Source organism: Lissotriton vulgaris, chromosome 10 (assembly GCF_964263255.1).
Source record: "Lissotriton vulgaris chromosome 10, aLisVul1.2, whole genome shotgun sequence".
Classification (NCBI taxonomy): Eukaryota; Metazoa; Chordata; class Amphibia; order Caudata; family Salamandridae; genus Lissotriton; species Lissotriton vulgaris.
The window spans coordinates 800719558-800791646 of NC_141698.1; positions in this window are offsets into that span (position 1 = coordinate 800719558).

Genomic DNA, 72089 nt, shown 5'->3' on the forward strand with positions numbered 1-72089 from the left:
AATCAGCCGCGGCCAGGAGTGGGAGTACCTGCCGGGTGGTGACGTGGGGAGGGGGAGGGTGAGGGTGGGGGGTAGTAATGTATGGATTACGGACCTTAACATGTAAGTAAACATATAAATAAATAAAACAAATTTCGGTGCGAGCACTGCATCACCAAATGCAATGCAGTGCGCGCTCCGAAATTCGTTTTATTTATTTATATGGTTACTTACCTGTTAAGGTCCGTAATCCATACATTACTACCCTCCACCTGCCCCTCCCCCTTCCCACATCACCACCCGGCAGGTACTCCCACTACCGGCCGCGGCTGACCATAATTGCGGTCCCAAAGCACCAGTATATTCCTCTCTGAATCACAAATAGGAGGGTATGCCTCTTTCATGTCCACTCCTATTTTCAGCTTGGACCGTGTAGCAAAAGCTCTTTTACGAGTCAGAAAAACCTTTACAACTCATAAAGGGTCTTTTGTAAATAGTAGAAAGGTATTTTGCTGTCTTAAAACTTGTGATTTTTCAAATTGCAGGCTATGTGACCACAAAATACCTTTGTATATCAATCCCATAGTTGTAATATTAAAGAAGATAAAAAGAGGCCATGAGACAAAGAAAGAGGCAAGAACAAGTTTAAAATCAAGAATGAAGAAATGCAACGGACCACCACAAACATTAAGAATAAAGCAGAAGCATGTCAGAGGGAAAATAAATAAGCTATTTTTAAAATGCAAAAGTAAGGTTGCAAGCTTTGGTACTAATCTTATGCTTCTTTTAAAAATGTTCCAGGATGTCTGTACCTGTGGTATAAGGACCAGCTGGGCCTGTTTACAAGAACACAGAGTTGGAGAGCCATAGGCGCTCAGGGAAGTGATGGGAAGGCATAATTAAGTGAGCACTTAATATTCAGCACATTTAGAAAATAATTGCTGTTCCAACAGTGTAATTCTGTAAATAAAAGTTTTTCAAATCAGTAATGCACAAAATTAAATGAGAACCCTGACCAATATTGCCTCATTGAATAAAAGACATGCATTCCATTCTAAATAGGAAAGCTAGATTTTGGAAATTAGGTTACTGGTTGAGGAGGCAGGCAAATACAATCTCTGGCTGGCTGAAACACAAGCAAAAGCCCCAATTTAACCTGTGCTTAACCCCTGGTAGCTTGGCGCAAAATAAGTCAGGCATAACTTAGACGAAATGTATAAAATATATATGCAGCACTTCAAACATTAATAAAGAAAAACACAACATAAGAAAAATCACACTCCAATTTTAAAAAATAGAATAAAATTAATTAAATAATTTGAGATCAAAATCACAATGTGTAAAGGACAGAACACAAGCAATTTAGCACTGGTTAGCAGTGGTAAAGTGCATACAGTTCTACCAGCTAACAAAAACGGGTCAAGAAAATAGGAGGGTGAAGGCAAATAGTTTGAGGATAACCCTTCAGGAAGTACCAAATTTACTGGGCTAGAAGGTGGTGCTCTGTGGTATGATATGCTTCAATTAATAGAACATTTCTAAAAAATGTTTAAATTGATGTAGACTGGACACATCAGCAATTGGTTCTAACTACATAGGCCAGTGTGGCTTGTTATCCCCTTAAGTGGCAAGTGAAAATGCTTTTCTCTGTGAAGAATTCTACACTCCCGTTTGGATTCCACAGATCTGCATCTGGAATAGCTACTGGTTGCACAAGCTGACATTCCGTGCCTGCACGGGGCAAGGGGCATGCCATTATGGTAAAAAATACATCTAATCAGAGGCCACCCTTAAAAACGTGGCACCACAAAACAGACAAGTACTTGATCAGCAACTTCACTTGAAGCTTTCAGAGCTAGACATCTTTTGCCCTCACACCACATCTTACGGTAGTAATCAAAAGGGAGGGGGGCAGAAACCTGTCCACACTGCTCTGGTCAGATCTGAGGGAAGTCAGCCTAACAAGGACCTAAGCATTATGTACCTCAACACACGATCTGTTGTTAAGCATCAATTGGAACCTTTTGATCTCTTGACCACTGACTCACCTGATATGCTGTTTCTGGTTAAAACATGGCTAACAGAGGAGTCCTTCCCTGAGACTCTAGCAGCCCTCCCTGAAAACCATTTTTTATTGCAAACTAATAGGTCCTCAGGAAAAAGAGGGGGTGGGGTGGCCGTTGCTATTAAGAAAGAATGACCTTTTATTGCTATCTCACATATTAAAATCACCTCAGTCGACACTCTTGTAATTAAATTAGATTCTCCTAACAAAACATTGCTTTGCGTACTTCTGTATAGACCGTCCACAGCGAAGCCAGATTTCCCTAAAATCTTAGCCAATATCATTGCATCTCCAACCGCTGATTATGACAAAGTTCTTTTCCTAGGCAATCTGAATTATTGGGCCAATGAGGCGGAAGGGGGCAAGTTGTCTTGGGAGTTAACGGAGTCCCTAACCAGTTTAAGTCTGATCCAGCATATCCATTCCCCCACGCACATCAAAGGCCATACACTTGATCAAGTGTGGTCCATCAATCTTATACTCCAGAATCTGACCATCCACCCTTGTGTATGGTCAGACCATTATATAATCAGTTTTAATGTGAGGGATAAGTCGTTGCATAAGCCATCACCTCCACAAAAACGCACCTTTAGAAACTGGAGTCGGATTGACATGGTATCCTTGTTGGAAACTTTAACTCATGAGCAGCCCAATCCTCAGGAACATCTGGACTGTTTAGAGAGGGAGATTACAAACTGGCACACTCATGCTATAGATATTCATGTCCCCTTACAGTTCAAAACCTTCCGCCTAAGGCGACATGAAGCATCCAAATGGTTTACTGCTGATTTAAAAAATGACAAACTCAAAGTGCACCAAGCTGCAAGGAACTGGCGTAAAACTTACCTAGCACAGGATAAAGCACACTATATTGCAAGCCTTACTATCTACAAAAACGCAATTCTAGAGGCTAAGAGAGTTTTCTTCACTAATAAGGTTCTGAATTCTGACAATAGGTCAAGGGAAATTTTTAAGATTGTAAAGGAGCTATCTACTCCTGAACGAATGACCTTGCCTATCACAGCAGCACAGGAACTTTGCAATGATATGAACTCCTTTTTCATGGAATAATGTTCTAGAAATCCAGGACTCAATTGGCCCTAGTCTTAGTAGCCTTACTGACCTTCCTGCCCCTCCTAACTCTTCCTTTTTGACAGCCTTTCCTGGCCTAAATAAGAAACTCCTTATTGATCTAGTAAATTAGGTAAAATCAGGATCCTCTAAAGAGGTATGTCCTCTTCATATATTAAAAGCCATTTATTTGGTGCAACGTGACACTGTCCTTCAGCTTTTTAATCTTTCTCTCATCCAAGGTATAGGGCCCTCAGTCTTTGAAGAAGCATTGGTTGTCCCATTGCAAAAAAACAAGGCCTGGACCCTCATAAGCTGGAGAATTACAGGCCAATATCTCTTCTCCCTTTTCTTTCTAAGCTATTGGAGACTTGTGTAGCCAGATGTCTTAGCTCACCCTAGAGGCCTCAAACGTTTTGGACACGCATCAGACAAGTTTCCATCCATCACACTCCACGGAATCAGTTATACTCTTGGTAATAGGTGACCTTAAAGTCCAGGCAGATGTGGACTGTTCTTAGGCCCTTATACTCCTGGACCTGTCCGCGGCATTTGATACAGTCTACCACGATATACTGTTAGATCGTTTATCCGCAGCTGGTCTAGGGGGCTTAGCCCTGGATTGGTTTCAATCCTTTCTTGAAGGCCGCAGTGTGGCTCTCACCTTTTAAATCCAATACTGTAGATATGAGTTGTGGAGTCCCGCAGGGCTCCTCTTTCTCTCCGATTCTTTTTAATGTGTACATACGTCCACTTATCTCCAGTCTCCGGCAGAGAGGGATTAAGATCTTTAATTATGCTGATGACATGCAGCTAATTTTTTGTATTGATGAGTCACCTGAATCAGAGGAATTTGTTAGGAATGCTATGATGTTCATCAAAAACTGGATGAACGATAATCAGTTAAAACTGAATTCTGAAAAAATTGAAATAATTGTAATGATAATAATAATATGGACCCTTTTAAAGCACAACAGTTACCTCAAACAGAGGTGTCCCAGCGCTGAAGTGGACAGTGGTGCAGCAGAGGACAGTCAAATACCAAGTCTCCAGACCCTAATTTGCTCCAAAGAGCCAGGTTTTAACCATTTTCCAGAAAAGGGTCTCAGTTTCTATGGTGCGGAAGTTACTGGGATGAGAATTCCACAATTGTGCTGCACCAAGCATAAAAGATCTGCCCCCCCCCCATACACAACTTCTTGAAATGGGGAATGCACAGTAAAAATTGTGAATTGGACCTCAAGGATCTTGACTTATTATATCCACGTAATCTGTGGTTTAGATTGTTGGACTTTGGCCTTTTTGGCAGGTTCACCCTTAAACGTTTTGCCTTTAGCCTCTGGCATGTGGTAGTGCTATTAGGCCTCTGCACACTTTAGCATTGTGGCCCAGTGTAAAGTGCATACGCACTCTGAGTGCATGTGGTGAGATGGCCTGACCTCCAATAGGAATGCATGGGGGATATGTGTGTCCATGGTAGATCCTGATATGCGAGGAGTGCAGGGGCGAGTTTAGTATGAGCGAACTTGTGAGAATAAATGCTGTGCAATGGTGTGCACAGATTTGTTGTGGTTAGTTTAGAAATGCCACTTTTAGAAGTTGGCATTTCTGTGTCTGTGATATGTGAATTGCCTGTCTGGCTTGTGAGTGACAGGGGCTGGCTGGTGTGGTTGGCTCTAGGAGCCAAGATTAGTCTGCCCGGTGGTAATAAGGCGATCTGCATGTAGATGGGAGGGAGGAGTTGCACCTGGGACCTGAATAGGGCTGTGCCTTCCCTCCACAATGCTGGCTCCACCTCCTGTGGTGCCTCTGATGTCCCTAATCTGTCTTGTGAAAGGGAGAGAGGAGCTGGGCAAAACAAAGTGCTCCTGCACCCGTTGTATCTGGTTCTCCCCTTGCCTGCACCTTTGATACAAAGGATTTGGTGGTATAAATTTAGGGGTTGTGACCCCATGTAAAATGTTCTTGTTCTTAGACTTAAAACTACCTGGGGCGTGCTGCTGCTGGGGCTCAGGGAAAGGCTTGCCTCCCTGGGCTCTGCCCTGCCCATGGATGCCTGGAGGACTTTCCTTTGCAAGGAGCTGACTGCTCCATTCCCTTGCCCTAGAACCTTGGACTTCTTAGCCCTGGGAGGGCTTGCTTTGCTTTAAATGCACCTGGCTCTTTTTGCACATGAGGAGCTCGCTGCCTGAATTCCCCTGCGAACACTGTGCTTATTTTCTTTGTTGGCCCCTTTAAGAGGGAATCCCCAGAGTAGGGATTCCCCCGTTGTACCAACCTAGTGGGTGCCCACCCCGCTTATTTAATTATTTCCATTGCGGGAGCTCTCCCTGCATGGCTGCCGTGATTGTCCGTATTTAAATAGTGCGGGTGCCCAACCCGCCACTTTGTCCGCATTTTAAATGCGCAGGTGCCTACCCCGCTTATTTAATCATTTCTATGCGTGGGTGCCCACCCCGCTTTTATGTATTTAATTACGAGGGAGCCCACCCCTCTAACTGCTGAAGAGAGATCACCGCCGGCCCGGGAACCTCGGGAACCCCCGCGACGTCACAGGCAGTGCTGTGCTGGGATTGGAGCTAGTGCAGGATGTTGCCTAGCAACAGGAGGGCTCGCGGCCGGAACTGATGAAGAGTCCGGGTCCCAGGAGGGGGCCCGGGGGAAAGCGGGGCTGCTCTGGGCAGCCAAGCACAGACGGAGAGAGTCCCCGAGAAGAGGTGGAGACTCACCTGCTGATCCCGCTGTGTCCACCACACTCGAGAGGAAACCGAGCAGAGTGCCATGCGGAGTCCCAGTGAGTGCAGCTCCATGTTGTTTGGTGCCCTTCGAGGTACATTGCCAGTGTTATATTTCGAGTAGCCCCGTCTTGCAGCGGGCAGCTCCAATCAATCAATCAATCAATCAATCAATCAGAGTACTTGTAAAGCGTGCTACTTACCCGTGAGGGTCCCAAGACGCTGAGGGGAGGGGGGTGCTGCTACTGCTCGAAGAGTCAGGTCTGGAGGAGTCTTCTGAAGGCGAGTAGGTCTTGGGTCTGCCATATGTGGGTAGGGCGGGTGTTCCAGGTCTTGGTGACGAGGTAGAAGGATCTGGCGCCGGAGGTCGTTCGTTGGATGCGGGGGACAGCGGCGAGGGCGAGGCTGGCGGAGCGGAGCTGGCGGGTGGGGGTGTGGAAGCTGAGTCTGCTGTTCAGGTAGGCTGGTCTGGCATTGTAGAGGGCTTTGTGTGAGTAGGTGAGGAGCTTGAAGGTGCTCCTCTTGTCGACAGGGAGCCATTGTAGGTCTCTCAGGTGGGGGGTAATGTGGCTGCGGCGGGGGACGTTGACGATCAGTCGGGCGGAGGCGTTTTGGATGCATTGTAGTCGTCGTAGGTGTTTGGCTGGGATCCTGCATAGAGTGCGTTGCCGTAGTCCAGTCTGCTGCTGACGAGGGCCTGTGTCACCGTTCTTCTTGTTTCGGTCGGGATCCACTTGTAGATCCTGCGGAGCATGCGAAGGGTGTTGTAGCAGGAGGAGGAGACGAGTTGACCTGCTTAGACATGGAGAGGGAGGAGTCGAGGATGAATCCTAGATTGCGTGCATGTTCGGTGGGTGTTGGTGCTGTTCCCAGAGTGGCCGGCCACCAGGAGTTGTGCCAGGCTGAGAGGGTGGGTCTGAGGATGAGGACCTACGTCTTGTCCGAGTTCATCTTCAGACGGCTGCTCCTCATCCAATCGGCGACGGCCTTCATTCCCTCATGGAGGTTGGCTTTGGCGGTGTGTGGGTCCTTGGTGAAGGAGAGGATGAGCTGGGTGTCGTCCGTGTAGGAGATGATGTTGAGGTCATGATTGCGGGCCACTTGTGCAAGGGGGGCCATGTAGACATTGAACAGTGTTGGGCTGAGGAATGAGCCCTGGGGGACGCCGCAGATGATGTTGGTGGCTTCGGATCGGACGGGTGGGAGGCCGACACTCTGGGTTCTGCTGGAGAGGAAGGAGGTGGTCCAGTCAAGAGCCTTCTCTTGGATTCCGTCTTCTAAGAGGCATGTCTTTAGAGTGCGACAGTGGGCATGCTTTGTTTCTGAGCGCCAGTCCGCTCCAACGATTGGCCCCAGTGTTCTAGCGCATACGTGGCTCCAACGGGGGCATATTTATTTCCAGGGCCTCCGTGGCTCCAACATTTGCATATTTGGTTTCAGAGTCTAGAGGGCTCCAACGTGCGCCATATTTTTTCCTAGAGCCAGATGGCTCCTTTTGGTACATTTATTTCAAGGGACATTGAGAGCCCAAGCCATATTTGAAAGTTTTCCAGCTGCCCAGCAACTAGTGGGCAGCTGCACCGTTTAGGTCTTGTTTTCGTTTAGGGGACATGGTTAAGCCAGGAGTGAGATGCACTCTTTCGCCCCATCTTTGCCTGCACAGCTGCGCAGCACTTAGTGCCAGCTGCTACTTTTAGGCCCCGCTTTTAAGATGCACAGCTGCCCAGCAAGTAGTGGGCAGTTGTAACATTTAGGTTGGCGCCAAGTGCGAACTCTTGACTGTCGCTGCATTGGCAGCGCGCCCTGACTTTGGACAGAGGGCATTTGAGCCCCTTAGAGATGGCCAGTTAGCCAAGGGGACTGTTAGTTTATGAGGCGCCAGGCCCTAGTGTGATTTTTATAGGTGCTAGGAAATGTAATGTTTATAGTATGTTTTATGCTGGAAACACCCATTACAACGCAACTTTTACAACGCACTACCATTACATCGCAACTTTTACAACGCAGGATCCATTACAATGCATGCCTTTACAAAGCATGTCATTACATAGCAGATGCTATTACAACGCATGCCATTACAACGTAAGTATAGGTAAGTATATTATTTTATTTTATATTTTATTTTTCATTATTTAATTCATTTAATTAATATTAAAAATAAATAAATATAATAATTTATGTATTTTTATATAATAAATTAAATATATTAATTTAAGTAATTTTAAAAAAATAAGTATGAGTATAGGAGTATATGTTTTGGGGTACTGAGGTATATGTTTTGGGGTGTTTGGGTATTTTTAGTGTTTTAGGGCTGGGTTTGGTTTTTGGGGTACAGGGTTATTTTTAGGGTTCAGGGCTAGGTTTGGGTTATGGGGTACAGGGGTATTTTTAGGTTTTAGGGCTGGGTTTGGTTTTTGGGGTACATGGGTATTTTTAGGTTTTAGGGCTGGGTTTGGTTTTTGGGGTACAGGGGTATTTTTAGGTTTTAGGGCTGAGTTTGGTTTTTGGGGTACAGGGGTATTTTTAGGTTTTAGGGCTGGGTTTGGTTTTTGGGGTACAGGGGTATTTTTAGGGTTCAGGGCTAGGTTTTGGTTTTTGGGGTACAGGGGTAATTTTAGGTTTTAGGGCTGGGTTTGGTTTTTGGGTACAGGGGTATTTTTAGGTTTTAGGGCTGGGTTTGGTTTTTGGGGTACAGGGGTATTTTTAGGTTTTAGGGCTGGGTTTGGTTTTTGGGGTACAGGGGTATTTTTAGGTTTTAGGGCTGGGTTTGGTTTTTGGGGTACAGGGGTATTTTCAGGTTTTAGGGCTGGGTTTGGTTTTTGGGGTACAGGGGTATTTTTAGGGTTCAGGGCTAGGTTTTGGTTTTTGGGGTACAGGGGTATTTTTAGGTTTTAGGGCTGGGTTTGGTTTTTGGGGTACAGGGGTATTTTTAGGTTTTAGGGCTGGGTTTGGTTTTTGGGGTACAGGGGTATTTTTAGGTTTTAGGGCTGGGTTTGGTTTTTGGGGTACAGGGGTATTTTTAGGTTTTAGGGCTGGGTTTTGGTTTTTGGGGTACAGGGGTATTTTTAATGTTCACTTTTTTTAAAAACACGACTTTAAATAAATTAAATTAATTAAATTAATTTAATTAAATTAAATTATATTAATTATATTATTTACAATTAATAAAATTAATTAAATTACATTACTTAAATTAAATTAAATTAATTACATCTTTTAAATTAATTTAATTAATAAAATTAAAATATATTATTTTCAATTTATAAATTAATTAAATTACATTAATTATATTGAATTAAATTATATTAATTATTATTTTAAAATTATTTAAATTACATTTATTATAATACATTAAATTATATTATTTACAATTTATAAATTAATTAAATTACATTAGTTAGTTTAAATTAAATAAATTAAATTAATTACAATTTTAATATTAATTAAATTACAATAATTAAATTAAATTAAATTAATTCTTTTTTAAAAATTATTAAAATTAAATTAATTAAATTAAATTAATTAAATTAACTAAATTACATTATTTAAAAAAAGATATACTTACCTATACTTACGTTGTAATGGCATGCGTTGTAATAGTATCTGCTATGTAATGACATGCGTTGTAAAGGCATGCATTGTAATGGATCCTGCGTTGTAAAAATTGCGATGTAACGGTCTGCGTTGTAAAATAACGCGTTGTAACATCATATATCCGATTTATGCACCTTGATTTATGCTTATAGATGTGCTTTTATGCGTATCAGGTTTTACCTACTATCTTAGGTTTATTTGATTCTCTACGGTGGTCTAGGCTTGATTTATTCCCTACTGCAGGTTATGTTATTAAGTTTATTTCCTAATGCTAGTTATGTTTAGGAGATTATGGTCTACTATAGTTAGGTTTATGAGGTTGGCGCAGAATAGAGTTCTCGCCCTATTTGATACTGTGCATGATATGATTTATGTTTCAGGTTGACGCTGAGTATAGTGTCTGCCAGTGATTACTGGCTGTGTTCTAAGATCCTGATATATTCTTACTTTTACTATTCTTTACCAAGTGATGATTCTGACAGTGGTCCACGTGGCCCTGTCATGTGTAAATAATACCCTGTAAATATTGCCCTTGCCAGTTGGCACAGTGTATATTGTGTGATTACCATCTAATGTGTTTTATGATAATACAAAGACTATTATTATATATAACCTTGTGTGAAGTTCCTTTTGTGGTGGGCCTAGTATGTTGTTACTGTGTGTGTTGTGCAAATGCTTTACAAATCGACTCCTGGATAAGCCTAACTGCTCGTGCCAAGCTACCAAGGGGGTGAGCATGGGTTATCTTTGAGGTGTAACTCCCTTTCCCTGACTAGAGTGGTGGTCTCTGCCTGGCTTTGGCGCAAGCCTTAGCCAACCAGAGATTCCCATTTCTAACATAGATAGTTAGGGTATTTCCATGCATGGCTCGGAATGCCAGAGTCAAGGCCTTAAATTCAATTCTTTTGGCCACAGGAAGCCAATGAAGCGCTTTTAGATGCAGAGAGACATGTTCACGAAAAGGTACTTGCCTGATCAGCCTTGCAGCCGCATTTTACACCATCTGCAGGCGCTAAATCAAGTACTTTGGTTAGCCTAGATAAAGGCTGTTTGCATAGTCCAGCCTAGATGTCACTGGAAGCAGATGCAGAAATTTCTTCAAATTCCTCAGTTTACAAAAGCAGATAGCTGTCACCTGACGTATCTGTGCCGAGAATGAAAGGTCAGCCTCCCACTTCACGCCCAGGTTTTTTATACAGTCTGCAGGGGAGGGCCAATTTCTGTAGGCCACCAGAGGTCCGAAGCAGAGGGCAGCTCTTTCACGAAAAACAGCACCTCTGTCTTTCCGGCGTTGACCTTAAGCTTATTGCTGTTCATCTACAGCGCAAAATCTCTTAAGCATCCCTTGAAGCTCTCAAAGGCGGCCGTGGTCTGTTCTTTAAATGTGAAGACCCACTGGGTGTCATCCGCATAGGAGATCACTTTTATCACCCAGTTGGCTATCAGGGAGAAAAAAGGGGCCAGGTACAGATTAAACAAAAGGGGGCTCAATGTTGATCCCTGGGGGACTCCGCACCAAAGCTGTTCTGGTTTGGACAGAAATGGTTGAAGTGCAACCTTCTGTGTTTGATTATCCAAATAGGATTTCAGCCAGGCCAGAACTGTGCCACCAATGCCCATTTCCTGCAGTCTCTTGGACAACAGGGTGTGGTCGACAGTGTCAAATGCCGCCGACAGATCCAGGAGCACCAGATTTGTGGATGCCCCTGAATCAGTTGCCTGTCTAGCCATCTCAGCCACCTCCAAGAGGACTGTCTCTGTACTGAAACCCGCTCTAAAACCCAATTGGGTGTCATGTAGGGGGTAATCCCTCTCAATAACACTGGCCAGCTGCCTCTGCACCAGTTTTTTCAGCATCTTTGCCAGAGCCGGCAGCAAAGACATGGGCCTATAATTGGTCAAATCCCCTGGATCCCCACTCGTTTTATTCTCAGCGGGAGGAGAGTGGCATGTTTCCAGATATCTTGGAAGGTGCCGGACATCAGGGAGGCATTCCAGATGCACATCAGAGTATGCAATAGGGAATGAGCCATCACCTTCCATAGTTTAGGGGGTCAGGGATCCTCAGGTGCCCCCGATTTAAATCTAAAAATTTCAGCCAAGGCATCTTGTTGAGAGATAGTGGTGAACTTCGTATGAGACGGCTCGGTATCTCGTACTTCCCTATTGTCACATTTCTCCATCTCCGACGAAACCGAGAATGATTTATAAACTTCCCAAATGTTATTGTCAAAGAAGGTGGAGATATTTTCGCAGAGAGCAAGTGAAGGTTCCATCGTGGTCTTTTTGGATCTGGGTTTAAGGAAGGAGTTGACCACTTTGAACACCTCCTTAGAAGCATTGTTGTCTGCCTTGTAGATGCAGTCTGTCAGGTACTCCCTCCTAGCTACCCTTATCAAGCTGTGGAATTCTTTCAGAGCTGTTCTATAGGTGACCTTGGCCGTCTCACGGTAGCCTGACCTCCACTGTCGGTCCAGTCTTTTGCAATTGCTCCTAGCGGACCTAAGTGCCTCCGTAAAATACGGGGCAGAGGGTGAGAGCCTTGCTGATCTGGCAGACCTGGCTGGAGCCGCACAATTGACAGCTGTCGAGATCCACTGATTTAAAACCAAGCATCTTTGTTAGGGTCGGCTGAAAGTGAGGGTTGTCTGGCCTGTAAGATGGAGTCCAACACCACCTTTGTCAGATTTTTCCAGCTACGTTTAATATAAGTTTGGTTACCCCTTTTCTGACCACGTCTATCCACCCTAAAACAGAATGGAATCTAACAGTGGCCGACCAAATCAGCTTGATAGGGGTCGCTGTGCTCAGAGAAGCCAGTTGGAGAATATGAGGTCCAAGGTATGGCCAGCCTTATGTGTTGCGGTTTATAACATGTTGTGCAAGATTAACCCCCCCAGGGTACCAAGAAATAAACTCATGCACTGGACTCCTACACATTGGCCCAGGGAGCTCCCAAGCCGGTGATTAAGAGTCTGGGGATACATATTGACTTGGATCTCACAATGAACTAACATATTGGATTGGTAACCTCAGCTTGTTTTGTTCAGCTTCGTAAGCTGCGCAAGATAAGAAGATTCTTCAGCAGAGAGGCTAAGCATCCAAATCATTATTGCCCTGGTTTTTTCCAAAATTGATTATGGAAATGCATTGTATCTTGGCCTTCCGCAACACCAGAAGCATCGTCTTCAGATGATTCAGAACCAAGCAGCTAGAATTATCTATCAAAAGTATAGACAATGCCACATTAGCCCACTGCAGAAAGAACTCCACTGGCTTCCGGTGGAGCAACACACTACATTTAAAACTGGGTGTATCCTTTTCAGAGCCATCCAGGGTACTGGTCCTAGTTATATTTCATCTAGAATCAGCAAGTATAGCCCCCAGCGCACGCTAAGATCTATGTCTCTGAACAAACTGGTTGTACCGAGATTCAGACGTAAACGCACTGGAGGGTCGGGGTTCTCTATGCTGGGCCCAAAACTGTGGAACTCAGTGCCAATTGCTCTGAGACTTGAAGAAAATTATGTACAGTTTAGAAAATTGCTCAAACCCAGGCTCTTTACCTTAGCTTATAACTAGATTGCTCCGGCTTCGAGCCCTCTCTGCTCAACTTATAGCACCAAGAGACCGTTGGTGAATGTGCACTCCAGAAATATCTATATAACATAACATAACATAACAATTTGCCATTTCTGTTCTGATATCTAGAAATATATTTAAATATATTGTTTTTCGGGGTAGATCACCACGTTTTTCAATAAATGTATTTCTTTTCTTTTTTATTTGGGGGAAACCAGCCCAACGTCACTTTATTATCTACCTTTACCACCCTATGCCCCTACCCACCCATAAAACCTAAAAATATATTTATCACCCAATACCTTTACTCATCACTAAACTCTAAAAATACCCTTACCCTGTGTCCTTATCCACCCCAAAACCATAAAAATAACCTTATTACCATTTGCCTTTTTAACGACCTCTAAACCCTAAAAACATCTTAACAACACAATACGCTTACCCCCCTAAATCCTAAAAATATCTTACCACCCTATATTCCATACCCAACCCAAACTCTAAAACACCCTTACCACACCTTCCTCCTACACATCCCTAAACCCTAAAAATACCCAACAACCCCTATCCATTCCTAAATCTAAAAAAAACCTTCTCATCCTACCTTCTGAGTAGTGGATGTAGGTAAATATCATTTACCGATTCTAAAATACCGAATTTTACCGATTCGGTATTTTAGAGTCGGTAAATGGTATATAGCTAATGATTTGGTAAATTTGACTGAATCGGTAAAATTCGGTAAATATCGATTCGGTATTCCCCATTCATTCCTATGGGCCTGGAGGCCCATAGGAATGAATGAGAATTACTGATTCGGTAAATACCGAATCGGTAATAGGGGGTAGACTTACAAGGGTGGCAGGGTGTCACATTGACACCCTGTTGCACCCCTGAATAGTGCATGGGTGCACATGTGGCACAGATACATGCCCTAGAGGCATGTATGTCTGCCACATGGCACTGTTAAAAAAGCACAACATTGTTTTTTTAAAGGTTTTCGTTATTTACCACCAACTTGTAGCTGGTGGTAAATAACGAATCCTTAAATGGGAAAAGCTCTCACTTATGTGGAGAAGTGTGGCTCACTGGTTAGAGGAGGCATACCCTGAAGCAGAGGTCAGACCCGGGACCAGGGTTCAATTCCCGACGTGGCAGGGTCTTGAGCCCAATTGTCCACGGACTCGATAATTCTCGCTTCGGTGCCCACTCTAATCAGGGGTTCACACTATGCAACTCTGGGCATTAAGCTTGCTTAATCTCCACAACGGCCCCCCTGAGGCGGGATGCCTGGCTTTCACCTTGGGGAAGCCCAGTACGGGTTATCTCACAGGGAAAAGCCAGGACGGGTTCCCAATGCTAGTGCCGAGATGCCCCAGGGTAAGTCGAGCGCTTACCCTGGGGCAATCAAAGAAATCAAAGAAACTCGAACGCTCCCTCGAGAAGGCCTGGAAAAAAGACCCAAACACCAGCACCAGAGACGCCTTCAAAAACGCCACCCGCATACACCACCAACTTATCCGATCTACCAAGAAAGCCGCATTCAAAGACCGGCTAGACAACAATGCCCACAACAGCAAGGAATTATTCAACATCGTCAAAGAATTTACCAACCCCTCAGCCAACTCCAACGACATCACCCCCTCTCAAGCCCTCTGGTACTCCCTAGCTTCGTTCTTCCACAACAAAATCGCAGACATCCACAACAGCTTCGACAACCGACCCGGAGACCAACCCACCCAACCTTCTGCAGGATCTTCACCCCCCTTGAACTTCCTTAATGACTGGAACCCAATCTCCACTGTGGACACCATTCATTCATCAACTGCTCCCTCAAATCCGGCACCTTCCCAGAAAGCTGGAAACACGCCGAACTCAGCGCCCTTGTGAAAAAACCCACAGCTGACCCCACCGAACTCAAAAACTACCGCCCCATCTCGCTCCTCCCATTCCCGGCCAAAGTCATCGAGAAAGCTGTCAACAACCAGCTCGCCGCCTTCCTCGAAACCAACAAATCCCTCGACTCCTCACAGTCCGGCTTCCGAGCCAAACACAGCACTGAGACTGCACTCATCGCAGCAACAGACGACATTCGAACTCTACTGGACAATGGAGACACAGTCGCCCTCATCCTCCTCGACCTCTCCGCAGCCTTCGACACAGTCTGCCATAGCACCCTTCTACAGCGCCTCAGAAACATCGGAATCCAAGGAATAGCACTGGAATGGATCACCTCGTTCCTCACCGGAAGAACCCAGAGAGTCCGCCTCCCACCATTCCACTTAGAGGCCACTGAAGTCATCTGCGGCGTACCACAAGGGTCCTCACTCAGTCCCACCCTCTTCAACGTATACATGAGCCCCCTCGCGGCCATCGCACGCCAACACAACCTCAACATCATCTCCTACGCTGATGACACTCAACCGATCCTATCACTCACCAAAGACCCTAACACCGCCAAAACCAACCTTCATGAAGGAATGAAAGATGTAGCCGAGTGGATGAAGCACAGCCGTCTGAAACTTAACTCAGACAAAACAGAAGTCCTTATCTTAGGTACCTCCCCCTCCGCCTGGGATGACTCTTGGTGGCCAGAGGCCCTTGGAAAAGCACCCATCCCGACGGACCACGCACGGAACCTGGGCGTCATCCTGGACTCCTCACTCTCTATGAACAGACAAGTCAACGCCGTTTCATCATCTTGCTTCAACATTCTTCGCATGCTCAAAAAAACATTTCGCTGGATCCCCACTGAAACTAGAAAAACTGTCACCCATGCACTGGTCACCAGCCGCCTGGACTACGGAAACACCCTATACGCAGGTATCACTGCAAAACTCCAGAAAAAACTCCAACGCATCCAGAACGCATCAGCCAGACTCATACTAGACATCCCACGTAAAGACCACATCTCTGATCACCTGAAAAACCTCCACTGGCTCCCCGTCAATAAGAGGATTACTTTCCGCCTCCTAACCCACGCACACAAAGCACTTTACGAACTTGGACCCGAATGCCTCAACACACGACTTTCCTTCTACACCCCCTCTCGCCAACTACGTTCCTCCAACCAAGCGCTTGCTACCGTACCTCGCATCAATAAAACCACCATGGGAGGTAGATCCTTCTCCTACCTCGCAGCTAAAACCTGGAACTCACTCCCCACTCACCTTCGTCTCACTCAGAACCACCTAGCATTCAGAAAGCAACTTAAAACTTGGATATTCGACAAGTAATTCCCCACCCTTCTTCAAGGGCCTTGAGGCCCTCCGGGTATGTAGCGCGCTATATAAATCTCTGACTTGACTTGACTTGACTTGAACATACATACATGTGCTTCCTACATTGAGGAGTCGGTAATTTACCAAATCAGTATGTTAAGATTTCGGTAATTTACTGATTCCTTAAGTTACCGATTCGGTAAAAAACCGAATCCTACAATCATGCCACCTACATTTCAAATACCAAATACCGGTCGGTCGAAATTCGGTAATTTCGACCGTTACCGATCGGTATTGGGTGACCTCCATCTGGCCCATAGTCACATACTACAAATGATAAATTAGTAAACTGCGTACTACTAATGAGTGGTACTTTTCGTAACACATATTACATGAGTAGCTGTGTGACTGTATGTATCCATGTGTGAATAGGTGTCTGAGTGGCTCAATGGGTGAGTGAGTGGCTGTATTTATATGTGAGTGGGTGCATAATTGGCTGTATAGATGAGTTCGTGGCTGTGTGGTTGTGTGGGTGAGTGAGTGTGTGTGTCAGTGGTGGATGGGTGAGTTAGTGGGTATGTGACAGGCTGTATTGGTGTGTGATGGGATGTGTGAGTGGCTCTATGGATTAGTGAGTGGGTACATATATGTTGTACGGGTGAGTGGGTGTGTGAGTGACTGTCAGGTTGGGTGAGTAAATATGAGAATGGTTGTATGGGTGAGTGTGTGCTTGTATTAGTGATTGTATAGGGGAGTGAGTTAACTTAATTTGTTACTATATGTATGAGTAAGTGAGTGGGTATTATAGTAACTGTAGGGGTGAGTAAGTGGCTGTGTGAGTGATTGTATGGTTGAGTGAGCAGGTGCGTGAGTATCTATATGGTTGACTGACTCAGTGTGTGAGTGGCTGAATGGGTAAATGAGTGGGTGAATGAGTGGCTGTTGGGTGAGTAAGTGGTTTTGTGAGTGGCTGTATGAGTGAATAGCTGTGTGGGTCTGTTAATGGGTGTTTGAGTGCCTATGTGGGTCTGTGAGTGGGTGTGTGAGTACCTGTGTGGGTCTGTTACTGGGTCTGTGAGTGGCACAATGGGTCTGTAAGTGGGTGAATGAGTGGTTGGATGGGTCTGTGAGTGGGTGTACGAGTGTCTGTGTGTGCCTGTGTGTGTCTGCGAGTGGGTGTGTGAGTGGGGCTATGGGTCTGTTAGTAGGTGCATGAGTACCTGTGTAGTTCTGTGAGTGGGTGTGTAAGTGCCTGTGTGGGTCTGTGAGTGGTTGTGTGAGTGGCTCTATGGATCTGTGAGTGGGTGTGTGAGTGCCTGTGTGTCTGTGAGTGGGTCTATGGTCTGTTAGCGGGTGCATGAATGCCTGTGTAGGTCTGTGAGTGGTTGTGTGAGTAGCACTATGGATTTTGGGCATTTGCATACTTGGTGTATTTAAAAGTGAGAATCATGGACTCTGCTCTCAACAAGAGACTACAAGAAATAAACCACTCATCACAGTCACTACAGCTCAGATTGCACTCCATTAGATCAATGATGAGTTCACCTCCATTAAAGATTTCAAATTGTCTTTCAGGTTCACCGTGGAATATGATAAGATTAACATTTGATTTACCTTCGTCAAGTCCAAGTTATGAACATGTGTGCTTTGCTGACGTGGAGCTTCAACTGGGGCACATGCTATGTTTATATTTAAATGTGCTTTCCCTTGAGGTTTAATTTCTGTGATATATGCACCTGGCCAGACAGGGAACCTCATTTTTTCTCAGAAGAGTCCCCAGTTTTGCCTAAAACATCTACCCAACTGGAGTACTTTCTTCTAGTCAATTAGTAAGTGCTACCTCATTAGGTATATGTTGTGTGCAAATTCTGCTCTACAGCAGTGTAAAGGACAAATGGTAATGTCTCCAGTGACCTTGTGTGTATGTAATTTTGATAATGTTTTTGTTCCTCAAGTGCCTTTATTCATAAATCTATGATAACCTGAATCCTCATCAAGTGAAGATGACAAGAGTACAAAGACGTGAATCTCCACCAAACCGGGGTACTTCCTCTTGACAAAATAAATTAAGTGCCTCTTTATTTGGTGTCCTCGTATTCCTCTTCATCTATAACGTATCACCAAAATTGGCTGGAAATGTGCTCGGGTATTTTGTTGAGCTGTCCATCAATGTGGGAAAAGGCGGGAAGTCCTTTGCATTATACTAAGTAAACTGGGGAGAGTGGGCCATGTGGCGCCCACCCCAGGCCATTTTTGATCCAGAAACTCCATCTCCCAGGGCATGGCCATGTCTCCCCATGGGTCCCTGGTCCCACCCAAGACATCCAGTGTGTATGTTGGGGACCACAGGGAAACCTCAAGGTCCGTGGGATCCCAGCCGGCTCCCCGCCTCCTGTGTGAGCCAGCATTGCACTTGCAGACAGGGAACTGCTGGAAATGCAGCTCCCTGTCTGCAAGAGCAATACTTTCATTTCTTTCCCTGCCCACATGTCTGCGGGCAGGAAAAGAGATGAAAAATACGCTTCCAGCAAGTGGGAGCACTTTGACAGCTCCAGCTTGCTGGGAGCAGAGTGTTTGCTATTGTTTGGTGGGAGCTCTCACAGCTCTAGCCAAGCAAGAAGCAAACAGCTAGCTCCCAAGGGTGGGCACCTAGGGAGAAAGCAGGAGCTGGCCCTGGTGGGAGGTGGTGGTTCCTGGGGCTACATATGGCCTGGAAGAGGGCTGCATGGCCTCCCTCCCTCTTTTAAGGAAAGGACATGGCCCAAGGGAGGCAGTGGTCCCCATGTCAGGGGTCCTCCCCATGTCTGAAGGTCCACGCGGACCCCCTATTTAATGTTTATGTTAGCCTCAGGGAGGTAGTGGCACCCAGAAGCAGGGGGTCCACGTGGCCCCTGCTTAATATTGACCTTAGCCCCAGGGAGGTGGTGGTCCCAGGACATAAATAAGTCCTTGAAGGGCGACCCAGTGCACCCCCTCCATTTTATTTATTAAACTCTGCATGTCCCTGGGACCTGACCCACCCGGGGGCTACATTAAAAACAAGTGCTTTTTTTTTAGTTTACAGCAATATTCACGAATATTTGAGAATAACAATGTGAATTTTTAGGAAAATGCTATTTTGCCCTCTTGGGGTCTGGATCCCAGGAAAAAGGCTAGGGTGTCAGGTTATTTGTACCCTGCCCTTTTCTCTTTTGTTTGCATTTTTTTGGGACCCGGCGGAAGCGGAGTCCCAAGATGGCTGCCTAAAATTTCCTGGTTTAAGTGCTGACAGACAATGAAAGCTCTGCAGATTTCTGTGTGAGCTTGTCATAATTCGCTAAATATCCACGCCTCTAGATATCCAAGTTTGCTTTTCTGTTATTAACTCTAAAACTACTGAGCAGATTTACAACCAAATAACAAAAAGTGTACTTTCTGGACCAAATGCTACCTTTCTGCCAAATTTGGTGTTATTACGTCTAGCATTTCGGGCTGTAGTCGTGTTCAAAATCCCTACAAGGTTTAACATGGAAAATGTACTTTTTTTAACCCCTCTTTTTCTCAAACCCTGCTTTACAGATCACCCCGAAACTTTCCATGCACAAGTAGAATTACTGGAGCACTTTTTATAAAAAAAATTGCGAAGATTTATCAAATGACACCAAATGCGTGCTGAATATTTTTTATTTCTTTTTCTTGCCCAGCACCGCCGCCATGACGCGTTTCGGTCCCCCTCGGAACTTGATCACATGACATGTTACATGGGACAGGCCATACATTTAAAGTGACAGTGCATCTAATTGTGAGTAAACATGGACAAAATACTTTCAACCTGCCATGTGCCAAAGTAACTGTAAAATACATTTTCTTATTGTGCAAAATAATGCCTTTCCTCTGTGCAAATCATCAATACATATTTAAATAATTAAGTATTTAAAATATCCATGATAAAAGCAATGTGATCATTTTAGCCAACAGAAATCATTTTCATCAAACATGATTAATTAAAATCTATGTAAAATTTCATTCAACAGGCAATATTCCGATCACGTCTCAAAGTAATAGCATTTAAGGAAAGCTGTATTAGGTAAGGTGGATGATGGCCGCTTCAATAATGCTCATGTCAAAATGCCTAGTTATAAAGTTATATATATATATATATATATATATATATATATATATATATATATATATATATATATATATATATATATATATATATATATGTATATATATATATATATATAAATATATATATATATAATGAAGGTTGCACAATGGAGAAGTCACACACGAAGGGGTAACAGCACAAGGCCCCTGGCAGTCGCACCGCAGCATTCCCTGGTCACCTCACTGCAGTCTTTCAAACGCGTTTCGAGCCCCAATAGCTCTAGATCAATGGCCTGTATGACAACACACGAAGACAGCACTGTTTCTGCTCAGTAGCCATTTTGTTTTATTACAGCATAAGTCCAGCCCAACAGGGTGTAACCCTATGGTATGCTGGTAGTGGTAGTCCGCATGATAACAGTCCTGAATACCAACCCTTGTGTGGGTGGTCCTGTCATCGATACAAGTTTCAACCAAGTGGGATAATGTTAAAAATTGCTGGGTGGCGGAAGTGACAGGTGAAAGCGTTGTTCTGCCACCAATAACAATCCAGGGGTCAGGCCCCCTCCACTCCAATATGTGCCCACGATTGCGAGCACTGGATCCGCACTTCATGCGGCGCGACTACTCCGCGGCCGGACGAGCCGCTAAATACAAAAAATGAAGGTTGCCCAATGGAGAAGTCGCACGCAGAGTGAAAACAGCACAAGGCCCCTGGCAGTCGCACCCCAGCGTTCCCTGGTCACCTCACTGCAGTTGGCCAAATGCGTTTCAGGCCCCAATAGCTCTTGATCACTGGCTTGCATGAAAACACACGAAGACAGCACTGTTTCTGCTCAGTAGCTATTTTGTTTTATTACAGCATAAGTCCCGCCAAGCAGGGCGTGACCCTTTGGCATGCTGGTAGCGGTCGTCCGCATGATAGCGGTCCTGAATACCAACCCTGGTGTGGGTGGTGCTGTCCTCAATACAAGTTTCAGCCAAGTGGGATGATGTTCAAAATTGCTAGTATTGGGAAGTGACAGGTGAAAGCGCTGTTCTGCCACCAATAACAATCCAGGGGTCAGGCCCCCTCCACTCCAATATGTGCCCACAATTGCGAGCATTGGATCCACACGTCATGCGGCGGGACTGCTCCGTGGCTGGATGAGCCGCTAAATGCAAAAAACGAAGATTGCCCAATGGAGAAGTCACATGTGGAGGGGAAACAGCACACTGCCCCTTTCAGTCACACAGCAGTGTTCCCTGGTCACCTCACTGCAGTCTGCCAAACGCCTTTTGAGCCCCAATAGCTCTTGATCACTGGCCAGCATGAAAACACACAAAGACAGCACTGTTTCTGCTCAGTAGCAATTTTGTTTTATTACAGCATAAGTCCCGCCCAACAGGGCGTAACCCTATGGCATGCTGCTAGTGGTAGCCTGCGTGATAACGGTCCTGAATACCAACCCTTGTGTGGGTGGTGCTGTCCTCAATACAAGTTTCAATCAAGTGGGATAATGTTCACAATTGCTAGTAGTCGGAAGTGACAGGTGAAAGCACTGTTCTGCCACCAATAACAATCCAAGGGTCAGGCCCGCTCCACTCCAAAATGTGCCAACGATTGCGAGCACTGGATCTGCACTTCATGCGGTGGGACTGCTTCGCGGCCAGACGAGCCGCTAAATACAAAAAACGAAGGTTGCGATGCAGGGTATGCTACGAAATTTGTTTCATATATTAAATTGTTTACTTACCTTCAATTATCCTTACTCCAGTTTTTAGCAACCCCCCAACCCTACCCCTCCCCCACCCGCCTCTCCGCCCCACCGAAACTCCTTCCATGGGCCATGGCTATGGAAAGTGAAACAGAAGAAAAGAAAAATTGGTGATATAGGCCAATAATCCAGTGGTCCTTGTATTAACGTCTAGCATGTGAGAGTGACGACAATATGGTATTGCTTAATGATATGAATTTGGCCAATACACGGCATGATAACTGAAATGTTTCCTAGTAAGAGAATAGAAGTAAAAGCCGATACACGACACAATAGGAATAAAATATGGCAATCGGGGTGCGTAAACAGACCCTGATAACACACTAGAAAGCAAATATATTGCTTTATAAATTAATTAATTGTTAACAATACGGATACATAAATTTATTGTAAGAAGTTGGGTGTATATACATTTTACTTCTCCCATGGAATGTAACCATTGCAATATGGCGGCTCGCATTGAAATGGCGAAGTCCACTTTTGGTGTTGTTGCTCACATGACCGGAAATGCTATGACGAAAGAAGGGTATTGTAAATAAAAATGCCGGTTTTTAAAGCGTGTATGTAAAAACATTTGATAAAGGCAGTAGCCGAAACGTGTACTGTTTTGCTGAAGATAACAATAAAAACAGATGATAATGAGCCCCGCGAGTGCCTATCTCTTTAAGAAGGACTGAGAGCGAGCGGAATAAGTGACGCGGCAGCACCGACACGGGAACGGCACCCGCTTGGGAGTGCACCTTCTCGGTGCAAAGGAGAAGAATATATATAAATTTAAATGAGACTACACCATCCAGAAGGCTGTGTGCTCGGCCACGCCCATTAGGGTGGGTGGTTTAAATTGAACTGACTTTCAGCATCAGCGCTTTTCATTTGGATAAACCAACATGGCGCTGAGGAAGGGATTTGTTATTTCCGAAACGCGTTTGGCATTCTTTATCTTTTGAAGTGTTATCCTGTACCAGTTGGTTGTCAGCATGCCGCCAATTAAAGCAAGTAAAGTACTGTCTTCCAGTGGCCTTCTTTAAATGGGAATCCCCTAAATGTGTTGATATATATATATATATATATATATATATATATATATATATATATATATATATATATATATATATATATATATATATATATATATATATATACACACATAGATAGATATATATGTACTGACGAAATTCTCAGAGTCAATAGAATGACTGAGATGCTCCTGGATGTTCGCTTTGTAATTTTAATGAATGGTAAAGCCTCGCCAACGCAATTCAGCTGCAGCCTTGGTCACGGTTAGAGAGTGAAGCTGACATCACACCCACTGGAGGGAAAAACAATTAAAAGAACAGGATTGCCGGTTAGCTGCTGCGAGACAGGGTTGCGAACATCGAACCACAAGTCCCGGCATGCCTGCAGGCTGAACACGCGAGTCAGTCCACCTGGGGGCAGGTAGTGCAGTGAAGAGCGGAACTTGTATCGAAGCAGTTGCCCTAATCAGTTCGGTCCGTGATCAAGAGGCAGGAGCCTCGAAACGCGTAGGACCCATCGTTTGTAATCAGGAAAGCATGCCGGTTTCTCATGAATTAAAAGGACCTCTTAATAACAGAAGAAGAGATTCCCACTTGTGTTTTTGTGTGCGCCCCAAAGCTGATGGTAACTTTTTGTGGATATATATATATATAGAATGTTATAAAGGTAAGAGAAAGATTAGAAATAGGGGTTAGAAATATCCTAAATGTACCATTAAGAGCAGAAATTAGGTTATCATGTGACTTAAATATCTTTGTAATGACGAAGGAGCAAAAACACTAATGAAGGGGACATATTAGTTAAGCCAACCCCCAAACGTACACCATACTTAACCCCTTAAGCGCTGCCGTCGGCCGACGGCAGAGCTACTTGCCCCCCCCACCCCCCCCCCCCCGCCGGATCACCAGTGCATCCGGATCCCGTGTGGGCCGAGAAGGTTGCAAGGCAGAGGGGAGAAGGGTGCAAGGCAGAGAGGAGAAGGGTGCAAGGTAGAAAGGAGAAGGGTGCAAGGCAGAGAGGAGAAGGGTGCATGGCAGAGGGGAGAAGGGTGCAAGGCAGAGGGGAGAAGGGTGCAAGGCAGAGGGGAGAAGGGTGCAAGGTAGAGGTGGAGAAGGGTACATGGTGGAGGGGGAGAAGGGTCTAAGGGGGAGGGGAAGAAGGGTGCTAGGCAGAGGGGAGAAGGGTTCAAGGCAGAGCGGAGAAGGGTGTGAGGTAGAGAAGGGTGCAAAGCAAAGGGGGAAAATGGTGCAAGGCAGAAGGGAGAAGGGTGCAAGGCAGAGGGGAGAAGGGTGCAAGTTAGAGAAGGGTGCAAGGCGGTGGGGGAGAAGGGTGCAAGGCAGAAGGAAAAAGGGTGCAAGGTGGAGGGGGAGAAGTGTGCAAGGCAGTGGGCGAGAAGGGTGCAAGGCAGAGGGGAGAAGGGTGCAAGGTAGAGAAGGGTGCAAGTCGAAGGGGGAGAAGGGTGCAACAGGGAGGGGGAGAAGGGTGCAAGGCAGAGAGGAGAAGGGTGCAAGGCAGAGGGGAGAAGGGTGCAAGGCAGAGAGGTGATGGATGCAAGGCGGAGGGGGAGAAGGGTTCAAGGCGGAGGGGGAGAAGAGTGCAATGCGGAGGGAGAGAAGGGTGAAAGGCAGAGGGGGAGAAGGGTGCAAGGCGGAGAAGGGTGCAAGGTAGAAGGAGAGAAGGGTGCAAGGTGGAGGGGAGAAGGGTGCAAGGCAGAGGGGAGAAGGGTTCAAGGCAGAGGGGAGAAGGGTGCAAGGCACAGGGGAGAAGGGTGCAAAACGGAGGGGAGAAGGGTGCTAGGCAAAGGGGGAGAAGGGTGCAAGGTGGAGAAGTGTGCGAGGTAGAAGGGGAGAAGGGGAGAAGGGTGCAAGGTGGAGGGGGAGAAGGATGCAAGGCGGAGAGGAGAAGGGTGCAAGGCGGAGGGGGAGAAGGGTGCAAGGCAAAGAGGAGAAAGGTGCAAGGCAGAGAGGAGAAGGGTGCAAAGCAGAGGGGAGAAGGGTGAAAGGCAGAGGGGAGAAGGGTGCAAGGCAGAGGGGAGAAGGGTGCAAGGCAGAGGGGAGAATGGTGCAAGGCAGAGGGGAGAATGGTGCAAGGTAAAAAAGGGTGCAAGGCAGAGGTGGAGTAGGGTAGGGTACAAGGCAGAGGAGAGAAGGGTGCAAGGTAGAGGGGAGAAGGGTGCAAGGCAGAGGTGGAGAAGGGTACAAGGTGGAGGGGTAGAAGGGTCTAAGGGGGAGGATAAGAAGGGTGCTAGGCAGAGGGCAGAAGGGTGCAAGGCAGAGCGAAGAAGGGTGCAAGGTAGAGAAGGGTGCAAAGCAGAGGGGGAGAATTGTGCAAGGCAGAAGGGTATAAGGCAGAGGGGAGAAGGGTGCAAGGTAGAGAAGGGTGCAAGGCGGAGGGGGAGAATGGTGCAAGGCAGAAGGAAAAAGGGTGCAAGGGGGAGGGGGAGAAGTGTGCAAGGCAGAGGGGAGAAGGGTGCAAGTTAGAGAAGGGTGCAAGTCGGAGGGGGAGAAGGATGCAACGGGGAGGGGGAGAAGGGTGCAAGGCAGAGAGGAGAAGGGTGCAAGGCAGAGGGGAGAAGGGTGCAAGGTAGAGAGGTGAAGGGTGCAAGGTGGAGGGGGAGAAGGGTGCAAGGCGGTGGGGGAGAAGAGTGCAAGGCAGAGGGAGAGAAGGGTGCAAGGCAGAGGGGGAGAAGGGTGCAAGGCGGAGAAGGGTGCAAGGTAGAAGGAGAGAAGGGTGCAAGGTGGAGGGGAGAGCGGTGCAAGGCGGAGGGGAGAAGGGTTCAAGGCAGAGGGGAGAAGGGTGCAAGGCACAGGGGAGAAGGGTGCAAAGCAGAGGGGAGAAGGGTGCAAGGCAAAGGGGGAGAAGGTTGTGAGGTAGAAGGGGAGAAGGGTGCATTGCGAAGGGGGAGAAGGATGCAAGGCGGAGGGGAGAAGGGTGCAAGGCGGAGGGGGAGAAGGGTGCAATGAAGAGAGGAGAAAAGTGCAAGGCAGAGAGGAGAAGGGTGCAAAGCAGAGGGGAGAAGGGTGAAAGGCAGAGGGGAGAAGGGTGCAAGGCAGAGGGGAGAATGGTGCAAGGCAGAGGGGAGAATGGTGCAAGGTAGAAAAGGGTGCAAGACAGAGGTGGAGTAGGGTAGGGTACAAGGGGAGGGGAGAAGGGTGCAAGGGGGAGGGCGTGAAGGGTGCAAGGCAGAGGGGGAGAAGGGTTCAAGGCGGAGGGGGAGAAGATTGCAAGGCAGAGGGAGAGAAGGGTGCAAGGCAGAGGGGGAGAAGGGTGCAAGGCGGAGAAGGGTGCAAGGTAGAAGGAGAGAAGGGTGCAAGGTGGATGGGAGAAGGGTGCAAGGCAGAGGGGAGAAGGGTTCAAGGCAGAGGGGAGAAGGGTGCAAGGCACAGGGGAGAAGGGTGCAAAGCAGAGGGGAGAAGGGTGCAAGGCAAAGGGGGAGAAGGGTGCGAGGTAGAAGGGGAGAAGGGTGCATGGTAAAGGGGGAGAAGGATGCAAGGCGGAGGGGAGAAGGGTGCAAGGCGGAGGGGGAGAAGGGTGCAATGCAGAGAGGAGAAAAGTGCAAGGCAGAGAGGAGAAGGATGCAAAACAGAGGGGAGAAGGGTGAAAGGCAGAGGGGAGAAGGGTGCAAGGCAGAGGGGAGAAGGGTGCAAGGCAGAGGGGAGAATGGTGCAAGGCACAGGGGAGAATGGTGCAAGGTAGAAAAGGGTGCAAGGCAGAGGTGGAGTAGGGTAGGCTACAAGGGGGAGGGGAGAAGGGTGCAAGGGGGAGGGCGTGAAGGGTGCAAGGCAGAGGGGGAGAAGGGTTCAAGGCGGAGGGGGAGAAGGGTGCAAGGCGGAGAAGGGTGCAAGGTAGAAGGAGAGAAGGGTGCAAGGTGGAGGGGAGAAGGGTGCAAGGCGGAGGGGTGAAGCGTTCAAGGCAGAGGAGGAGAAAGGTGCAAGGCAGAGAGGAGAAGGGTGCAAAGCAGAGGGGAGAAGGGTGCAAGGCAGAGGGGGAGAAGGGTGCAAGGCGGAGAAGGGTGCAAGGTAGAAGGAGAGAAGGGTGCAAGGTGGAGGGGAGAAGGGTGCAAGGCGGAGGGGAGAAGGGTTCAAGGCAGAGGGGAGAAGGGTGCAAGGCACAGGGGAGAAGGGTGCAAAGCAGAGGGGAGAAGGGTGCAAGGCAAAGGGGGAGAAGGGTGCGAGGTAGAAGGGGAGAAGGGTGCAAGGTGAAGGGGGAGAAGGATGCAAGGCGGAGGGGAGAAGGGTGCAAGGCGGAGGGGGAGAAGGGTGCAATGCAGAGAGGAGAAAAGTGCAAGGCAGAGAGGAGAAGGGTGCAAAGCAGAGGGGAGAAGGGTGAAAGGCAGAGGGGAGAAGGGTGCAAGGCAGAGGGGAGAAGGGTGCAAGGCAGAGGGGAGAATGGTGCAAGGCAGATGGGAGAATGGTGCAAGGTAGAAAAGGGTGCAAGGCAGAGGTGGAGTAGGGTAGGGTACAAGGGGGAGGGGAGAAGGGTGCAAGGGGGAGGGCGAGAAGGGTGCAAGGCAGAGGGGACAAGGGTGCAAGGGGGATGGTGATGAAGTTAAAAATGTGCCCCGCCCCTGGAAAAATTTCTGAGGACGCCCATGGGCAGAAAGATACTTTGCCGTGTATCTTTAAAGGCGGGCTCTCCTCCAATTGGTCCTAGAGTTTGAAGCCTCCAAGGGGACTGCCGTTCAGCTCTTTCTACCCGAATTTGAAGATTTTCGACACTGGCCCAGTCATTCATCTATTGTAAAAAAGTTTCCAGATCGTTCAGGAGCACAGCAGCTTTATCAGCAATTATTGGCCTCACTCGGTTATCAACCATATGCTATGAATCTAGCGCACTAATTATGAATGACCCGGAAGGGATAAGATAGTTTTGAACACAAATCCAGTAACTCATTGTTTGAAATTTCTTCAATAGAAATGGGGAACTGCAGGGTGATTTTGGTATCAAAACACTCATGTCCCAGGTTTTAATAAGCTTTTCCACGATTATATTTTGGCATCCTTCAACCGCCAAAATATATCTAAATATGCCTTGAAAAAGGAAGTCTGAAGAGTCTATGAACTTAGCACAACTTTTAATTACGACCCCTGCACAAACAAAGCTTTGCACAGATGGCAGATTTATCCACCCCACTTGAAACCAGGGCCTTAATGTTCAATAAATGAGACCATAATGTATCTCACATTTTTCCTAGGTGCTTTTTTCCAAAATGCATCTTGTCCCTTTTTGGTTTTCTGCACAATAAGAAAATGAAAATATGCTCTCTTTGTTTAGTTCTAGTGCAAGGTGCAATGGCTGCTGCATGTCAGTAGTATGCGCAAAGGGGGTTATTTATGAGAGCCTTGCGTCACTTTTGCACCACGTATGCAGGGCTCTGGATCAGATTTATCAATCCATGCAAAGCCACTCTGCATGGCTTTGAGTGGCCTCATAAATCTTGGGTATGGTAATATAGTGCAAATCGGTGCATCGCCTTACTCTGCGCTCAAAAGCATTCCCATGGCATTGTGGAGGATGTTTCCATGCAACACCCATGGATTTTGACGCTGTCTCAGATTTAGAAAGTCATGTAAACCTGACCTTGGTCACCCATTTACGGGATTTTAGCCTTAGGCAATGCACCATATTTATGCAATACAGTGAATTCCTTCCCTTTCTCTCTGCACTGCTGCTGTTTTAGCAGTCGAGCAGCAATGTAGGCACTCTTGTACGATGGTGCAAGGGTGCCTCTGTTGCATGCAAGATTGTTTCTGTGCAGAAAAGGGCACCTTTCTGCACAGAAAAAAAATCCTAAGAGGCGATTTTCTCTTTCTATGTGTGCTGCAGAATGAGGAAATGCCAAAGAAAAATAAATAGATTTCTCTTCTTTACGCCTCACCTTAGAAGGCGTAAGAATTTGGTGCTTCACAGGTTTTCATGATTTTGTAAATCTGGGGCGGCATCAAAATCCAAGGGTGTTGCATGGAAACACTCGCTGCAACGCCCATGGAACACCTCCCAAGTGCAGAATAAGGCAAAACATTGATTTCTGCTGCATAGCTTTACTCAAGATTTATGAGGCCACTCAAAGCCATGCAGGGTGGCTTTGTGTGGCTTCATACAGCTGATTCAGAGCCATGCGTCAAGCATGTACCACTTTACGTGGTGCAAAAGTGACACAAGGCTCTCATAAATAACCCCCCAAATTCCTACTTTCCTCTCATTTATAGGCATGTTACTGAAAATTTCACAGGAAAATCACTTGGATAGAAAAGTACCTTGGATAGAAAGGGCCCTATAGATCCCTGCTGAGGAAATAGTAAATGCAAAATAAGACAAGTTAACAGAGTTTGCACTGTGGCGGCTGATATAAAAACATATTGTAAACAGAGGCTGTCCAGCTGTCAAATTGGTTTCTATGAAGAACTATGACGTGTGTCACATTTCAAATGGGTATTTAAAATGTGCCCAGGGAACTACATATATGTAAATTAATGCTCGTAGTCCTCACTAAAAGCTATTTTCACTTCAAAACGTTTGCAACTTTATTTACTCCTCATTTTTACTTTTTTTTATTGTTTCTGGTAATATAGTTTCCATCTTTCCTGTGTGCTTTCACAAATTTTACTGCTTCCTTCTCAAAGGCAAGTGCACCTCCCAAAAACATCTCATTTACCTTTAGCATTATAAAGGTTTAAAATGTCTGAATGGCATTATCCGAAATTTGCCATTTTTTAGTCAAGATCTGTAAATTAATGAGACGAGGACCAGTGATGAGCAAACCACCTGTGCTAAAGATAAAAAAACGTATGTCAGCAGAGAAGAATAATGATTCACAGGCCTTTTTAGACACAGTTTACAATAATCAAGATTGATGTGGCTCTTTTCAATTCAAAACATTGCTCTTAATTAATAATATTAGTTGATGCTCGTTTCTTAAATTAGATAAGTGACATCACATTTGTCCACCAATTTTTATTTTGATACTACTGAAACATCCGATTGGAAAGCTACTGACTGTGGTGGTTGTTTGCGTTTAAAAAGGACACACTGAATTAGTAAGAGGAAATCATGACACCAATATCTCATTTAGGATGTAAGCTAATTATCTGTAAGAAAGATGTTCTCTCTGGATTTAACAGCAAGCCCAACGAATTTCACACCTACATAACTGCAAAAAATGGATCTTGGTGTAATACATTTTTTTAGGCCGGGAGCGTATCAAATAGTTTGTAGTTTCCCGCACATAGTAGACGGAATAATTATAACATGGCGACTTTGAAGTGCAATCTACCAGAACTGGGGACGCAATTATGTATTTAAATAATGTTTCAAAACGTGGGATATCACACATTACAATTAAATTACACTGAGAGCGGCGAGAGTTTCGAAAGCCTGCCTGTTGAGCAACTTCTAATTTAAATTAATCTTTCTGAAAGCACAGGTTCATTGAAGATGTGGAAGGATACTTTAAAAACACGGGTGCGAAAGACAAACTATGAAAGGAAATGTATCCCTGAACTGCCATTTCAATGGTATGTGCCAACATCACCGTAAAATGGCACTGTACTGGTTTTTTCACTAATGTGGTGCTGTGGGCTCCAGGCAAGATAGACAAGTATTTGCAAGGGGGGTTTGGGAGGCAGCCGAGCCGCGAGGTCTGCCCCCCTGGCAGATTTGATAGGGGGAAGGGGGAAAAGGGAAGAGCGGCCATTTTGCCGTGTTAGACTGCCTGGAGATAGCCCAAAGGCAGCCCAAATATGAGGTCAGCAGCCCAAAGTTTAAATAAGGTGCCCGCCTTATCCCAGCCACCATTTAGGTACTGAGACCTGGTGGCTGGGAGCGTGTAAGTCTAGGTGCTTTTTTTGTCTAGTTTTGGCTCGTTTTAGGCTTTCTGTGGCAGCTTTGTGTCGCTTGAGCAGTGGTTGCAGCGTTACCTGTGGTGATTGCAGAGCATAGCGATGTGCGAGTCCTGGAGGCCATCCGCCTACTGAGCGAGGCGGGGCGGATGGACCTCCTGCTTCAAAATGGCTGCGGGGAGGGTGGGGGCGGGCGGGAGGCGGCCACGGGCGGAGAGCGCTCCGGAGGGAGCGTCACGGCTGCGCAAGGAGGTGTGCGGCCGCCATGACTCGACGAAGGAGGTCGCTGAGGCCCTGCCAGTGAGCAGGGCCTCTCGGGCTGTGTTGCAACGGGTGGGGAAGGGGGCGGGAGGGCAGGGGAGGGGAGGGGCGGGGAAGAAGGCTTCGGGGGTGGGACGGGGGAGGGGGCAAGAGAGAGAGCACAGGGTTAATGGTGTGGGGAGGGGGAGAGGGGGCCAAGTCTATGCCAAGAGGGGAGGCGGCCCGCCCATGAATGGGAGACAGGAGAGCCCTTCACCTGCCAGGCAGGGCGCAGTGGGCGAAGCAGAGAGGGGCAGGAAGGCTGTCAAGAACGGGGCACAGGGGGGGCGCAAGGTGGAACGGGGCATGGTGGCCGGGGAGGGGGGGAAGAGGAGTTGGTCCTAGGAGGGCAGGTGGGGGGACGGGGAACCGGGGGGCGGAGATGGGGCAGGCTGGGGTGTTTTCCCCATTATTGATAGAATCAGAGGACAGTGAGAGGGAGTAGGAGGGGTTAGATGTGTTCTAGTCAGGGGAGGAGGGGTTGCAGGATGCACGGAACGTGGGCGGGGGCAGGGTGGGATGGCGGGAGAAGGAGGCGAGTCCATCGGGACAGGGAGGGGAGATGGAGCTTGCAGGTCAGGGCGGGGTGTCGGGGGGAAGGGTTGGGAGGTGGGGGGAGCTCTCCGGAGGATGGGGGAGCAGGTGTAGGGGGGTTAATATGGAGTGAGGATGAGGAGGTCAGGGTGTGGGGGGCAGTTGGGGGGAGGAGGGCCGGGGCGGAGGGGGCGTGCAGTTTCAGGGCCCCAGCACACCAGCGGTACCTTTTCTTTTGCAGGGGGACGGCCGGCGCGGGGCTGCAGACTTGGTATGGCTGGGGGCGGCGCAGCGACACCAAGGAGAAGGGAAGGCGGAACCCCCTGCGGCAAGCCCGGAGTTAACGAGGGATCACAGCGCGACTGGCTCACGAAGGCCCCAGGCGGGCTCGCCGGCCCTTCCACCCACAGGGCCCCAGCAGCTTGGGGATCAGCGGCGGACATGGAGCACCGGCACGGAGGACTGTTATGTTTTAAGCGGGGGGAGAGAAGGAATGTGGGCCTCCGGCAGGGTGCAGTCCGCGCCACCTCGTCGGCGTTATATGTGGGGCGGAGTGGAATTGGTTGAAGGGGATGAGGACAGTTTGGAGGAAGGGGAAGTACGGGATGGCGAGGGTGGCCGGGGGTCCAGTAATGGTGTTTGTAATTTCTTGCAGGTGTCTCGGGGCCTGGGTGCTGCAGCGACCTGGACAGAGTCGGGGGACAGGTTGGCATTGGATCGGAGAGGCGACGAGCGGAGAGGGGATGCTTTGGTGCCTGGTAAAAGCAAGGGTGTGTGGCGCATGATATCGATGGGAGTGGGGGTGAGGGGGAGGTGGGGGGTTATCAGCTGTGCAAAGGGAAGTATGTGATGGATCGGATGAGGCCGCGCTGGCCCCCGGGGCGGTGGAATTAGAGGGGGACCAACAAGCAGGAAAAGGGGGAATGGTGATCCTGAAGCAGCAGGGCGCTGGTGGCGCGGGTTCCCAAGGCGTTTAGGCAGGCAGCGGGGCAAAGCCGGAGGGCAAGGACGTTGGGGGTGGTGCGGCCACGGAGGGTTCGCAGGAGGCGGCGGGCAGCACGGCCTAGCCAGAGAGCAAGGAGCTGAAGATTAAGCTGCTCCCATATATGGGGGTCACAAAGCCGCTGGGGGCGCACTTACTGGCGTTGACTAAGGAGAAGATATGGAAGGGGGAATATGTGGAGTTGTTGAAGTTGTTGCACCGTGAGGTCCGGTCAAAGGAGGATTCGAAGGAGGAAAAGTATGAGCTGCAAAAGAGGTTGAGGGTGCCGTTGACAATCGAAAATTGGACGGCAGCTTTTCTGATATTCGCGAGCATTTATTGTGAAAAGTTCCCAGAGCGGTCGGTGTCCTTGTTTAAATACATGGACATCATATGGAAGGCACAGATCACTGGGGGTGGCTATGCGTGGGCGCAGTACTATGAGGAGTTCCTGATGCGGATGGCGTGGGACCCGGAGGCAAAGTTGGGTGAGTTGGATTGCGATCTCTGGCAGCATACAATGGGGCTGGCAGGGTCAGGCAAGACCATTTTTACTGCCAGTTGCCTCCCGATTATATATCAGCCCTTTCAGGGCCGCCCCACCCGAGGGGGAGTTGGGGGCCGGTTCAAGAGCCAGTCCGGAGCAGTGGGCGCATGCTGGGGCTTCAATAAAGGGGCCTGTGCCAGAGAGCATTGCCGTTTTCGACATGAGTGTTCCGGTTTCAGGAAATACGAACACTCAGTGGTCCGTTGTTGGGGCCCCCCAGGGCAGCAGCCCCGGGGCCCGCAGGCGCCGGCCGGGAGTGTGCGCTCCGGAGCTGCTCAACCGTCGGGCAACGTCAGAGGTGGTAAGGGGTCTGGGCCCAAGGGCTTGTACTCCGGTTAGTTTGGAACGTTTGACAGCGGCCCTGCGTACTTACCCGGACAAAGGGGTCGCGGATCAGTTGCAGACCGGGCTTCAGGAAGGGATTTGGTTGGGCCACGCGGGGCCTCGGCGGCGTTATTGGGCAGAGAATTTGTGGTCGGCTCGGGAACACCCTGAGGTGGTACAGGGCAAGCTGGACAAGGAGGTCAGTGAGTGCCGCATGGCGGGCCGCTTGTAGATTGGCTGTTGGAAGAATTGATGGTGTCCCCCATTGGGGTTGTGCCCAAGAAAGAGGTGGGACAGTTCCGCCTGATACAGCATTTGTCATGGCCGGAGGGCGGGTCGGTTAACGACTATATTGATGAAGAGGAGGCTGTGGTGTCTTACTCCTCGGTGGAGGCGGCCATGGCATTAGTGGTCGCTGCGGGACCTGGTGCGCAGATGGCAAAATGAGACATCAAGTCGGCTTTCCGGCTGCTTCCGGTTCACCCATCCAGTTTAAGGGCCGCTGTTATGTGGACAAGGCACTGCCGATGGGCTGCTCGATGTCCTGTGCGCTTTTTGAATGTTTTAGTATGTTCCTGCAATGGTTTTTTACGGAACGAACGGGTCACCAAGGAGTTACTCCCTACCTGGATGACTTTTTCTTGGTCGGGGCCCCAGACTCCACGGACTGCCAGGTGGTGCTGAACAGGTTTCAGGAGATCATAGAGGATCTTGGGGTGCCATTGGCGCCGGAGAAGACATTGGGAGTCAGGCACGGCGCTGTCATTTTTGGGTATTGAGCTGGACTCGGAATGGATGGAGGCACGGTTGCCGGCAGACAAGCAACGGCAGAAGTTCGGGTTGCTGGAGGTGATGGTGGCAAAGCATAAAGTGACAGTTTTGGAAATTCAGGTGCTCTTGGGACACCTCAACTTTGCGTGCAGAGTGGTACGGGTTGGGCGGACGTTTTGTAGGAAGTTGGGACGGGCCCTGGTGGGGCAGAGGCCGCCGCACCACCACGTGCGTTTGTCGGCGGGCGCTAGGGAGGATTTGCGGATGTGGTGGTTTTTCCTGACAAAGTTCAACGGGGTGCCCATGCGGAGGGACGAGGACAAGGTGTGGGACGTGCACATTTTCTCAGACGTGGCGGGCAGCGACAGGTTCGTGCTCTACTGGAACGGGAAATGGTGTGAGGAGCGGTGGCCCCCCGAGTGGCTGGGGGGTGGGAGGAGCATTGCTTTCCTGGAGCTTTTTCCCTTGGTGGTGGCAATAGGGTTGTGGGGTGAAGCGCTGGCTCACCGAAGAATGACCTTCAACGTGGACAACATGGCAGTGGTCCAAGTGGTAAATCGCCAGTCTGCCAGGGATGAGCAGGTGTTGAAGCTGCTGCGGGTGTTTGTGTTGGGCTGCTTGCGCCATGACATTTCTTTTCGCGCAATGCATGTCCCAGGGATTGACAATGACATTGTGGATGCTTTGTATCGTTCGCAGTGGGGGAGATTCCATGGGTTAGCCGAGGACGCAGAGCAGGACCAGACGCCGATGCCGCGGCAGATGTGGGACATAGGCAACACCGAATGTTGCAACTGGTACTAGGATCCTTGGCGGAGTTGACCAGGACAATGTATGTGGCTGCATGGGGGGAGTTTGTGGCGTCTGGGGCGCAGTGGAGGCCTCCGGGGATGGAGAGACAGGAGGACGTGGTGTAGTTTCTGCTGTCCATGATTGGAAAAGGTTTATCGAGGGTGACAATAGCAGGCAAGCTGGCGGGGATTGCTTTCATGGGAAAGCTATTCTGGGGATACGCCCCATCCGCGGGGGAGCTCAGGGCTCGGATGTTGGAGAGTTGGGCCCAGGAATGCGGGCGGGTAGGGGCGGTACGGCGGCCTAAGTCGGAGGAGTAGGTGGGGAGAGTTGTGGGGGTTTTGCCGTTAGTCTGCAGGGATGGCCGGGAAGCTTGCCTGTTTGCAACGTTGATGGTGTGGATGTTTGCGGGGGCTTTCAGGGTGTCTGAGCTGTTGGGTCCGAAATCAGGTCCAGGGCTGGGGTGGTTGACAGACGTGCAGTTCGGGCAGCAGGAGGTGCGCCTTTGGTTGCGTAAGTCAAAGACTGATCAGCGGTATGTCGGGCGTGGGTGGTCTTGCGGAAGGCGGGGGAGGGGGCTGTGTGTCCGGTGCGATGGGGTTGGAAATGGGAGGGGAAAAGGCTGGCGGACGGCTTGGTGTTTCAACATGCGAATGGGAGAGGGGCGACGGGGTCACAGTTGTTGGGGATGTTGCGGAAGGCTTTGGCTAAGGTGGGGGTCGATGGCAGTCGGTTTGGCATGCACTCATTCCGGATTGGGGCGGAGACGGAAGCACATAGACAGGGGTGTGAGCAGGGGGACATTATGCTCCTTGGGAGGTGGTCCTCAAATTGTTATCAGCGTTATATGCGCAGCGAGGAGTGGTTGTGTCTGCGCGATGGGATTATTGGGGGGACGTATTTACTGACATTTGCTTCTCATTTCGGGTTCGGTGGCTGGTCCCATGCTCCGGGACATGTTGATTTGGATTGTGGGCCATTCTTTTGTGAAGAGGGCAAAGTGGCAAGCGTAGGATAGGTATTTTGATGATAACCTGGGTTTTAATCCTGTAATGTTTCAGGTGGTTTGGTCAGGGAGGGGAGGCATGAGACGGAAAGAATTGATCCCTACTCTGAACGGTTTGGTGCGGAGGGGCGGTGTCCGGACGTTTTGGTTCTCCACCTGGGGGAGATGATATGGTGCCGGAGACAGGTTTGATGTTGATGCGGGCGAAGAGGAGGGACTTGGCGGAGCTGCAGAGGAGTTGGTCAGGGTGTATGGTTGTGTGGACTGAGCTAATACCGCGCAGGGTGTGGTGAGGTGCAGTGAAGCCGCAGGCGGTGGACAAGGCGCGCCGGAAGCTTAATCTGGAGATGGTGTGTTTTTGTCGGCATTTGGGTTTCTCGCATATTTGGCATAAAGACATAAAGTACGACGCGCCCGAATTGGTCAGGGGGGATGGGGTTCACCTTTCCCGGATGGGGATGGATTTGTAATTGTTGGAGCTCTGCAAAGTTTTGGCACGTTTATTGGGGTGCTCCGTGAGTAGGGGCCTGCGTGGGTGTTTTCCTTTCTGCATTCTAAAAGGGAGGGCGGGGCAGGGAAAAGGGGAGGTGGTGTAATCACCTAACCACCACCTTCCCCTGGGTGGCGGAGTTGTTTTTGATGTTGGCCAAGTTTGGCTGGAGTTCTGTACTTTATCGTTAAGTTTGGGGAGTTGGGGAACGGGAGCGGGGAAAGGGTAACCAGTTTGGGAGTTACATTAGAGGGTACTTAGTTAGAGTTGCAAGAAGGCAATTAGGACTGTAGATCTTGGGAGGTTTTGGAGTTAGGATGTAGCGGATAAAATTGGATATTATTAGAATGTAATTGAGTTATATATTTGTATATTGCAGGGTGGGGGATTTTATCATGTGGGGATCGTAGGGGTGGGGGGAGGAAAACACAAAGGGGTCAGGTAACTCGATGATTAGAGAGGTTTTAGTTTTGTAAGGCGGTTTGCCAGTTTTTAATAAATGTGATGTGCACCTGTTTCTATAAAGCGGCCTTTTACACACACAAAATGGTAGTCGGTCGTGCTTGCCCCCCTTCTTCCCTCCCAATGCAATAGGTATTGCATTTATGCCCATGCCGTGCTTTAACTTTGATGTGGGCTGGGCCCCTTTCCTTCGACTCGGCTCATTTAAGGGAAGGGACACAGCCACCAATAAATAGTACAACAAACAAATATATATAATATTGTGCTGCCCCCAGAAGGAGAGAGCTACCGACTCAGGATCTGGGGACCAGTGTTGGAGGCTCAACATCAAATCACTCAATCTATCTATGTATTTTTTTTTTTAACAGCGTGGTCAAGTTGGGATGGGGGAAGAAAAACTAAACGAAAAAATAAACAGACTTCAGAAAGGTGGTTGGGGCAGTGAGGGGTGGATGGAGCTGTAATCAAGGAGGGAGAGAGCAGCTGTTGTTGCAGGAAAGCATGTGGTGCCTGCAAGTGGTGCCTGTAGTAGGAGAAACTAAATAATGAAAATAGTGCTTACAGACTAAATAAGACATACAGTGTAACAACAGAAGTAAAAGGGCCAGTTTTCATGGGAGGTTACAAATGATGACAAGGCGGTACTAAGGAGGGACTAACAAGCCTATGAATGAATCAGAAGCCAGCATTTACAAAGGACAATGACAAAAGCCACTGAAAAATATGGGCAGAAAGTGGGTGGGGCTTCAAGTCCATACTCGAACACAGCATGCCTCGCAGAGCAGCGTATGCGCTGCCAAGGCACTGCCCAGGCTCAACCTAAAAACATGTTTTTGGTGCCTAATTTCATGTCTCTGACACATATACAGATCTGGTATTCCCACGCTGCAGTGTTGGTGTGAAACTATGATGTAAATGTTCAGTAATACACCCACACCAATCGCCATACGTTGCTAGGTAAAGAAAAGTAAAAACACCCAAGAATACCTATACAAATAGCGGGATTGAATCCTTCTGTTCTGGTATGTAATTATAATTTAAATATTTAGCAATATAAGCATGCTGACCTCCATAAGGTGCTAGAAGAAACTATATGTGTTTGGAGATGTTGTAAAATTAAGGGTTAGACGTAAGCACAGGGCTGGGGTCCAACGCACTGGTCTGTTATGAAATGACACTTCAAATATTCAATAATTAAAGCACACCAACCTCCTGAAGGCGCTATTACCCACACCAGTCTCCTTAAGACACTAGGTAAAAAAAAGAAAAAAGTAAACACACCCAAAAATTCATACACAAAGGACTGTTCTGGTATGTAAATATAATTTACATATCCAGTAATATAAGCACACAAACAGCAATACGACGCTATTAAAACATGTTTTCTGGGCTCTTGTGTACACAACTCTCAGACGTACACACCGGCTCAGGGATCCAGCGAGCCATTCTCCTGTGACAATATAATGTAAATATTCAGAAATATAAGCATTCCGATCTCGTTAAAGTGCTATAGCACCATGTTTTTTGGGATCTTGGAGTCACAAGTATGAAATGGATACACACGGGCTCAGAGGTCCAACGCTCCGTTTCTGTGGTGAAATTATATTTTAAATATTCAGTAATATAGGCACCCAGATCCCATAAAGCGCTGTAAAATCATGTTTTCTGGGCTCTTCTAAATGCAAGGATCAGACGGATACACGGGCCTAGAAGTCCAACACCCTGGTTCTAGTATGAAATTATAATTTAAATATTTCGTAATATAAGCACACCGATCTTCGTAAAGCGCCCATTTTCTGGGCGCTTGTAAACACAAGCATTGCACATATAGACAGGCCCAGAGGTCTAAGTCTGCAGTTCTGAGATGAAATTATAATGTACATATTGAGTAATATAAGCACACGGATCTCGGTAAAGAACTATAAAACCACATTTTCTAGACCCTTGTAAACGCAAGCATTAAACAGAAAAATGTGCCCAGAGTGCCCACTTTGTGTTTCTATTATGAATTTATAATGTACATATTGAGTAATATATGCACACCGATCTCTGTAAAACACTAAGCCGGTGGTCACAACTTCACATGAGAGACCCTCCTGCAGTAAGAAAAACGTATTAAAGAAAATAGTGCTGACAGGCTAAAGAACACATACTGTGTTACAAGTAAGAGGGCCAGTCCTCAATACAATTGAAGACAAGGCGGTACTAAGGAGGGACTCACACGCCGATTACCGAATCTGAAGGGAGCATTTACGAACGCCAATGACACAAGCCAATAACAAATATGGGCGGAGAGTGAGCGTGGCTTTGAGTACATACTCCAATACAGCATGGCTCGCTGAGCAGCGCATGCGCTGCCGAGGCTCGGCCTAAAAAATTTAGATCCAGCACTAGGTTTGGTAGTAAAAGAGAGCATTAATTGGAGTTCTATCATACCCATGGACACTGAAGCCGTTGTTCTTGCTGCACTACTGTTAAATATCCCCCATTAGCAAACAATAAATAGGCTAGAAATGGAGTAGGCAAATAACAATGTCTATAGGCGGTTCAAGAGTAGTTGAATGGAGCTTTGATTTGAACCTTATTACACCTTATTTAGACAGCATGGATTTACAGTGACAATTGTGCTCAAAAGTTGAGGGCTGCCATTTACATCTTCAGGGGTGGTACCACTTGCTGATGGCTTGAAATAAAGACATTACCATGGCTATGCTACTGAGGTCAGCTGTGCTGCCACTCCTGTATGCAGTGTTATGATACTCTTACTGATGGTGGAGGCTGACGGTGAGAAACAGTCCAAGACGGGAGCTGAGGAGCCAAACAGAGGATGAGTATGTAGCCTGTTGACAATGGATGCAAAGTACATGAATATGTGTTGGACGCATGTGCCACAAGGTGGTCTATTTCTATATGGAGGCAGGGCACTGATGCCCTTTGATGGATTGTTGAATCTGAGATATACTGAGTGAGTGGGCACAGGGAGATTAGGCTGAAGTAGTGTGGGTTATGGCAAAAGACCAAAACATCAGGATCACTCTACCAGAGAAGTCAGCCTTATGTCCAGCCCTGTTTGCAGTGTCATGATTATTGGTGTGCCTGTGAAGGTGCTATTGGTACCAATAGGCTATCAAGATAGATAATTGAAGCGTTTCACTAAATTTTGATGAAAAGATACTTAAATAGAGGGTTCAGGGACATTGCTACTGTCAATGGTGTTAGGTGTACATAAAAAAACACAAGGAAATGGATGGAGGGTCCCAGGGAATATTTAGTGACCACTCAGTTACAACCCCCTACTCAAATCAGTAAATGCAACACAAAATAACTGTGGGTCGAAAGATGTGTCAAAAAATGAGATGTGTCTAAATGAGTCAGTGTTTGCTGAAAGTTGTTAGAAAAGCACACAACCAGACATCGCACGGTGTGGGAAAGAAATCCATCAGTTACTCGTCCTTTGCCGCCCTTTCATCCTTTGAACCACTTCCCATAGTGGAGAGTCCAAGTTGTTGCCACCTTGTCAGGGAAAGGCTAGTGTTGTACAATAAGGTGCAAAAGGAAGTGCTGTATAGTAACTGAGGAGCAGTGCAAAAGAAAGTTGTGAAAACCAAAAGAGGAAAGGATGTGCTCTAAGATAAAATTGAATAATGAACGCAAAAAGACTTTATTCTGGTGCCGTTCATTTCCAAAACTAAAAACCAATTCAGTGCAAAATAGTCAGTGATTAACCCTAATAGTCACTGACCCAAAGTGTTGGTCGACATGTTTCTGCGGTAGTTTAAAGATCACTAAGTATCTCCCGCTTCTTCAGGACCTATAACATTTGCTACTGCTCAAAAGTGCGATATAAAAAGGATTTCTGATACAGATATCACCTGCTCAAACCTGGTGGTCCTCTATAGGGTAAGAGGAACGTGCCACTCCTCGCCTGGCCACAGCTCAGGAAGACAGTGCACCGCTTTGCCCATCGGTACACTCAGCAGCCGTCCTCCCCAGACAGCCCAGACGTCTGCTGAGTGATGGCCCTCATGTATATGTATATATATATATATATATATATATATATATATATATATATATATATATATATATATATTACCTACTGGCGGTCGCCAGTAGGTATATATATTTAGGATTTTTTTCCTATGGGACTTTTGAAAATTCTATGTCTAATAACTTTGGCGTTTGTGGACGGAATCGGCTGAAATATTCAGGAAAATGTCACATTTTGTTTCTGAGCAGCCCTTGACAATTTGGGGGGGTTTCGTCAAGGGGGGGGCCGAGAAAAAAGGGGGGTCCCAAAACGCGTTTTTCCCATGTTAATTTCCATAGGGCGTTTGGCCTCACTTTTAGCTCGAACGGCTGAATGGATTTGCACGAAACTTGGCAAAATTGTAGGGACTGTTAGCCTGATGTGCCTTTGCTGGGTCTCAATATATGTGCTCCAGTGGATTTTGAGAAATTAACGTTTTAAAAAATTTATATATCTGTGACAGCGTCCTGGATAGCGCACCAGTTCGCGTACTTTTCGCGTAACGGAGCTTTGCGAAGCGAAGCTGATTGGCTCTCCGGTGTCTGTCAACATTCTAAACAGTCCGTAGCGGCCGCCATTTTGTCTCTCGGTAGGATCGAGAGACAAGAGGAGGCCAAAACGAAGGGGGAAATAAAGGAAAGGGGGCAAGGTAGACCCCTTCTGACCGCCTAGGATTGATGAGGGGGATATTGAAGTGCCCCGCGGGGCAAAAAAAAAAAAAATTTGATTTTTTGCCGTAGAGGCGCGTCCCGGTACGCGAACCAGGCAGCTAACTGGGCAGCTAACCGGCAGCGTAACGGGAGTCTGAGGAGAAGCTGATTGGCTGTCAACATTGTAAACAGTCCGGAGCGGCCGCCATCTTGTCTCTCGGTAGGATCGAGAGACAAGAGGAGGCCAAAACGAAGGGGGAAATGAAGGAAAGGGGGCAAGGTAGACCCCTTCTGACCCCCTAGGATTGATGAGGGGGATATTAAAGTGCCCCGCGGGGCAAAAAAAAAAAAATTGCGATTTTTCGCCGTAGAGGCGCGTCCCGGTACGCGAACCGGGCAGCTAACTGGGCAGCTAACCGGCAGCGTAACGGGAGTCTGAGGAGAAGCTGATAGGCTGTCAACATTGTAAACAGTCCGGAGCGGCTGCCATCTTGTCTCTCGGTAGGATCGAGAGACAAGAGGTGGTGAAAAACGAAGGGGGAAATGAAGGAAAGGGGGCAAGGTAGACCCCTCCTGACCCCCTAGGATTGATGAGGGGGATATTAAAGTGCCCCGCGGGGCAAAAGAAAAAAAAAATTGCAATTTTTTGCGGTAGAGGCACTTCCCGGTACGCCAACCGGGCAGCTAACCGGCAGCGTAACGGGAGTCCGACATCTTGTGTTTTTGGAGCGTCCGGTTTGCGTACCGAGTAGCGTTCCGGTAAGCGTAACAAGGGGAAAATCAAGAGGAACAGTAAAATAAAATTTAAAGGAATAGATTTCCACCAAACTTGGCAAAATTGTAGGGACTGTTTGTTTGATGTGCCTTTGCAAGACCTCAAGATATGTGCACGTGTGGATTTTGTCTAATTAAGGTTAAAAAAAAAAATATATCTGTAAGCGTGCTCTGGCGCGCTTATGTTACGGGTTTTGTTTGCGCTGCAGAGACGATACGTCATGTTTATGCGACGTGTCATGAGGCGTCTCGCGTGGCTACGTGATATGTCACGTAATAAAGAATATATTTTACAGTGAATTTTCAAGGTTTTGTAAATGCAAATTCCTAACTATATATGGTCTATAACCTATGGTTTTTTTCTGTGAATATATATATATATATATATATATATATATATATATATATATATATTCAATGAAAAAACCATAGGTTTTAGCCCATATATTGTTAGGGATTAGCATTTACAAAACCTTATTTTACTCGCATAAAACCATTGAAATTCGCATATATAGTTAGTTGCGCTAACTATATATCGCGCACCCGCAATCCACTGCTGATGATGTCACATATTACATCATTCATGACATGGTCAGTGACATCACTGATGACATCACTGATGACATCTCAAATGACATCACTGATGACATCACTGATGACAACATCCAGTGACTGTATGTTTCTGTAAAGTTAAAATATGTCTTACATATTGAAGAATGAGTGGATGTATAAGTGTCTGGATGAAGGATTTAGTAGGTGCATTACTGACTGTATGAGAGAGTGATTAGATGTGTCTCACTGAGTGCATGGGTTAGTGACTAAACTGTCTTAATTTGTGCATCATTATGTCTGTTGTTCTGTAAACTGCTGCATGTGTTGATCAGTAGCTATATGAGTAACTATATGGGTTATTGATTGGTTGCCCAAGTATTTGTATGGGAGACTGAGTGTGTGTGTGGGTGGCTGGGAGGTGTATGACTTTGTGCATAGATGTGTGAGCAGTTGATTCACTAGATGTATGGGTTCAAAAGTGCATGTGGAAACAGCTGTATGGGCGGTTAACTGTGTGCATGAGTGTATTGGTGAGTGAATGGATATCTCAGTGCTACCATGTCAAAGTAAGTACATATGTAAAACACAGTACATGTGAGAGTTGACATATATAAATAACTGTGCATAAGAGCCAGTGAATGTGTGAGTGGCTGTGTGGATCATTGTGAACTTGTATCAGGGATTGTATAAGAGAGTAAATATGTGTTAGTATATGTTTGAATAAGTAAGGTGTGTATAACTGTATAGTTGAGGAAATGGAGGTGTGATTGATTCTTTGCATGACTGACTAGGTGTGTGAGTAACTCCATGGATGAGTGACAGTCTGTGAGTGTCTGTTTACACTGATTGTATCTAAGGTTATATCAGAGTCTGAAGAGGTTCATCGTATAATCACATGAATGATGTCATCAGTGATGTGATCAGTAATGTCAAATGAGATGTCATCAGTGATGTCATCAGTGATGTCATTTAAAATGTCATCATTGATGTCATCAGTGATGTCATTTGAGATGTCATCTGTGATGTCATCAGTGATGTCATTTGAGATGTCATCAGTGATGTCATCAGTGATGTCACTGACCATGTCATGAATGATGTAATATGTGACATCATCAGCAGTGGATTGCGGGTGCGCGATATATAGTTAGCGCAGCGAACTATATATGCGAATTTCAATGGTTTTATGCGAGTAAAATAAGGTTTTGTAAATGCTAATCCCTAACTATATATGGTTTTTAACCTATGGTTTTTTCAGTGAATATATATATATATATATATATATATACATATATATATATATAGTGTAATGTTAAACATTATATAAGGCACTAAATAATTATTATATCAGTAATACTTAATATACGTTTAAAATATATTATATAAAAATCCACTTTTACTTTTTCCCATAAAATTAAAAACAATTTAAATGATTCTACACATAGCATTTAGTACATTTTAATACATATTAACTAAAAAATACTGTAGGTGGGTTTTTGTATTTTTCAAAGATAGGAAAAGGCCTTTTTATGTGCGAAGTCTCTGCCATGAGTGTTCAAAGTTAATACTCATAAAATTTGTTTGTGAATATATATATATATATATGACGCTTCGCTGCCCCTTCAAACATCAAGGAGCAGCACTTGTGTTGGCTTTCAATCCAGGTACGGATTTATTCATGCACAGAAAATAAACAACAAACACATTTCAACTTCAGCCTTCGTCAGTGTTGATGGGAGCCAAAGAAACGGACATACATATAGGTTTAAATTAAGAAAACTAACGAAGGAAATTTAATTCACAAATGGTTACCGCCATATTGGAATTTGCAAAGTGGTATAAACTCAGTTCATTATTAACCATGTCATCGATTGAGTTTCTTAAAGCCAATTACAATTCCCATTCATTGTAATGAACAAGAATAAATCAATTGGGTTATTCTGCAATATTTGAAGGGGACAATTCTGTCAAATCTCAACTTCACCCCACTTCCATTTTGATCTAGTGGCTAATCGGTTCTACCACTTTTAGCACACAGCATGTCTCATGTCATAAAAACATTTCAGTTTAAGTTATTATATATATTATGAATAAATGTATACCTCAAATTAATTGTATTTAGTTTATATTATTTCCTATGGGGTGTTAATTCCAGTTCTTGCCTTCAATATTGTCAATGGTAGTTTGTTGCAGTGCTTGTGAGTGGCCATGTGTGGTGCTGGACATACTCCACTGCTGAGACTGAGAATATTTACAACTATTGGGGACCTTTTTCACTTTAGTAACTTTAGAACTGTAGTTTGTGAATAAGATTGGGCCTGCTCATTTGCGCGTGGATGTTGTATTTATATGTGCCTCCCCAAACTCCTCCTGTGCCGTCCCCAAACAACTCCCATTAAGGTGTAGCCATTCTCTGGCTCTTCCACTCTGTCCTCACATTTACTACAAAAGGTAGACTTATATGCTCAGAAACCATTTTACACAAAAGACAGGAGTGGCAGAGGTAGAGGTCGCTGCAAGACCGTTATGGAATGACATTTTGTACCAATTCATACACTACGAAATGGAAATTGTGAATAGTCCTGTTAGTATTTTCTGTGTGCATTTTAGATCCATGTTATACCATCTATCAAACTATAACTGCCAACTGACCTCTTTAAGGAACACATTTTTTATTCAAGTCTAGTGCACACGTTTCTGCGAACCTTTGTAGCTGGGGCACACAATTCAAGTATTTTAATATTTTGTTCAATTTATAATGAGAGAATCAAACTTTTCACTGTGTCTCTTCAGTCACAAACTACACAGATCCTTTAGATTTTAATTTGTTCCTGGCATTATTAAGTGAAAATAATGTGTATTGTAGTACGACCAGGCAAGTTTCCAGAATACCACGTTAATCTAACTCATGTTTATTGCAAGAATTAAAATTAGTCGTCTTTATTTAGTTTAAGAAGCTTTATTGAAATAATTACAACAAGAAGGTATATCCTAACAGTGTATGTCTAATATCTGAAAACAAATATAATTAAACATAATAATGCAAGGAGATACAAAACACTAAAGAGTATTAAAAAAGGACATAATGCATTTACAAATTACATACCTATGAAAAACAATTAACCTAAAAGTACCATATTATGTGCAGCATTTTGTAATTTTTTTATGGAGAGGCAGAAAATCATCTTTAATCCAAGTTAAGAGACCCATGACTATAGAGGCAAATGATCATTTCAATTCCACCAGTGCTCTGCCAGTTATAGAATACAGAGCCCTATGCAATACAACATTCTAAGACTAATGCTTGATCAAGACAGCGGAGGCTGTCGATACGCATTGGTTTCTTTTCCTTTGCTTTGACACCCCATGGATAAAGAAATAAAGAAATAAGAACTTCACTTGGTGTGGATTAACGGCTTTGATTGTGCGACTCCATGTTTCCTCGAAGTGAGGAATCGTTGTTGTGATATCTATATATATATATATATATATATATATATATATATATATATATGTATTACCTACTGGCGGTCGCCAGTAGGTATATATAGTTAGGATTTTTTCTCTATGGGACTTTTGAAAATTCTATGTCTAATAACTTTGGCGTTTGTGGACAGAATCGGCTGAAATTTTCAGGAAAATGGCACATTTTGTTTCTGAGCAGCCCCTGAAAATGTGGGGGGGGTCGTCAAGGGGGGGCCGAGAAAAAAGGGGGGTCCCAAAACGCGTTTTTCCCATGTTAATTTCCATAGGGCGTTTGGCCTCACTTTTAGCTCGAACGGCTGAATGGATTTGTACGAAACTTGGCAAAATTGTAGGGACTGTTAGCCCGATGTGCCTTTGCTGGGTCTCAATATATGTGCTCCAGTGGATTTTGAGAAATTAACGTTTAAAAAAATTTATATATCTGTGACAGCGTCCCAGATAGCGCTCCAGATCGCGTACTTTTTGCGTCACGGAGCTTTGCGAAGCGATGCTGATTGGCTCTCCTGTGTCTGTCAACATTCTAAACAGTCCGGAGCAGCCGCCATCTTGTCTCTCGGTAGGATCGAGAGACAAGAAGAGGTGAAAAACGAAGGGGGAATTTAATGAAAGGGGGCAAGGTAGACCCCTCTTGACCCCCTAGGAATGATGTTGGGGTTATTAAAGGGTCCCGTGGGGAAAATTAAATAAATTTGATTTTTCACGGGAGAAGCGCTTCTCGGTTCGCAAATTAACGGCTGAATGGATTTGCACGAAACTTGGCAAAATTATAGGGACTGTTAGCCCGATGTGCCTTTGCTGGGTCTCAATATATGTGCTCCAGTGGATTTTGAGAAATTAACGTTTAAAAAACAGGTATATCTGTGACAGCGTCCCAGATAGCGCTCCAGATCGCGTAATTTTCGCGTAACGGAGCTTTGCGTAGCGAAGCTGATTGGCTCTCCGGTGTCTGTCAACATTCTAAACAGTCCGGTGCGGCCGCCATCTTGTCTCTCGGTAGGATCGAGAGACAAGATGAGGTGAAAAACGAAGGGGGAATTTAATGAAAGGGGGCTAGGTAGACCCCTCTTGATCCCCTAGGAATGATGTTGGGGTTATTAAAGGGTCCCGTGGGGCAAATAATAAAAAATTGATTTTTCGCGGTAGAAGCGCTTCTCGGCTCGCGAACCGGGTCGCAAACTGGTAGCGAAACGTGAATTCGCCATTTTGTGTTTCGATTTCATTAAATTACTAGGTATAAGGGGGTACGGGAGACGTATCCTGACCCCTTTTGTTTTCTGAGGGTGGCTGAGGAGGCACATATATGTTGATACATGTCTTCCAGCTGCTGTGCGTGAGCGTTTTTTTTTTGCTGCGTGACGTCTGTTAACGTTCGATTCGATGGAAATCAGGAACTGTTGACCGCCATTTTGTCACTGTGAGTAAATATTTTGTTTTAAATAATTGTTATAAATTAATCCTTATTGATAAACATTGTCTGCGCCATCTTGTCTTTTTTGCAATGCCACACTTTTGTTGAGCACGGCAGCCATTTTAGATGCCTTGACCAGACCCACTCTCTGCATGCAGCCGATCCTCAGCATGGCTCCTCACCCTCGCAAGCATCTCCCCCACGCACTGGTCACCCCCGCTCCCTCTCTCATGCATGGGCCAGAAACCTCCTCCCATGTGCGCTGCTCTTCCCTGAGAATCACACCCTGTGCCCGCCCGACACCACTCTTTCACCCTATTCACTACCGCACCCTCTGACACTCCTCTTCCTCTGTGTCCGATTGTTCAGGCCGGTCCCAGGCTATCACCTAGCCCTGCAGATGTAGTTTATGGCCCCAGCTGTAGAGAATCACCCCTCTTCAAAGGAGTTACAGTAGATCAAGGCCCCCACCCGATGAGGTCCGTCACACCACACGCGTTCCTACTATCTGATAACCATCCTGTATTGTGCTTGGGGAGGGGATTCTCACTGTGAGTGTGTGTGGGACCGAGCCTGAAGCGGAAGATTCCAGGGATGCCTCTTTGTACATCAAAGTTTTTACAATTATGTGTCACATTATAAATATATAGCACTCCAACAAAGTAGGATTATAACACTTTAATAACTTTTAAATATATAGAACGCAACAAAAACAGTAAATACATTTAAACATTTTTTTGAAAAAAGAAGCAACAATGGTCAGTAGCTGTGTTTTGTGCGAATAGTCCCAAGGCAGCACAACGTGCTGAGTTCTGGACGGCACCCAGGTGATGTTACCTGGGTGCCGCACTGGTTTTTGGTATCCTACAATGCAGCTCCGAAAAACGGCGTGGGGCGTCCCGAGGGGTGCGCGGGGAGGCCTCGTCAGTAGCGCTCTGTTGTGCGAATAGTCCCAAGGCAGCAGAACGCGCTGAGATGTGGATGGCACCCAGGTGATGTCCAGTAAGTTGTCACACTGGTTTTGGCATCCTACAATGCTGCTCCGAAAAACGGCGTGGGGCGCCCCGGAGGGGGGGGGGGGGGCGGCGTGAACGGGCCTCCCCAGGTGGAGGCTCGTCGGCTGTACTGGGGCGCCCCTTTACCGTTTCAGTTGCCATTCCGCCCGCTTTTGCTACACTGTGCCTCTTCCGCCATTCAGCTGTTTATCGCCCGCTGTTGCAGGTACAGCGTCTCGCTCACCATGTAGTTGAGTTGCGCCCACTCTTGCGGTGCAGCGATAGGCGGCTGCCACAGGACTCTTAAAATGGCGGACGGCTCTTCGGATTTGGGCCTGGTCCACTAAAATGGCCCTGGGACACCTTGGAACTCGGACGTCCCCTGAGCCTTGAAGATTTTACAAAAGTCTTGGGGGCTCCCGACTCCTGCAGGCTTCCGGTGGGGAGCGGCTGCCATGATTGCTCGCGGAATGACCACGACGGAGCCACGAGATGGTGGTGCTCTCAGGCTGACGCCAGCTTCAGTCTGAAACATCTAGAAACAAGGTGGGGCTTTCATCGTTTGGGAAAAAAAAATGTTTTAATCCAATGAAAAGTGTTATTTTTAGGTCATATGATCAAGCCTTCCATCATTAGGAAACCAAAAGTAAAATGAACCAATGAAAAGTTTTATAAAGAAGTCACATGACCTGTTATGCTTACGTTACGCGCTGCTATAAAAAGCGTAGAAAATCCGTTGGCACGTGAGGCGGCGTTAGTAGCGGACCGATGTGCGAATAGGCCGAAGGCAGCACAACGGGCCGAGATCCGGATGGCACCGAGGTCATGTCCAGCAAGTTGCACTGGTGTGGCCAACCTGCAATGCTGCACCGAAAGTCGGCGTGGGGTGCCTGGGGGGGGGAGGTGGCGCAAACTGGCCTCTCTCGCCTCCCCAGGTGGAGGCACCTGATGTGCAGTGCGGCGCCCCTTATCTTTTCACTCGCCGTCCAGCAGAGTTGCGCCCGCACTTGCTGCTACAGTAGGCCGAAGGCAGCACAACGCGCCAAGATCCGGATGGCACTGAGGTGGTGTCCAGCAAGTTGCCGCATTGGTGTGGCCATCCTACAATGCTGCGCCGAAAGTCGCGTGGGGCGCCCCGTTGGCCTGTGAGGTCGCGTCAGTCAGTGGGGGCTGTTTGAGAAAGCAATGTGATGCTGTGCATCGCCCCCAAGTTGAAGGCTCCTCAGCTGCAGTGGGGCGCCCCTTGGTGTTTCACTCGCTATCCAGCTGAGTTGCGTCCGCACTTGCGGCTACAGTAGGCCGAAGGAAGCACAACGCGCCGAGATCTGGATGGCACCGAGGTGGTGTCTAGCAAGTTGCCGCACTGGTGTGGCCATCCTACAATGCTGCGCCGAAAGTCCCATGGTCCGGCGGAACTTTTTTCCTTTTCCTTTCTGCATCTTGTCCCACAATTCGTTTGACCTTTAGACACGACCAGGTCCCTGAATGTGTGCAGGGGGACGCTATTGATTGAATCAAAATGGCGGCTTCACACAAAGCTGGCTCAAGCGTTGCTGGTGATGCTATACAGACAAAAAATGGTTTTCAGTTTGTACATTCTTCAGGACTTTTCCATCCAAGTCTGCTTGAGAGTTTGTAGAACAATGGCTTTAGATCTTGCCCTCCCCTCTTTTGACTGTTGGTCTTGTTGCCTATCTCTTCTGTTGTCATTTAACTGAACCTTTTTTGACTGCCAAAAGGGGTTCTGGTCCGACCGCTGGTTGGTGGAGACATTTTGACTATATCCTGGACCTGCCCGGCCTCACCCAAAATGGCGCCGGTATAAATGGGACTCGTAACTTCTTGTTGTGTACTGGTTGCACAACCTTGATATCACGAGATACGTATGCAGTTTTGAAGCACATGGCGGGCGGGAATGAGAATTGATTGAATATTTCGACATCCCTATTGATATTAAGTTCTGATGTGTTATTGATTACTGTACTATTGAAAGTTCGAATTAACGTCACCCATGGTACTTGCCCGCAAATGTATATCTAGATAATTTTATTGTAAGTGGCCCTGTCGTATTTTAATTACAAAATGTACGTCCACCGATTCCGCAACTGTTAGACACCTTAGTTCTTGCAACCTAATGGCCCACTCGTTGCGTTCCTCTACAGTGTAAATGTCTCCTCATCATATACGATTCCAGTTTGCTCCGTGGCCGGCCCATGTGGTTATAGGCCCGTATTTGTATACTGACATTTTCACAATAAAGGTTTTTAAAACAAAACATGGTAGTAGTATTTAAATTGGTAAAGTTTTTAATTTTAGACACTGTTTTCGAATCAGTAAAAGGCAAGTGAAATAAAGCAGTCCAATTACATGACGGATAAAAGGTATAATACGCAGGAACGCAGTAAAGATAAATGGTCAAGGGCTGTTGTGTTTTTTACTCCTGCAACATAAAGTGATCGATAAGAATCTGATATTCAGGCGTATCGGCGACTAAGACAGCAGGCCGAGCATCTTTTGCTCAACGGCTCCGTCATGGGACGAAGAAACGCCCTTTTTCTAGAAAAAGGAATATATTTTACTTGCAGGACAGTTGTACATTTTCCGGGAAAATACATTAGCCTGGAACATTATAATATATATGTTTAAGAAAAAATAATGTTCGAAAGCAATAAAAAGCGTAATTTTTAGGTCATATGACCAAGCCTTTCATCATTAGAATAACAAAAGTAAAATGAACCAATGAAAAGTTTTATTAACAAGTCACATGACCTGGTATGCTTACGTTACGCGCTGCGCGCCGCGCCCCGGATCCCTTCGCTGATGACATTTGAGATGTCATCAGTGATGTCATCAGTGATGTCACTGACCATGTCATGAATGATGTAATATGTGACATCATTAGCAGTGGATTGCAGGTCCGCGATATATACTTAGTGCAACTAACTATATATGGAATTTCAATGGTTTTGTGCAAATAAAATAAGGTTTTTTAAATGCTAATCCCTAACTATATATTGTCTATAACCTATGGTTTTTTCAGTGAATTTTCAAGGTTTTGTAAATGCAAATTCCTAACTATATATGGTCTATAACCTATGGTTTTTTCTGTGAATTTCATTGGTTTTTTAAAAGCTAATATCTATAGCTGTAAAATATATTCTTTATTAAGTGACGTATCACGTAGCCAGTGAGACGCCTCATGATGCATCGCATAACCGTGACCTATCGTCTCAGCAGCGCAAACCAAACCCAAAACGTAAGCGCGCCAGAACACGCTTAAAGATATATATATATTTTTTTAACCTTAATTAGACAAAATCCACACGTGCACATATCACAAACGTTCAAAAAACACAATATGTCGGACTCCCGTTACGCTGCCGGTTAGCTGCCCGGTTAACGTACCAGGAAGCACCTTTACCGCGAAAAATCGCAATTTTTTTTTTCTTTTGCCCCGCAGGGAACTTTAATAGCCCCCTCATCAATCCTAGGGGTTCAGGAGGGGTCTGCCTTACCCCTTTCATTCATTTACACCTTTTTTTTTCCACCTCTTGTCTCTCGATCCTACCGAGAGACAAGATGGCGGCCGCTCTGGACTGTTTACAATGTTGACAGCCAATCAGCTACTCCTCAGGATTTTTTTTTTTTTTTTTTGGGCCCCGCGTGGTTTTATAATATCCCCCTCATCAATCCTATGGGGTCAGAAGGGGTCTACCTTGCCCTCTTTCCTTCATTTCCCCCTTTGTTTTGGTCTCCTCTTGTCTCTTGATCCTACCGAGAGACAAGATGGTGGCCGCTCCGGACTGTTTACAATGTTGACAGCCAATCAGCTACTCCTCAGACTCCCGTTACACTGCCGGTTAGCTTCCCGGTTAGCTGCCCGGTTAGCTGCCCGGTTCGCTGCCCGGTTCGCTTACCAAGACGCGTCTCTACGGCGAAAAAATCTGATTTTTTTGTTTTTTTTTTGGGGCCCCGCGTGGCTCTATAATATCCCCCTCATCAATCCTAGGGGGTCAGAAGGGGTCTACCTTGCCCCCTTTCCTTCATTTCCCCCTTTGTTTTGGCCTCCTCTTGTCTCTCGATCCTACCGAGAGACAAGATGGCGGCCGCTCCGGACTGTTTAGAATGTTGACAGACACCGGAGGGCCAATCAGCTTCGCATCGCAAAGTTCCGATACGCGAAAAGTTCGCTAACCGGATCGCTGCCCGGAGCGCTGTTACAGATATATATCTTGATTTAAACGTTAATTTCTCAAAATCCACTGAAGCACATATATTGAGACCTAGCAAAGGCACATCGGGCTAACAGTCCCTACAATTTTGCCAAGTTTCGTGGAAATCCATTCAGCCGTTCAGGCTAAAAGTGAGTCCAACCGCCCTATGGAAATTAACATGGGAAAAACGCGTTTTGGGACCCCCCTTTTTTCTCGGCCCCCCTTGACGAACCCCCCCCCAAATTTCCAGGAGCTGCTCAGAAACAAAATGTGCCATTTTCCTGAAAATTTCAGCCGATTTCGTCCACAAACGCCAAAGTTATTAGACATAGAATTTTCAGAAATCCCATAGGGAAAAAATCCTAACTATATATACCTACTGGCAACCGCCAGTAGGTAATATATATATATATATATATATATATATATATATATATATATATATATATTTTGTTCACCAAGTTAATCCCGTTACCAAGGCACTCCTTCAGACAGCCGGTGCGAGTTTCAGGGACGGGCTTTCCCTGTTCATTAATTTTCCACCAAGAGAAAGCAATTATACTCGCACTCCACCAGGAAGGTTTACAGCAGGTTTTATTTCTGTGCCATTACAGCACCCAGCTTAACCGACGCGTTTCGCAGTATTCACTGCTTGTTCACGGTTTTTGTAACCGTGAACAAGCAGTGGATACTGCGAAACGCCGTGCGTATCACGCGGACACGGCTACGCGATACGTCACGATCATGTTTTCGTTCGCGAAAATGGCGCTTACTGGACGCTCCCCGGGGCGCGCTCCAGGGCGCTTCATAATAGTACGCTTTCTGTTGCGCTCCCCGGGGCGCGCACCGGGAGCGCTCCGATGCAAAAAAAAATTTTAAATAAAAAATATACAAAAATAAATTTGCAAAATTGAAGGGACTGGTAGCCCGATGTGCCTTTGCTATGTCTCAAGATATATGCTCAAGTTGTTTTTCAGAAAATTAACTTTAAAAAAATATATATTGGGCCGCATTGGGCTATATATATGTTAGAGCCCAAATGTAGCCCAAATGTAGCCCAATGTAGCCCAATGTAGACCAATGTACTTATAAAGTGAGACTTATAGTTAGGAATTAGCATTTAAAAAATATATTAAATTCACTGTAAAAACCATAGGTTTCACACCAGTTATAGTTAGGAATTAGCATTTAAAAAACCTATTAAATTCACTGAAAAAACCATAGGTTTCACACCAGTTATAGTTACCTGGAAATTTTACTGACATAAAACCATTGAAATTCCCACGTTATAGTTAGTTGGATTCACTATAACTTGCGCGTGCAATGGACTGCTAATGACGTCACATATTACATCACTCATGACATGGTATATATATGCATATATATATATATACAGAAAAAAACACCTTCTTCAAGGACAAAGTGTAGAGGCCACAGCGGGGGAACAAGTGGAAACATCTTTATTCCTTCACACAGGTAAGAAGTAGTCCAGCATCACCGACTTTCGGCGAATGCATTTCGGCGTATTCTGTTGCCTTCATCAGCGCCAGGGGTGTGAATGAATCAGGAGATGGGCGTACATCCCAGATAAAGTATCTTGCCCTCTCCTGATTGGTTGTGCATTATTCCGCCCTCGAAAGGTGAATACCTATAACATGCATCCCTAGCAGGTCGCTCCTGGAACTGCGCCTACCAGTCCCATCATGCAATGTTCGTGTTCTTGTCCAGTGGATGCTGCGTGGGGGGACTAGCACTGCGTAGATGGGGAACCCTCCAAATCCGATGCTCCCGGAATGCGCTGTCTCCTCCAGTCCCCAACCGCTTCACCCTGCATACCACGGGGATCCATTAGGCGGAGGCAAGGATGAGAATCATACCCCGCCCGAAGGGAAGCCAAATGGCCTCAGCACCGCCCCATCTCTTCCGGGGCTATCAGGTGGGCTCTGGCAATTCCGGTAACCCGGATCCAAAAAGTCCACCGAAGTAGAAGCCAGTAGACCAGAGCCTGCTTAACGAAACAGGAGCCTCTATGCGGGATACTGGAACCCGCGCTGTAGTAAATCCAGAAAAAAACACCTTCTCCAAGAACAAAGTGTAGAGGCCACAGCAGGGGAACAAGTGGAAACATCGTATTCCTTCACACAGGTAAGAAGTAGTCCCACATCACCCACTTTCGGCGAATGCATTTCGGCGTATTCTTATGCCTTCATCAGCGCCAGGGGTGTGAATGAATCAGGAGATGGGCGTACATCCCAAATAAAGTATCTTGCCCTCTCCTGATTGGTCGTGCATTATTCCGCCCTCGAAAGGTGAATACCTATAGCATGCATCCCTAGCAGGTCGCTCCTGGAACTGCGCCTACCAGTCCCAGCATGCGATGTTCGTGTTATTTTCCGGTGGATGCTGCGTGTGGCGGACTAGCACTGCGTGGATAGGGAACCCTCCAAATCTGAGGCTCCCGGAATGCGCTGTCTCCTCCAGCCCCCAACCGCTTCACCCTGCATATAACGGGGATCCATTCGGCGGGGGAAAGGATGAGAATCAAACCTTCCTGAAGTGAAGCCAAATGGCCTTAGCACCGCCCCATCTCTTCCCGGGCTAGTAGGTGGGCTCTGGCAATTCCGGTAACCCGGATCCAAAAAATCCACTGAAGAAGAAGCCAGTAGACCAGAGCTTTCTTAACGAAACGGGAGCCTCTATGCGCGATACTGGAACCCGCGCTGTAGTAAATCCAGAAAAAAACACCTTCTCCAAGGACAAAGTGTAGAGGCCGCAGCAGGGGAACAAGTGGAAACATCTTTATTCCTTCACACAGGTAAGAAGTAGTCCCGCATCACCCACTTTCGGCGAATGCATTTCGGCATATTCTGTGGCCTTCATCAGCGCCAGGGGTGTGAATTAATCTGGAGATGGGCGTACATCCCTGATAAAGTATCTTGCCCTCTCCTGATTGGTTGGCATTATTCTGCCCTCGAAAGGTGAATACCTATAGCATGCATCCCTAGCAGGTCGCTCCTGGAACTGCGCCTACCAGTCCCAGCATGCAATGTTCATGTTCTTGTCCGGTGGATGCTGCATGGGGCGGACTAGCACTGCGTGGATAGGGAACCCTCCAAATCCGATGCTCCCGGAATGCGCTGTCTCCTCCAGTCCCCAACCGCTTTACCCTGTATACCACGGGGATCCATTAGGCGGGAGCAAGGATGAGAATAATACCCTGCCCGAAGTGAAGCCAAATGGCCTTAGCACTGCCCCATCTCTTCCCGGGCTAGCAGGTGATGTCACTGACCATGTCATGAGTGATGTAATATGTGACATCATCAGCAGTGCATTGCTGTCGTGCAAGTTATAGATAGCTGAACTAACTATAACGGGGACATTTCAAAGGTTTTGTATGAGTGAAATGTCCAGCTAACTATAACATGTGTGAAACCTATGGTTTTTTCAGTGAATACTGATGAAGCCAACTGGCGAAACGCGTCTGTCAGGGGTGAAGGGGGGTTTGGAATGAATACATTTTGAAAAAACATCTGAAACATCGGAGTGCTTGCCGTTTTTCAAACCTGCATTGGTTGGATTGTGTGAAAATATATATATATATATATATATTCACAGAAAAAACCATAGGTTATAGACCATATATAGTTAGGAATTTGCATTTACAAAACCTTGAAAATTCACTGAAAAAACCATAGGTTATAGACCATATATAGTCAGGGATTAGCATTTAAAAAAACCTTATTTTATTTGCACAAAACCATTGAAATTCCATATATAGTTAGTTGCACTAACTATATATCGCGGACCCGCAATCCACTGCTAATGATGTCACATATTACATCATTCATGACATGGTCAGTGACATCACTGATGACATCGCTGATGACATCTCAAATGACATCACTGATGACATCACTGATGACAACACCCAGTGACTGTATGTTTCTGTAAAGTTAAAATATGTCTTACATATTGAAGAATGAGTGGATGTATAAGTGTCTGGATGGAGGATTTAGTAGGTGCATGACTGACTGTATGAGAGAATGATTAAATGTGTCTCACTGAGTGTATGGGTTAGTGATTAAAGTGTCTTAATTTGGTAATCATTATTTATGTTCTTCTGTAAACTGCTGCATGTTTAAATCAGTAGCTATATCAGTAACTATATGGGTTATTGAATGGTTGCCCAAGTATTTGTATGGGAGACTGAGTATGTGTGTGGGTGGCTGGGAAGTGTATAACTCTGTGCATAGATGTGTGAGCAGTTGATTCCCTAGGTGTATGGGTTCAAAAGTGCATGTAGAAACAGCTGTATGGACAGTTGACTGTGTGCATGAGTATATTGGTGAGTAAATGGATATCTCAGTTCTACATGTCAAAGTAAGTACATATGTAAAACACACTCCATGTGAGAGTTGACAAATATAAATAACTGAACATAAGAGCCAGTTATTTTTGTGAGAGTGGCTGTATGAATCATTGTGAACTTGTATCAAGGATTGTATAAGAGAGTAAATATGTGTTAGTATATGTTTGAATAAGTAAGGTGTGTATAACTGTATAGTTGAGGAAATGGAGGTGTGATTGATTCTTTGCATGACTGACTAGGTGTGTGAGTAACTCCATGGATGTGTGACAGTCTGTGAGTGCCTGTTTACACTGAGTGTATCTAAGGTTATATTAGAGTCTGAAGATGTATTATCACATAAATGATATCATCAGTGATGTAATCAGTAATGTCAAATGAGATGTCAGTGATGTCATCAGTGATGTCATTTGAGATGTCATCAGTGATGTCATTTGAGATGTCATCAGCGATGTCATCAGTGATGTCACTGACCATGTCATGAATGATGTAATATGTGACATCATTAGCAGTGGATTGCGGGTCCGCGATATATAGTTAGTGCAACTAACTATATATGGAATTTCAATGGTTTTGTGCAAATAAAATAAGGTTTTTTAAATGCTAATCCCTAACTATATATGGTCTATAACCTATGGTTTTTTCAGTGAATTTTCAAGGTTTTGTAAATGCAAATTCCTAACTATACATGGTCTATAACCTATGGTTTTTTCTGTGAATTTCATTGGTTTTTTAAAAGCTAATATCTATAGCTGTAAAATATATTCTTTATTAAGTGACGTATCACGTAGCCCGTGAGACACCTCATGATGCATCGCATAACCGTGACGTATCGTCTCTGCAGCGCAAACCAAACCCAAAACGTAAGCGCGCCAGAACACGCTTAAAGATATATATATATTTTTTTAACCTTAATTAGACAAAATCCACACGTGCACATATCACAAACGTTCAAAAAACACAATATGTCGGACTCCCGTTACGCTGCCGGTTAGCTGCCCGGTTAACGTACCAGGAAGCACCTTTACCGCGAAAAATCGCAATTTTTTTTTTCACCCCCCAGGGAACTTTAATAGCCCCCTCATCAATCCTAGGGGTTCAGGAGGGGTCTGCCTTACCCCTTTCATTCATTTACCCCTTTTTTTTTCCACCTCTTGTCTCTCGATCCCACAGAGAGACAAGATGGCGGCTGCTCCAGACTGTTTACAATGATAACAGCCAATCAGCTTCTCCTCAGACTCCCGTTACACTGTCGGTTAGCTTCCCGGTTAGCTGCCCGGTTAGCTGCCCGGTTCGCGTACCAAGACGCGTCTCTACGGCGAAAAAATCGGATTTTTTTTTTTTTTTGGGGCCCGGCGTGGCTCTATAATATCCCTCTCATCAATCCTAGGGGGTCAGAAGGGGTCTACCTTGCCCCCTTTCCTTCATTTCCCCCTTTGTTTTGGCCTCCTCTTGTCTCTCGATCCTACCGAGAGACAAGATGGCGGCCGCTCCGGACTGTTTAGAATGTTGACAGACACCAGAGAGCCAATCAGCTTCGCTTCGCAAAGTTCCGATACGCGAAAAGTTCGCGAACGGGAGTGCAGCCCGGAGCGCTGTTACAGATATATATCTTGTTTTAAATGTCAATTTCTCAAAATTCACTGAAGCACATATATTGAGACCTAGCAAAGGCACATAGGGCTAACAGTCCCTACAATTTTGCCAAGTTTCGTGGAAATCCATTCAGCCGTTCGGGCTAAAAGTGAGGCCAACCGCCCTATGGAAATTAACATGGGAAAAACACGTTTTGGGACCCCCCTTTTTTCTCGGCCCCCCCTTGACGAACCCCCCCCACATTTACAGGAGCTGCTCAGAAACAAAATGTGCCATTTTCCTGAAAATTTCAGCCAATTCCGTCCACAAACGCCAAAGTTATTAGGCATAGAATTTTCAAAAGTTCCATAGAGAAAAAATCCTAACTATATATACCTACTGGCTATATGTATATATATATATATCCTGCACACCGTTTGTCTCCTAGCTCGCGCAGCTCGCACAGCCAGCAAGCAGACTCCGGACACGGACCTCGAGGTGTATCAAAAATCTTTATTCGGCAGAAAGAGTCACCGACGTTTCGGCTCAGCGGAGCCTTGATCACATGACAGCGTTTTCTATGCAAGGTACACCTTTTAAAGTGAAAGCAAGTGGTCAACTCATATCACCTGTGCAGACTTACTAGTAGACATAGAAAGTATACTATGTAATGGCCCCGACTATATTTGTATGTCAATTTTCTAAATAGATGTAAAATACATTTATAACAAACCCATATTTACAATATTTTATACAGATTCAATATTGAGTGTGACTTGAATTATAAATAGAATTCCTAAAAAAGAATATCCTAGTAAAATACACATGTCTATTATACACATCCGTCTATTAAAAGCCTTATTTACAAGTATATACATCTCCTATCAGCTGTCTCTTCACATTTGTAAATCTAGATTCTGATTTCTATTATCAATTTAGGAACCTCGGATTGATGGCTAAATCCATATAAAGTGCTATGTGCTGACTTATCAAAGTGCAAATTGTGCCGTAAAGTGCCTGGTAAATGTGCAAAATTAGCAATGTTAGTGCAAATACGCATATTACAATATTCCTCGGTCCTAATCTGTTTCACTTATAAACAGTGTATATTTACAAATATATGAATTTCTATTGAGAAGGAGAGTTACTTTATCAGTTCCTATTGTCATTTAGCAATATTACATTGCAACTCCTAATCATAGACGGAAAAAAATGGTATCACTTTTAACCTAAGTCACACGAATCTGTAATGTGGATTCCTGCATGGGTGCCATAGTTACCATGTCTCAAAATTGATTGTAATGGAACGAGTGAAAATAATAATTCAAATCCAAAAGCGATTTAAAAACCCAATACCAAAATTTCAAAAAAATAATAATAAACAACCTTATGTTAAAAAATCATTACAGTTCGTTTTCATCTTGTTTGATTTTTAACCCGGTTGTAAAAACAGTGCACAGTGAAAAATAATAACAAAAACATTACATGTTCTCATAGCAGCATATTTTTTATAGTAAATATCATTATGATTTGTGTCTGCTCGCAGCCCCCTCGGGATCCGTCCCCGCCTTCTCCCAACCGGGTGATTGCCATGGACATTATCCTCAGGGGGGAGAGCACAACCTCCTGAAAAATTTAGTTTCATTAGAGCAAGCAAGTGTGGAGGTCTTCTGTCACATTCAATCCATGGGGCACCTTGGTATTGAGCAGGAGGATATATTTCGTTTCCAGCTTTCTAAGTCTGGTTTCCCTGTCTCCACCCCTTCTAGTATTGATGACCGAATCGATAACCCAGTATCTAAGACCACAGTTGTTACTTTGGTGGTAGTCCTTGAAATAGCGCGCTACTGGATATGTGCTGTCCATATTAGTTATTGCTCGCAGATGTTGTAAAATGCGTTTATGGACAGCATTCCTAGTGCTGCCCACATACTGCAAACCGCAAGGACAGCGCAAAACATATATTGCGTATTCTGTCTTGCATGTTAGTACTTGGGTTATCAAATGTTCTTTCCCTGTGAACCCATCCTTAAATGTTTTGGTGTTTTCACCGTGAGTACATGCTTTACAGATTTTACAGTTATAGAACCCTTTATTTCTTTGCCACCATTCTGTTTTGGTAAAGGGATCAGGGTTAGTTTTGACAATGTGAAATCCCTTAAAGAGGGGGCTCTACTGTAGGTTAAAGAAATAGACTTTGGCAGACTTTTGCCTATCACATTATCCCTCAGCACAATGGGCCAATGTTTATTCACTATTTTTCTTATCTGATAGTGTTGTCTAGTAAATCCTGTTATTAATCTAAAGCATTCAGGCTCAACTTTATCAGGTTTAGATATATCTTGCCTGGTAGGCTCCCTGTCCGCTTTCCTGATAAGGAGCTCCTCTCTACTCATTGTCATGGATTTTTGCACAGCTTTGTCTATCAATTTCTTGGAGTATCCTCTTTCAAGGAATCTCTCCCTGCTCTCATTTTGTGCCTGTTTCAGCTCCACGGGGTTGCTGCATTTGCCTCTTAACCGCAGCATTTCCCCATATGGGATACTGGATATAAGGTGGACCGGGTGAGCGCTAGCAGCATGTAAAATGCTGTTGCCAGCTGTCTTTTTCCTGTAAACCCTAGATTCCAAACGACACCCCTTGGTGTAAAGTTCAGCATCTAAAAAGGTAACTGTGTCCTGACTGAGTGTCGCAGTGAATCTAAGGTTTAGGGGGTTATCATTGATATCCTCAATAAATTTAAGGGCCTCCTCATGACTTCCTCTCCATATGACGAACAGGTCGTCAATAAAGCGGAACCATGCCACAAGATTGTTCCTAATGATGTATTGGAAACCAAGCCCCAGGACCAGTTCCTCCCAAGCTCCCATGTGCAAACATGCTTAGCTTGGAGAGAAACTGGCCCCCATTGCTACCCCCTGTTTTTGACGGTACAAATGTTGATTAAACAAAAACACATTATTTGTGAGACAAAAGTTCAACATGTCCAACAGCATTTTAGTGTGCTTTTCATTGCCTGGTTCCCTTCTGGATAAATAATACCGTATTGCATCAAGACCATCACTATGTGATATACTGGTGTATAAAGCTGTAACATCCAGTGCTATCAGCCAATCCCCCTCCTGAATTTGTACTTCCTTGATTTTTGTTAGGAAATCCCCTGTGTCACGTATGTATGACCCCAACTGCTGAACATAACCTTGTAAAAAATAATCTATATAGATTGAAGTATGTTCAAGAAGGCTCCCCCGTGCTGATATTATTGGCCTTCCAGGTGGATGGATGGGGTCCTTATGTATTTTAGGTATGAAATACAAAATCGGTGTTACAGGGTATTCAACCTTCAAATAGTCAAATTCAGTGTCAGTAATGAGTTTGGCTGACCGCCACTTACATAGCTTTCGATGATATTCTTCTTTGATGGTCAAGAGCTCACGGTTGTTAATCCTCTCGTAACATGAGCAGTCATTTAGTTGGCTATAAGCCTCTTTATCATAGTTTGTTTTCGTCATGAGGACAACATTTCCCCCTTTGTCACTGCTTCTGATTACCACATTTTTGTCCTTGTTTAGTTTATCAGTCAATGCCTTATATTGCTGTTGCTTGGCTGAATATCTGCGCTTCGTGCCCCCCGTCTGAATTTGCAACTTCTTTAAATCTGCCACAACGTTTTCCTGGAAAATATCTATATTGTCACTTAACAGAATGGGGTAGAAAGTCGATGGGGCTCTAAATTGTGTGGTTGTAGTTATTCTGTTACCACTCCCATCAATCCCCTTGTTGGTTTCATTGGTATTGAGGGTTGCATCATATCCCATTCCCTCGGTCTCCCAGAGTTCCTTTAAGATATGAGTGCCTTGTGATGCTTCAGGTTGCTATATATATGAGAAGGAAAGTCAATACCTTATGCTTTAAAAAGGACGACAGCGGACCCAAGTCTTCAAGATGCAATATTATTTATTTGTGCAAATTACCCGCACCTCCGCCATGACGTGTTTCGGGCCCCCTTGGCCCTTGATCACATGACACGCTATGGAGTGATTACAAACAATTTAAAGTGACAGTGCACGTTGCTATGGTGATCATTATCATAGACATAAAAGAAATAAATATTCAGCAGCTAGTCGTATTACAATTAAAAACAAATACTGTTTAAAATTTTGAGCCCTTTTACAAATGATAAAATATAATCATGAGTAAAAACAGGTTATGAGATAAAAATTCATCACAATTGCCGCTAAAATAGCAATTAAAACCACTTTTATCATTCTGTCATGTAAGATTACATGCCTGTTGTAGTTGTATATGGACATAATTGTAAAATACAATTACTAAGAAAATGCAATATACTTTATACCACTCAATAGTCAGTCCATAAAATAACAATAGGCACGACTGCTGCCGTTTATGTCAATTGGCAGTTCACCAGTTATAACGAACTGAGTTTATCTATAGCATTGTGCAAATGTGCCAAAAAAGTGCAATTAAACCTGTGCAAACCAAGAATGTGCAAAATATGCAGTTACTGTCCAAAACCATTAAATAAAAACCACATATCCTAAAAACAATATTTGTGCTAAAAAATAATTTTTTACTTTAAACATTAATTTTATCATAAAATAAAAAAAACAGATGTTATAAATCAGACTCATTTTTCCTATAAGTATGCCAAATCCCATAATACGATATCAATCAAGAGGGATCAAAAAATGTTAAATATATTGCATGTTTATAAACATGTATAGAAATCCTCGCCTGCGTTAAGACCTGTTGGATGTTTGCTGTCCAGGTTTAAGATATAATGAGTTTCTAACTTGCGGAGGATTCCTTCTCTATCGCCACCTCTTCTCAGGGGCATGACTGCATCAATTACATAAAATTGTAACAAATTCAAATCTCTTTTATGACAGTCATTAAAATGCCTGGCGACAGGATATGTCTCATCACAATTAGTGATGGCCCTCATGTGCTGAAGCACCCTCTTGTGGACTGGAAGTTTGGTACTTCCAACATATCTAGGTGCACAAGGGCACTCCAACACGTAAATGGCATACTCAGTCTTGCATGTTAAGTATTTGGAGATAAGAATCTGTTTCTCAAAGAAAGGAGAGGTGTAAGATCTCTTGTTGACCCCATGTTTACACGCTTTGCAGGTCATGCATTTAACAAAACCCCTCCCGGAGCTGAGCCAGTCGGTCTTAGCCAAGACCTCTGGACTACTGCTCATCAGGCTATTTTGTATAGATCCTGCTTTCCTATATGTGATGGTGGGTCAGTTCAATGATCCCATTTGTAAAATAGGGTCATTCTGAATGAGTGCCCAATGTTTACACATGATTCTTCTGATCGCCTGATGTTGTTTGTTGTATGTTACAATTAACCTGATAGGATTAGGTTCAGACACTGGGTGCACTATTTGTTTCATGGCTTTAGTGATTAGTGCTTCATCTCTGGGTAGGGCCTCTGTATAAAAAGGTCATATATGTACCTATACATGCATACAACATGGATGTGCATAGTTTCAGCGTGTTGGACTCCAAGAACCTGCCTCTCCCACAGTCCCATATGTAGACAAGCGTAACTGGGGGAGAAGCAGGATCCCATCGCCACTCCTCTAGTCTGTTGAAAGCACATCTGCTGAAACATAAAAAAGTTATTGTATAGGCACATTTCAATCAAGTTTACAAGAATGCTATTAAGCGAGTGACAATGAAACAGCCGTCTGTCCAAAAAATATTTCACAGCTTTAAGGCCATCAAAATGATTTATACTCGTATAGAGAGAGGTCACGTCTAACATGATTAGTAAGTAGTCGTCCTGCCATTTAATGTCTTTTAATTAATGTATATACAAAAACAGTCCTCCTCCAACTGAGTACACAAGGTGTCACGGCAGTGTTTAAAATTATTTTATTTGTTAAAAGGATGGCATACCGTGTTTCAGCTTTCGCCTTCGTCAGATGCGGTTTCCTTTCAAAATGCCACTGATGCTGGAATCCTGGATGTATTTTATACGTGCTCATCTAAAGTAGGAAGTTGCACACCTGGGCTGCGTTCGACAGGAATCACTTTGGTAGTTTGGTGTAAGTAGACTGCAACTCCCAGAATGCAGTTTGTTCATGTTGCGGTGTCCTGTTAGCCAGATTCTTGCAGTACATCTAGTTGAAGGCTGGCTGGAAGCGTAGTCAGGTAAGGATTGCAGCGTGTTGTACTGGGCAAAATACATCTTTTAAGCCCACACTTCCAGCCTTGCGGTCCCTTTGGTGCAGGTCCGGGACATCATTAAAGTAGCGATGTCTCTCCATGAGTTCATGGACTATCGCTGATAGCAGAGTCTCTGTTCCAAGGGGTGCGAGGCGATCTGGGTAATTGCCATGAACCCAAGAAACTTGAGGAAGGGCCACCCCTGCGCTTCACGGCAAAGCGCTAAAATGCAATGCAGTACTCCTCCAACTGAGTGGACAAGGGGGCACGGCGGGGTTTAAAATTATTTTATTTGTTAAAAGGATGGCTTAACGCGTTCCAGCTTTTGCCTTTGTCAGATGTGGTTTCCTTTCAAAATGCCACTGACTCTGGAATCCTGGGTGTATATATATATATATATATATATATATATATATATATATATATATATTTTCCAAAGCAAAATGAAATAATACACCGCACTCCTCTAGGTTTTGATTAAGCTCTTTAATCCATCAAGGAAAAGACTTCCTCACCTACGCGTTTCAAACAGATTACTGTTCTTGCTCACGGTAGTTACAAGTCCATTTTTTCTTTTTACTATTTATACCCTCCTGCCCATATGGCAATTAGGATGCATTATGGGAGGGGTAGTTTTTGGTGAAAACAAACCATGTCAGGTCACTTTTGCAAGTTATCACAGTCAGTTTAATTGACTTGGGATGATGTCTGATGGCTAAGTGCCTATGGTTTTAATGAAATAAAACCATTTTTATAGCGGGTTGAGTTGTTATCTCATTCGCTGCATAAATGTACAGTTATTGTACATTATGGGTGATAGCTGAGTGCTAATGGTGAAAGTCTATGACTTGTAACTTGTTCCAGGACTCTGACATTATTTAAAATAAACGCTGTTAATAACAAACAAAAAAGTTTTTCATACTTTTACATATGTATTCAGTTTAACCCTATATATTTTAGACTTCTAAGCATTGTGTACTCAAAGGAATCAAAACGTTTAGTTCAAGTTTCAAGTTTACATTTCAGATAAATGTTATATTTTAGATTCAAACACTACTTTGTGAGAGAAATCTTTTGTGAGAAAAATATATCATCTTTTAAACGGAGATTTTCATACATCTAGTCATGTGATTGCATTGGACTCTTGGATAAATCATAAATGTACATAAAGTTCTTCGTCCCCGTTCAGTCCTTGCGGGGTCTTAGTTTTGAATTTTATTATTAATTTTGACTCCAAACGTCTGAGTTTCTGTAGGCGATTTCCCCCTCTCTCACTGTCCGGTATCATTGCCAGTCCTGAGTATCTTACATTTAGCCAGGTTTTATTCTTGTGAGTTATGAGATGTTTTGCCATAGCATAAGTTTGGTCCTTGTTTTGCATGGCCCTAATATGTTCTAACATCCTTTTCTTAAGGGCACATATGGTCGATCCCATGTATCTCTTGCCACATTCACATTCCAAGAGGTAGACAACATAATGAGATTCACAAGTGATCTTAGTTCGAATTTCAAAGGGTTGGCCTTTAGGATCTGTTATGGATTTGAGATTTCTTCCGATTTTACATGCTTTGCAGGATGAGCATTTGGTGAATCCTTTTTGTCTTTTCTCTAACCATGTTTCCTCTCTTTTGTTTATGAAATGGCTATTGACCAGAATGTCACCAATTGATGGTGCTTTCCTGAAAGAAAGTAAGGGGGCATCTCCTATGGTGTTTCCAATGTCAGGATCCTTTTTCAATACACTCCAGTATTTAGTGACCGCTTTTCTTATGTTTGCACTTTCTTTTGAATATGTCAAGATGAGGCGTGGTTTCTCTTCCTTTGTTCTTTCAATACCCTCTTTATTCTTGAATATCAATGTCTCTGTTCTGGTTTTTTCTCGTGCTCTTGTTTCTCCTCTTTTTATTGTTTTCATCTTGTATCCCCTTTGGGAAAACCGATTGACTGTTTCTGCAAATTTGTTTTCCATTTCCGATGGTTCTGAACAGTTCCGTTTCATCCTTAAAAACTCTCCATAGGGTACATTTGATTTCAAGGATGTTGGATGAAAACTGGTCCCATGCAGGATACTGTTAGTGGAGGTTTTTTTGCGGAAAAGGGTCGTATGTATGGTGTTATCTTTGATGTATACTTTTGTATCCAAATAGTTAATCTCCTTTTCTTGGATATCAGAAGTAAATTGTAGGCCCACATTATTCTGGTTCAAGATCCTTATGTATTCCTCCAACTCCTCCCTGGTTCCATTCCACACCAGGAAGAGATCATCAATAAATCTTAGCCAGAGAACTGTCTTGGCAGTATATGGTTCGTTTTCTTCTCTCCAAGCTATGTGTTTCTCCCACCACCCCATGGTGAGATTAGCATAGCTCGGAGAGAAAGAAACTCCCATGGCAGTTCCGCAGTTTTGGGAATATATGCCATTGTTGAACAGGAACACATTGTTCGTTAGGCATATGCGTATCATATCCAACAGCATAGCAGAGTGTTTGAGTTCCCCTATTGGTCTCTGTCTTAAGAAGTAAGCAATTGCATCAAGACCTATCTGGTGATCTATCGATGTGTAAAGTGAGACTACATCAATTGTAGCTAACAGATAAGTTGGTTGCCATTGTGTGTCCATTATTATTCGAAGAAAATCTCCAGTATCCTTGATGAAGGAGTTCAATGTGGGTACTATAGGGGCTAAGAAATGATCCACATATGAGGCAATTTTTTCATACAGTGATCCACAGCTGGAAATTATCGGTCGGGCCGGAGGTTTAAACAGTGTCTTGTGAACTTTCGGCAGAAAGTAAATAGTCGGTGTTATAGGATTTTCTACTGTCAGAAACTTGGCTTCTTCCTGACTTAACAGACCACTTTCTTGCCAGGTTATTATTTGACGATGTATTTCTGTTGTCATTCTCGCTGTTGGGATCACTTCCAATTTTGTATAGTTTTTGGTATCTAGCAATTGTCGATTGGCCTCTTCTATGTAGTCAGTTTTGTTTAAGACCACAATATTCCCACCTTTATCAGCTGGTTTTATTTCAATTTTTAAGTTGGTTTTTAGAGAGTTCAATGCTTGCCGTTCCTCCCAAGTTAGATTTTCTTTGTTTTTGTTGCTGACATTCTTCAATTTGTCTAATTCGGCAGTGACTAGGTCATGGAATGCATCAATTTTGTTGCCTGGATGTAGGATTGGGCAGAATTTTGACGGGTTTCTGAAAGATGTTTTTGGATGCTTGTTATGTTCTATATCCATTTCTTTCAAGATTTGTGTTTCCGTTAAGGAAATATTGTCATCCTCATTTGCCAAATTGTGAGCTACTACGAGTGCCGGTAGATCCGAGATTGTGTATCCTGCCTCATCTCCACTGTTAGTCACATTTAGCTCCTGTGTGCTTTTTTTGTTGTTCGATTTGGCAAAAAACTTTTTTAATTTCAGTTTCCTTATATATTTGTATATATCAATTTTCGTTTCTACTTCATCCTGATGTTTTTCTGGGCTGAATGTTAATCCTTTATTCAGTACCTTTCTTTCATTGATGGTGAGGGTGTAGTCTGATAAGTTTATCATTAGGTCTGGATTCATGTTGTTTTTCCTTGTGTTATCCATTATCACTTCTTTGATAAGGTGCGATTGCGCAATGGATATCTTGGGGCGTTTAGCTCTTCTGGTTTTGCGTTTATGTTTGAGCTTGATGGTTGGCCCCTTCCTCGCCCTCTTTGTCTCCCTCTTCCACGTCCTCTCCCTGCTGGTTTTGGGGTTTGTTGGTCGTTGTATAGCATTTCCATCTCCTCTAAAAAAGAGAGCTGTTTTTGGTTGGTTGTTCTTTCACTTCCTCTTTGTTCCCCTTCACTGGCGTCAGATTCAGTTTCACTTGCCCCTGGTTTGGGTTTTGATTTGTTTGCTGCTTGTTGTTTGATCACATCAAATCGTTTGGCAAATGTGAAGATTGCGCCGTTTGCATAGTCATATTGGTCTCTCCTGAATTTGCGCTGTTTGCGTTCTTCTATCTCATTCTCGTGTTTGTCTAAATTATTTTCCATTATGGTTCTTAATTTTTTCATTTCATCTTCCCCTTCTTGTGAGGCCTTTATTAGTTGTTCTATTTCCTCAATTTTCGTGTGTAGATCCGTTACTCCAATTTTTGCATGTTTTATTATTATCATTATCATTCTTTTTGAACATTCCATGTTATTGCGTCCCCATTCCTCAAGCATGGCAGGGCTGGTGTCTGGATGATTTGGGAGAGTGAAAATGCGCAGGCCCCTAGGGACGAGGCCCAATTCCAAATATTTTTCCAATGTTATTATTTCCCAAGAACGAGATATTTCCTTGCGCAGCAATTTCTCTAGTTGTTGAAAGAGTTGTTTTAATGTTGTCTGCGCTGATTTGGAGGTTGTTGCTTTAGGATCTGTGGGTTGGTTCTTTCCCGGTTGTTGGGAATCTGAAAACAAACTTTCCGCTTTTTCCAAGCGCTTGGCTGCTCTTTTTTCCATGTTACTTGAAGATTAATGGGTTATTCTGACCAGGGAACACCGTAAATTGTGTTCGTGTTATTCACTTTGTTTGTTATTTATGCTCGCGTTTAGTTGTGCACTTGTTAACTAAAACGTGGGAAGTTTTTTTCAGTATTGACTTGCAAGGCTGGTTGCCCTGAAATTGATGGATTGCTTTACCTAGATAGTGATGCGCTTTTTGTAGCTTGAACTGGAGTCCCGAATAGTCAGGACTTCAGTGTTCACACTCGCTGCAGCACTGTTCAGTTGATTCACGCTGACACACACGGCACATCTGATTCTTACACTTACCGGGGAGTCTCCTGGACCGCTGAATGCCCTCCGGCACTTCCGCGTCAGCGCTCGACCTGGCAAGGGGTAGGTGTGTGCTCCGTTTAGCTGGTGAAACTGATGTTTGTCTGCTCCGTTGAAAACGCTCTCGATTCCGGGTTCAGTCACGGTCTTTTAGGAAAGGGCGTCTCCGCTCCAGATCGTCTGTGCTCCTTTCCGCCGGCTTTCCCTTCCTGATTACCTCGCGTTTCAAAGATGTTATTTTTTGACAATTACGGAGTTCTGCATATGCTGGGCTCTCTCCTCACGTATCCAAATGTTCGAGCAAATGTCCCTTGCTGGAGGAGGAGCGACCATCCAGCTGAATGGTCGCTCCTCCTCCAGCAAGGGACATTTGCTCGAACATATATATATATATATATATATATGTATAGTGTAATGTTAAACGTTATATAAAGGCACTAAATAATTATTATATCAGTAATACTTAATACTTAATATACGTTTAAAATATAAAATTGAATATAAAAATCCACTTTTACTTTTTCCTATAAAATTAAAAACAATTTAAATGATTCTACACATAGCATTTAGTACATTTTAATACATATTAACTAAAAAATACTGTAGGTGGGTTTTTGTATTTTTGAAAGATAGGAAAAGGCCTTTTTATGTGCGAAGTCTCTGCCATGAGTGTACAAAGTTAATACTCATAACATTTGTTTGTGAATATATATATATATATGAGGCTTCGCTGCCCCTTCAAACATCAAGGAGCAGCACTTGTGTTGGTTTTCAATCCAGGTACGGATTTATTCATGCACAGAAAATAAACAACAAACGCATTTCAGCCTCAGCCTTAGTCAGTGTTGATGGGCGCCAAAAAAATGGACATACATATAGGTTAAAATTAACAAAACTAACGAAGGACATTTAATTTACAAATGGTTACCGCCATATTGGAATTTGCAAAGGGGTATAAACTCAGTTCATTATTAACCATGTCATCGATTGAGTTTCTTAAAGCCAATTACAATTCCCATTTATTGTAATGAACAAGAATAAATCAATTGGGTTATTCTGCAATATTTGAAGGGGACAATTCTATCAAATCTCAACTTCACCCCAATTTCTATTTTGATCTAGTGGCTAATCGGTTCTACCACTTTTAGCACACGGCATGTCTCATGTCATAGAAACATTTCAGTTTAAGTTATTATATATATTATGTATAAATGTATACCTCAAATTAATTGTATTTAGTTTATATTATTTCCTATGGGGTGTTAATTCCAGCTCTTGCCTTCAATATTGTCAATGGTAGTTTGTTGCAGTGCTTGTGAGTGGCCATGTGTGGTGCTGGACATACTCCACTGCTGAGACTGAGAATATTTTCAACTATTTGGGACCTTTTTCACTGTAGTAACTTAAGAACTGTAGTTTGTGAATAAGATTGGGCCTGCTCATTTGCGCGTGGATGTTGTATTTATATGTGCCTCCCCAAACTCCTCCTGTGCCCTCCCCAAACAACTCCCATTAAGGTGTAGCGTTCCCCATTCTCTGGCTCTGCCACTCTGTCCTCACATTTACTACAAAAGGTAGACTTATATGCTCAGAAACCATTTTACACAAAAGACAGGAGTGGCAGAGGTAGAGTCCGCTGCAAGACCGTTATGGAATGACATTTTGTACCAATTCATACACTACGAAATGGAATTTGGGAATAGTCCTGTTAGTATTTTCTGTGTGCATTTTAGATCCATGTTATACCATCTATCAAACTATAACTGCCAACTGACCTCTTTAAGGAACACATTTTGTATTCAAGTCTCGTGCACACGTTTCTGCGAACCTTTGTAGCTGGGGCACACAATTCAAGTATTTTAATATTTTGTCCCAATTTATAATGATAG